The sequence below is a fragment of the Silene latifolia genome, chromosome Y, assembly GCF_048544455.1.
Source record: "Silene latifolia isolate original U9 population chromosome Y, ASM4854445v1, whole genome shotgun sequence".
In the NCBI taxonomy this organism is placed as follows: Eukaryota; Viridiplantae; Streptophyta; class Magnoliopsida; order Caryophyllales; family Caryophyllaceae; genus Silene; species Silene latifolia.
The window spans coordinates 163,710,944-163,783,032 of record NC_133538.1 but is presented as its reverse complement, the minus strand read 5'-3'; the positions used below and the strand labels follow the sequence as shown (position 1 = coordinate 163,783,032).

At 40.4% G+C, this 72,089-nt stretch overlaps 4 protein-coding genes and 1 long non-coding RNA gene across 7 annotated transcripts; all 5 read left to right on the top strand.

The window, feature by feature from the left end:
• The first annotated feature begins 19,391 nt into the window (after positions 1 to 19,391).
• On the top strand, positions 19,392 to 22,996 carry LOC141626395 (uncharacterized). Of its 3 annotated transcripts, XR_012535978.1 has the most exons (6): positions 19,392 to 19,922; positions 20,284 to 20,465; positions 20,572 to 20,656; positions 20,757 to 20,863; positions 21,487 to 21,649; positions 22,522 to 22,996. It is a non-coding gene; the product is annotated as an uncharacterized LOC141626395 (long non-coding RNA). The 3 variants fall into 3 exon arrangements; XR_012535979.1 differs by lacking the exon at positions 21,487 to 21,649; XR_012535977.1 differs by lacking the exon at positions 22,522 to 22,996 and having other exon boundaries at positions 21,487 to 21,834.
• Positions 22,997 to 42,921: 19,925 nt separating this feature from the next.
• Positions 42,922 to 43,518, top strand: LOC141629321 (uncharacterized). The gene has a single exon (XM_074442341.1). The coding sequence runs from the start codon at positions 42,922 to 42,924 to the stop codon at positions 43,516 to 43,518; it is 597 nt and encodes a 198-aa protein (XP_074298442.1).
• An 18-nt stretch (positions 43,519 to 43,536) lies between these two features.
• LOC141629320 (uncharacterized) lies at positions 43,537 to 45,291 on the top strand. The gene has a single exon (XM_074442340.1). It carries the CDS (start codon positions 43,537 to 43,539, stop codon positions 45,289 to 45,291), a length of 1,755 nt encoding a protein of 584 aa, XP_074298441.1.
• Positions 45,292 to 45,339: 48 nt separating this feature from the next.
• Positions 45,340 to 46,172, top strand: LOC141629319 (uncharacterized). The gene is made up of 2 exons (XM_074442339.1): positions 45,340 to 45,446; positions 45,530 to 46,172. Exons 1-2 carry the CDS (start codon positions 45,340 to 45,342, stop codon positions 46,170 to 46,172), a joined length of 750 nt encoding a protein of 249 aa, XP_074298440.1.
• A 6,865-nt stretch (positions 46,173 to 53,037) lies between these two features.
• Positions 53,038 to 53,613, top strand: LOC141629317 (uncharacterized). The gene has a single exon (XM_074442338.1). It carries the CDS (start codon positions 53,038 to 53,040, stop codon positions 53,611 to 53,613), a length of 576 nt encoding a protein of 191 aa, XP_074298439.1.
• Positions 53,614 to 72,089: the final 18,476 nt, after the last annotated feature.

Below are 72,089 nucleotides of genomic sequence, written 5' to 3'. Positions count from 1 at the left end.
TACCGTCCATTTCACCTTAGCACGTTGCTTCCAAAAAACCGCTACCGCACTAGCAAATTCCTTTACTTCGACCTGAGTTTTTATGAGCTCTTCATCTCCTCCTCCGGATGTCGTAGTAGCCATCCCTTTTTCCAGCTTCGAATCAAACTCATCCCATTTAATCCTCCATTCCCCCTTTTTATCAAGCGCCCACTTCTTCACAGAAGTCCTTACACGGGCCAGCTTTCGAGCAACCTTGTAAGCCGGTGACCCCAACACACTAGGCGACCAAACATTTTGAATGCCTTGCAAACACTCCTCGTAATCAAGTGCCCAAGCATCTAACTTATATGGTTTTTTTCCTTCGTTCCTGGTCAGCTGTAAATCCACCTCAATTGGTGCATGATCAGACAATTGAATGGGATAATGTTTAGTACCCGTATTTGGAAAGAATAGAAGCCAATCCTTCGATGCCATTGCTTTATCAATTCGTTCATAGACCCTCTTATTCCCCTTCCGGTTATTGCACCATGTGAATCTGGGTTCCTTGAACGGTATATCAATCAACTCATTACGTAGCTTCCAGCTAATGAAGGCATTTGCTCCTTCTATGGGTCTCTGACTATTACTTAATTTATCATATATACAATCCACTTGGTTGAAATCTCACACAATAAGGAAGGGGTATGTACAAGAATCCATCCACTTTTCTAGCTCCATAAGAACATGTGTGCGATTTGCCACTTCCGGTTCACCATAGTAGAGCACGAGGTACCAAAAGAGACCATTAAATTTCTTAACCAACAGGATGATATAATTTTTACATGCCATTACAAGGCTCATTTTTGCCTCCTTTCTCCATCCTACCCATAGACCCGAAGAAGCCCCCTATGGCATCGACTCCAAAATGTTTCACAAAACCTAAGGATCTAAACATTGGGAACACACTACTAACATTACATTTGGTCTCAATTAAAAACATAAAATCATAAAACTTACTACCTAATAACGCTCTTATCTTCGGAATTGTAGGAGAGAGCGTGTTATTAAGGCCCCTACAATTCCATATCAGGCCAATCATGGTGAGTGAGGAGGTTGTGATGGGCCAACCTCCGCAAACCCCTTAAGAACAGAATCAGCATCAGCATCAGTAGCCTTTCCATTAACAGAACACGATGAAGAATCAGAGGAATCAATCATCACCACATCTTGCACACTCACCCTGAAACCATAGCTCCTCTTCTGCCCAACATTTTCTTGAATGCCCAGGCCAATACAGCTCCTCTTTGCCAATTGTCTCAAGTATTCCTTTGCATTCTCCAAAGATTCTTTAGCAGTTTCAGGGATAATATAATCCCCCACATCAGTGCAACACTTTCTTTTCCTAGCATTAGCAATTTCCTCCTTGCAACCAAGCTGTAAATCAGACACGTGATATGCATCCGCCAGCCCCATAAAGCCATCTGATATGTTCCCAGAAGATACCTCACCAATGAGTTTGGACATTGAACCAACTTGTGGAATATCGAACATTTTCCCTTTTCCCTTATGAACTCTTTCCCCTTTGCTAACCTGGGCTCTCTCCTTCTCTTCATTTTCCCTAAACAGAATTTCAAGTGGTTTCAAGGTGGATGAAACAGCCTGCAACTCCTTATCCTTCTCCATAACTCCCACTGACTTCAAAGAAACGAGTAACTGGTCTTCAGGTATGCATTCATTCATAATTTCTTCCCCATGTTCAGCAGCAACAGTCTCAGCAGCACGTTCAACAACCAGGTGTGACCTATCTTGGCCTTCCTCAGAATCCTCAGATGAGATTAGGATCACAGCATCCATAAATCTACCCTCAGAAGAATCACCAGACTCTTCAGCAGAAGCAGACCCTTCCCTCAAATATCCAGACATCTCAGAATGAGAGGAATCAGAATCAGAGTCACTGATGATGATGACCTCATTAAGCCTGTCATCTCCTTGCACATCCATCTCTCTATTCCCATTTCCTCTATCAGGCACCACATCAGCAAAATTGACTCTTTCAAATACCTGCTGCACGTATCCATCAGGGTAATGATACATGATAGGCATCCCCCTGGGAGGAGGATCAAAAGTCTGATTGAAACCTCTATGATCATCATCAATGCGAGCCCAGTTCTCATCCCCTTCAACTCTGTCCCTAATAATCTCCTGAATTCTTTGATCCCTATCTAGCACTCCACTCAGACTCCCTTGACCCGCATAGGTTACATAAGGATCATTCACTTGCAACTGCACGAGCACCTCATTCTGATTGACATTTGGGTTGTCAAACTCTTCTTCAGCACTGTGATACATCTCATTTTGACCCTGATCTTCATTTAGCCACCCCCCTGCCCCTGGCCTCACCCCACCCAGACCCCTATTAGGAACATGTAGCATTTCAACATCCTGATCAGCACCCACACCAGAGCTAACTCCTTGCATCCCAACAACCCCATTCATATCTCCCTCAGCCTCCTCCATCATTACATCCACTGGAGATGGTGCCCCTTCCCTAGTACCCCTCTCCACATTTGCCCCCGTCCCCACTTGGAACACCACTGGTCCTGCAAAGGGTTGGGACGTGACTACAAACCTCATACCAGGTACCACACGCCCCCCTGGTGTAAGCCCTAAATCAAAGTCTACAGCTCTTTCAGGTGACTCACTCCTATACCTCTGTCTAGGCCTCCTCATATTTTGTCCCAACCTAACTCTTGAAGAAGTGAATCTAGTGGTGGACGGTGTGGCCCTTAAATCAAGATTGAACATTGTATGAGTACTGTGCGCCTGAAACACAGCAAACCCCTTTTCTACAAACTTGTCTAACATGCCCTCAATACTTGAGACAACAGAAGCTAGGCTCTCCCTACACTGACTCCCCCTATGACCTATCTTTCCACATCTAATACAGTATTTAAAGACATCCTCATATTTGAACTGGACCCAAAGTAAGTGCCCCATATCCATTGCTAAAAAGAAACCCGGCACCAGTGGTTCATTTAGTTTAATGCAGACCTTTATTCTGAGATAATCATTGTCAGGGACGAACTCAAAAGGTTCAACATAATACTAATGGCTAAGAAGCTTACCCGCCACATGAGCCACATACATGTTAAGGTACTCAAACGGCAGGCCACACACACGCACCCAAACTTCTGCGTATGGAAATCTCACAGTACGTGGTATAGTATCAGGGTACCACTTAGCCAAGACCATAACCGCCCCATCAATAGTCACCGTTGTTCTAGCAAGAAGACCTTCCTGGTCAGCAGTATCTTCACAATGGAAGACATAGATTTCCCCCATTCGAAAAGCAGTAATCCTCCCATTTGAGGTCCATTTACTTTCAATAACATCATTCACCTTTTCTGCCTCAAAGAGACGATAGTCAACCAAGAAACCCACAACGCATTTTCCCCAAAACTCCCGTGATTGACCAAGTTCAGTTGGGTCCACATTAATCACTCCTCCCGACCTTGGGTACCTCCTGATATTAACATGAAGTGGGTTCATGGGGTTGAAATCAGCATTCTGGAAGGGTTGGTGGAAATTCTGGTTCAAGTGAGCATTTTGCAGTTCCTCATAACGACCAAATTGGTTCTCAAACTCCATTTTTTATACTTGAGACAGTTTTTGTGAAGGACAATAAGGTTTATTTATTTTATTTTTCAAAGATTTGAGGTTAAGAAAGTGGGAAGACTGTGAGTGTTTGCCCACAGCCATTGTTCGTGTTAAATAGTGAAGCTGGGAAGCAGAAGGGATTTGGGGGGAAATGATAAGTCGCAGCAATCAAATCAATGCAGAAAAAAGGATTGGGAGAAGTATTATTGAGCCCCTAACAACGGCCGACCACCAATTAAATGCATTGGTTAGTAATGATTAAAAGGAATATGGATGGATTTATACGGAAGAAATCCCCAATTCTGCAGAAGAAAGAAATTAGGGTTTATATGACCCAATTAAAACGATAATAGGTGAATGATTAAGAGTAGCTAGGGGGAAATTAATACGGAAAGTATCTAGATTAGCATAGCTAGGAAAGATTAATCCCAAACTCTCCAATGAGAAAAGAGTAATTAATCTCACAAAAATTGGGAGAATAAAAAGGAAGATTAAAGGGTTGGATAGAGAAGAAGAACAGATTGAAGCAGGAAAAACAAAGACACGTGCTCTCAAGAAGAGAGAAAAGCTCTCTCTAAGAAGTTAGAGAGAGAAAGTGTAGTGTACTTCTATATAATCATTTATATTGGTTTTATAAAAATTGATAAAAAAAATTTTAAAAATAACAAACAGAACATGCATTACTATTGATTATATACTACAAGAATTTGTTTTTTCTTTTTTCCTTTTTTTTCACAGTTGTAAAGGTAAAAAGTCCTAACTATCGAGGCATAGCCTTATAAGCAAGGCTATGCGCAACATTATTAGCCGACCTTGAAACATAACTAAAAGAAATACAATGGAAAGAACTGCTAATAGCTAGGATGTCATCAAGGATCTCTCTAGTCAGATGATGGGCTTTCTCAATTCCTGCAAAAAAAAAAAAGCAACAAGAGGTAGACTGTCAGATGAGATTTCCATATGCCACCGTCTCGCCTCCTTAGCCCATAGGACTGATGTACGTAGTTCTAAAGCTTCCGCTTGATGGGCTGACATCGCCTTAATTGCCATACACTTCTCAATAATTTTTTGACCCGTTTCCGTGTATGCTACCCATCCTATGATTGCCTTCTCCCGCGTCTTCCATCCTGCATCAACCATTACTCTAATACACTCACAGTTGTAGTTTGAACCAACTGCATAAAAATGTTTACTCTCCCTTAGCCACCTCCCCCTTTCATCCTCCATTTCAGACATATTCCTACTTCTTTTCTCTCTTTCCTTATTAAATTCAACCAATGCTTCATCCGCCTTACCAACCTCTAGGACTCATGTGCTTAAGAGTGTAGATGGGCGGAATTTTTCCTTTTTGAAGAGAATTTTATTCCTTACACACCATAAGCACCATAATGTAGCCATAAATTTTAAGAACAGAACATTTGCCTCCTCAAGTTTACTCATGTAATTAACCCAATGAATTATCCATTTCCTAATATCTATAAGTCGATCATGTGTAACTCGAATACCTAGATCATTACAGGCCCAAAATCACTTTGAAATCTCACAGTCCCTAAAGAGGTGTTCCATTGTCTCAGTCACCATCCCTTCATTATCACATAATTTACAACCTGTCTCAACCGGGATATTTCTCTTTTCAAAATTAATTCCCACCGGAAGCGTATTTGTAATGATCCTCCAAATCAATAATTTCCACGTCGCCGGTCCCCGTAACTTCCATAATTTACTTCTGCAAAAATTCTTTTCCTCGCACCCTACTATTGATCTATCCTTTTCCGAACCACGAAACTCCATAAAATTTGTGAAAACAATTCCATATCCACTTTTCACATTATACTCTCCCGTGCTACTGTGCGGCCAAAAGATAGAATCCTCCCGTCGTGACAAATTAACTGGCATTGCCAGGATTTTACTTGCAGTCTCCTCCGAGAATAATCCTCGTACCATGTCCTCATTCCAGCCTCCCCTATCTTCCACCTCCCCTTCAATAAAAAGATCCCTCACAGTAAGGTTTCTAATGTTAACCATGTCAATTGATAGATTATCATTACCAGCCTCCGCGTACTCCCCTTCTACCCATTTACTAGTCCACACATTTAACTTTGACGAACATCCAGGTTTCCATCCCATATGTTTTTTGAATTAGATTTAGACCATGTAATATACTTCTTGATCCCCAAGAAAAGCCCAAATTTTCCTAATAGATCCTTCATCACCCAGCGTGGCTTTTCCCATTAACAGTTTCCTGAAGACACGGCTAAAATAATAGTCATGCCCTGAGGTAATCCTCCATCCATGTTTAGCTAGCATGGCGTGATTCAAGCATTCAATGTTCCTTATACCCAGACCACCTTAGCATTTCGGGAGACTAAGGAATTTTTTACTACACCAGTGGATTGTTTTTCCAGATTTACATCCTGCCCACCAAAAATGTGACAAAAGAGAGTTGAGTCTGTGAGTCACACTTACCGGTACTTTGAACACCGATAGAAAGTAGTTGGAGAGATTTGATAGGACAGAAGAAATAAGGGTAAGCCGTCCCGCTGGAGATAGAAAAATTCCGTTCCACGACGTAATGCGCTTCATCACATGATCAATTAGGCCCTTGAAAAAAGCCTTCTTAGAACCTTGCACCTAAGTGGGTAGACCCAGATATTTACCCATTCCTTTATTTCCTTTTATCTTGAGAATCTTCATGCAGGTTCTTGCATTCCTAATCTTCGTACTAGGACTAAAAATAATCCCATATTTTTCCTCATTTATAATTTGTCCTGAAGCATCACAATAATCAACTAACAATTTGTGGAATTCCTTCACAGACTCATCCTTATCCTGTAGGAAGAAGACCGCATCATCCGCGAAGAAAAGATGAGTCAATTGCCTTTCCCCTTGCGCTAATGTGATACCTCTTAGAGTACCATTGTTTTGTAACCGTAAAACATTTTTTGACAATACCTCCATACACAGCACAAACAAATACGGCGAAAGAGGATCTCCCTGTCTCAGGCCACATTTTGGTTGAAACAATGGAAGGGGAGCACCATTGAAGATTACCTGATATGACACCGTCGTTACACAGTTTATAATAATTGCTACCAGCCTAGGTGGCAACCCCACCTTTAGCAATACTGCCTTTAGGAAGTCCCAGTTAACCCGATCATACGCCTTACTCATATCAGCTTTAAAAGCAAAGCGACCACTTTTTCCTTTTTTGTGTGAGTTGACTTTGTGCATGGCTTCATGAGCAAGTAAAATATTATCTGAGATTTGTCTGCCTGGGAGGAAAGCATTCTGAAAATCTCCTATAAGATAGCCCATCACCTTTGCCAGCCTATTTGTGATACATTTTGATACGATTTGCATAAGAACATTACAAAAACTAATCGGTCTGTAGTCATTAACCCCTTCTGGATTATCACATTTAGGAATAAGGGTGATGAAGGTTTTGTTCAATTATTTGAGAATTGAACCAGAGTTAAGAATTGATAGGAACGCCTTCGTGACATCCTTCATGACAAAGGACCAGCATTTCTGATAGAAAATAGCCGGTATTCCATCAGGACCCGGTGATTTCATGGGACCCATCTGAAAGACCGCACTCCTAACCTCCTTGACCGTGAAAGGTCGTTGCAGCCAGTCAGCATCATCACTTTTGATGCTAGAGTTCCAACCCCTCAAAAGTTCCTCCATTAATAGCGCGTGGTTAGCATCTTGATTCTTACAAACTGGGTTGAAAAGGTTCACAAAGTTTGCTTGGAAAATTTGCTTTAACCGGTTTGAGTCAAAGACCCAATTACCGTCCTCTTCCTTAATGCCCAAGATAATATTCCTTCCCGCCCTCCCCTTAACCCAGTTAAAGAAAAATTTAGTACATGTACCACCTTCTGCCATCCATCTCAACTTAGCTCGTTGTCTCCAAAATATAGCAGCAGCTTTTGTGAATTCCTTAACTTCCTCATTACATCTTGTATACTCCTCATCCTCTCCATTTAAAATGGCCATATCCATGCCTCTCTCTAAATCCTTATCAAAATCATCCCATTTTTTGTTCCACATTTGGCGCTTATCCAGAGCCCATTTCTTCACTTTATGACGCACCAAAGCCGATTTTCTTGCGACTCTATAAGCTGGAGTTCCTACAAAGGCAGTCATCCATGAAGCCCTTATAATACCCATATACTCCTCATCCGCTAAAACCCAAGCATCAATCTTATACGGTTTCTTACTTGTATTTTGCGTAAGATGAAGATCAAGTTCAATCAGGGCATGGTCCGAAATTTGGATCGGATAATGTTTAATTCCATTATTCGGAAAAATGCTCAACCAATTCTTGGACCCCATTGCACGATCAATTCTTTCATAGACGCGTTTATCCCATTTCCTATTATTATTACACCACGTGAATCTTGGTCCTTTGAATGGGATGTCGACCAACTCATTATTAATCCGCCATAGATTAAATTCATATGCCCCTTGTATAGCTCTTGTACCCTTACTTTGTAGTAGGTTTTGGAGGAGCTGGAAACTTGCATTGCAACATTACAACACCCGTATATAATAGTGGGAGACTTCAATCAAGTAGAATATGTGGCATGAAAACTCCACAAGAAGATGGGTAGGAGACAGTGTTTATCCGTATCCTAATGTTACACGAAGTCAACAACTCATCCAAACACTATAACCTTTTGTATATCATTGAGTTAATAATCAACTATTTGAGTTATATGAGTATTTCTACTTTAGAAAAAAAAATATGAGAATTTCGTCATTGGATTGGTCATAATTTTTTTTTTTTTTGACAACAGAAGGAGAATAACTTACAATATTCTACCAATTACATTGTAAGCTACTCAACTAAGTAGCACCGGAAAACCGACAGCTAACTCTATCACTACAAAGCCATACCTAAGAAAAACATATAAATAATATAAAGCTAAAGTTACAACATTAAGATAAACCATATTAACGGAGCAATGATGGTAGCTGACAGAAGATTGGCCAGGGGCGAGAGTACCAGCTTCATAAGCACAAGTGACCTCCAAAAACCGTCGATACATACGAGCCGCAGAGAGACGATAACAAAGTGTACTTACGCTCTTGCGAAAAGAACGTAGAAAGACAAATTGACAAGCAAGACAATGAAGTCTGTTGTCGACGGAGTTAAAACTCCTACACCTAAGAGATCGACTTCTTTGATCATAAGACCAACTGAGCCATAGATACGAAATGCAGTGAAGAAGGTCCAAAAAGAGGCCCGCAATCAAATTCCGAGCCAAAGCAACCACCTTCAAACTAGAGAAAACCTCAGACGAACTAAAGGACAGGACACCCAAGTTCGAATAGGCCATTATTAGTATATGCAATGAAATTATTTGGAGGGAAAGAAAATAAAAGCTATTTTGATAAGCTGACATTTAATCTGAAAAACCTCCGCAACCGACACACCCAAAACCATGGACCACCCCATATCGACACAACCTAGACACACCATTTTCGTATTGATTAACCAGAATACCAATTATAACCAAGACAAAACAGAGGCCATCCAACCAACAAAAACAAGGGAAATCAAGAGCTGCAAAAGACGCAACCAAACGAACAGAAAAAAGGACAAAAAATCAAAGCCTCGGCCGATCCCAAAGAAAACCAACAACCCAAAGAGGGAAGAGGACAACAGACAAAACGGAACAGACCCGTCACTTAAGGGGACATGCATGTGGGAAAAAAAGTTGTATACTTACCTTAAACTAGAAGGATTATAACGATTTAATAAAGATGATAAATGGTCATAAAATAAAATACATAAACAAGAGTAAAGGATTCAGAAATAACCTTTGGTCCTAGCAAATATGGCCTAAGAACAATATCAAAATTGATATTCGCCTATTAGTTGCACCCAAGACGATCTGAGATATGCCCTTTGATTATGCTAGAAATCAATCTAAAATTTTCTGTAAAATTTAATTGTCTTTGTGTTCTTGTGATGAGAAAGAGGAAGCAAGGTCATGAAAAAGAATTAGGGTAGAAATAATTCTCTACCTTTCTTTTTATACAGACCGAAACTTGGAGTCACTTAGGAAAAGAAAAGCTTTCCCTAATTTCGGCCAAGTGAACGGAAATAAGGAGTATTTTTCTCCTTATTTTGGTCGTTCCAAAAATATATAAAGTGTGTTAAATTGTCATCTAGTGAGGATCGAACCCATGACCTCTTGGCTTGTGTACCCTCACTATTACCACTATGACACATTCAACTTGTTGATATTAAATACAACTGATTATATTTAACTACGAATTAACAGATTAATTCGTCCAAACTAACCTTATATATATTTAATTTAAATATAACTTATTATATTTAATTTACGAATTGACAGTTAATTCGTCTCAACTTAATATTATTTAATTTTCATTAAATAATTATCTCATCAACACATTGACTAACTTTTTAGTCATTTTGGGCATCAATGTAATTATATTTCTATAACCACATTTCTCAAACACGTCCTATAGGTGTGACCTTTAGGGACCAGTTGATCACCGCCATCTGTATGATAATAACGTCAAACTTTCTAGCAAGCCAACCGTTATTAGGTAAACGTTAATCAACTGATTAAATATACGAAGTATACCCTTGTGAACCTGTAAGAGATTTACAAATGTTATCACACTAATTTGTGGAGGACACAAGCTCCAACAAACTCCCACTTGTCCTCACAAGTGTATGTGCGATAACCGATTCTCATATCCTATAAAATTTCTCCCACTCAATGTAAAACAATTTGCAAATCCGAATTCACAAAGGTCGTATTTTACAAGCGATCAATATCAAGAGTGGTTTCCCCGACTAGAGAGTAACTTAAGTGATAAACGAATCAACATTCGAGCATGGCCATGCATTTCGATTATAACTCCTCGAGTGGCCCCGATAAATAACTATACCGATAAGGGTTGGATATTTTCTCAACTCGAATCCTGAGATGTAAGCGCGAGATGAAATGACACAGAAAAAATCTACTTAGCCTCCGATTCGTGAGGCATCGTGAGAAAGAAACCAAAGTCACCCAAAAACGCTTAATCTCAAGAGACGGTCGATAGTCAAAAGAATCGACTCTAGGAACACAATGGATGTCCTATCCACGACCTGGCACCGAATGTTATTAAACATTTAGGACTCCATTACGTTGTCACAAAAAGTTGTCCTACGAGGTATCGTGATAATCTCGCATCTGTGATCGATCAGTCAACCGTTTGACTTATGGCTCGTTGAACCCACCATCAATCGACTGCACAATATAATAGCCGGAGTTATCAGCTCACATTGGCGATTACGGACCAAAAAGAAATATAATGTAATTCAGTTCACTTTGTGGCGTTCAATGTTGTCAGTACAATCCACATGAAAAACAAAATATTATAATAAAAACCGATGAAGTTATAAATAGTATATGAAAATGATAATATATCAAATTCATAATCAACTACTACAACTCAGGAACACGCTTAATTCTCATGGAAATAACGTGTCCTACATGCTTATCATAATTTAACGATTCAGTAGTAGAATCTGCTACAATACTTTAAGAGTGAAGACGAACCCGGACTGAGATCCGTTTGGAAGCTAGCATCTGCGTAACTGGTTGCGCATAGCTTGGTATCTCCTCCATAAGTCAATACCCAATCCTTAGTCCTCCGTAGGTACCTCGATTCTTTTGGTACTGACTCGTCATACTCAATGCATATACCACGTCTGGACATGTGCATATCATGGCATACATGATCGATCCTATTGCAGATGCATAAGGAATACGACTAATGCATTCAACCCCTTCAGGTGTCGTGGGTGACTGAGACTTGTTCACCTGCATCCAGACGTCATTGGAAGGTTCCCCTTTTTGGAGTTGGTCATGCTGAACTTCTCAAGAATCTTATCCAAATAAGACTCCTGACTAAGTGATAACGTCCATCGTGATCTATCTCGGTAGATACGAAGTCCCAAAATGCGTTGTGCCTCACCCAGATCTTTCATCTGGAAATGGTTCTTCAACCATTCTTTAACCGAAGATAGGAGAGGAATGTCATTCCCAATCAAGAGTATGTCATCGACATACAATATCAAGAATACAATCTTGCTCCCACTCGACTTGATATATAAGCATGGTTCCCCGACCGATCGAATGAAGCCATACTCTTTTATCACTTGGTCGAAACGATGATTCCAACTCCGAGAAGCTTGCTTAAGTCCATAAATGGAACGCTTAAGCTTGCATACTTTCTTAGGATGCTCAGAATCTATGAAACCTTCGGGTTGCACCATGTACAGCTCTTCCTCCAAATAACCGTTTAAGAAGGCGGTTTTCACATCCATTTGCCAAATCTCATAATCATGAAATGCGGCAATCACTAAGATTATCGGAATGGAACGTAGCATGACTACAGGTGCAAAAATCTCATCATAATGCAATCCATGCACTTGAGTGAAACCTTTTGCCACAAGTCGTGCCTTATAGATATCTGGTTGCGCGTCTACAGAACGCTTTATTTTGTAAAGCCATTTGCACTGTAGAGGTTTTACCTTAGTAGGTAAATCAACTAGATCCCATACGTTATTCTCATACATGGAGTCCATCTCGGATTGCATGGCTTCAAGCCATAACTTTGAGTCGGAACAGGCCATAGCACCTTTATAGGTAGCGGGTTCATTACTTTCTTGAAGTAAACCGTCATTCTCCTCGACCATATCAATGTATCTGTCCGGAGGATGAAAGACTATACCCGACCTCCTAGGTTCCTCAGGAATATTAACCGTATCATCAGTTGGAGGTACAGCTTCCTCCATCTGTTCCTCGGTTGTTGGTTCTGGAATCTCCGACAGCTCGAAGGTTCTATTACGCGACTTGTTCTCGAGAAATTCTTTCTCTAAGAACGTCGCACTAGCCGCAACAAAAAACTCGATGTTCAGTAGGCGAGTAGAAGTAATGACCAAATGTTCCTTTTGGATAACCTATAAAGTAAGTCTTGAACGATCGCGGGCTGAGCTTATCCTCGTGTCTCCACTTGATATAAGCCTCGCAGCCCCAAACCCGAATAAAGGACAAGTTAGGTACCGTTCCCTTCCACATTTCATATGGAGTATTGTCGACAGCTTTAGACGGACTTGTTAAGTATAAGAGCGGTACGACAAAAGAGCATAACCCCATAATGATTCGGGCACTACTTTGTGGACTCATCATGGATCGAACCATATCAAGTAAGGTTCGATTCTCCGTTCGGACACACCATTTAATTGAGGTGTTCCAGGTGGAGTTAATCAGAGCGATTCCACGATCTTTCGAGATGTTGATCAAACTCATTTGAAAGATATTCGCCACCCGATCTGAACGGAGTGCTTTAACCTTTCTACCCAGTTGGTTCTCAACCCTATTCTGGTATTCCTTGAATTTCTCAAAGGACTTACTTTTATGCTTCATTAAGTAGACATATCCGTATCTACTCAAATCGTCCGTGAAAGTGATAAAATATCTATAGCCATCTCTAGCGGTAATTGACATAGGTCCACATACGTCTGTATGTATGAGTCCTAATAGGTCACTAGCGCGCATTCCAACACCTTTGAAGGAAATTCGAGTCATCTTGCCAATGAGACATGATTCACACGTGCCATATGTAGACAAACCGAATGTGGGAATAGTCCCATTATCGACGAGTTTCTTCACGCGTTTCTCATTTATGTGTCCCATTCGACAATGCCATAGATAGGTTTGATCTTTGTCACCAACCTTTAATTTCTTATTATTCATGTGTAATACTTCCGTGGTTTGATCTAAGATATAAATTCCATTCATGGAAACTACTTTGCCATAAATCATTTCATTAAAAGAGAAAATACAACTATTATCCTTTATTGAAAATGTAAAGCCGTCTTTAGCAAGTACGGAAACAGAAATAATGTTCTTAGATAAACTGGGTATATAGTAACAGTTATTTAAAAATAACCCAAAACCACTGGGGAGTTGGATGACATATGTTCCCTTCGAGGCAGCAGCAACTCGTGCTCCATTCCCGACTCGCAGGTCCACATCACCTTTTTCGAGAGGTATGATGTTCTTTAGGCCCTGCAAATGATTACACAGATGAGAACCACAACCAGTATCTAGTACCCAAGTTCCGAAACTTGCATGGTTAATCTCAATCATATGAATATAAGATGACATACCAACAGGAACGACGCGGCCTGTCTTAATGTCCTCACAGTAGACGGGACAGTTCCTCCTCCAATGTCCAGTCTTGTGACAATGGTGGCACTGTATGTCACTGCCCTTGCTCTTTGCCTTGCCCTGTGAGCTACTAGTCTCACCAGGCGCACTCTTACCGTTTCCTGGCTACTTAAACTTTGGCTTACCTACAGCTAGGTCGCTATGAGCCTTGCCCTTACCTTTACCTTTGTAAATCGTGAGAATATCCTGCTTCACGCTCCCACTCAATTTCATATCCTTCTCGGTCTGTACGAGAAGGGAGTGTAGCTCATGAGGACTCTTTTTCAAGTCATTCATATAGTAGTTCGCCCTGAAAAGGGCAAAACCATCGTGAAGAGAATGAAGCATTTGGTCAATGACAATGCTCTCACTGATTTTACAATTCAGTGACTCCAGCTTCTCGACATTCTCAATCATGTGAAGAATGTGTGGGCTAACCGGTTGGCCCATCTGGAGTTTCGCATCAAAGAAGCGACAGGTATGCTCATATGTAACGATTCTCGGTGCCTTTGAGAACTCGTTAGTGAGAGTGGTGAAAATCTTGTTTGCACCTTGGGCAATGAAGCGTCTCTGCAAATTGGTTTCCATTGCAAAGATGAGTACGTTCTTTATCGCACCCGCTTCCATACGAAATCACTATAAGCGAGTGACTCGTTGACTCCTCGCATTTGGGCCTGGGTTGGCCGGTATTGGCTCGATTAAATACCCGAGCTTACCGTCAAGCAATGGACATTCATGATCCGCCTCCCGATCCATAAAATTGGACCCATCATTTTTCAGTCGAGTGGACTAATTCATTTGGTCCATAAACATTTTTAGCCTGGACGAACGATCTAGTGTGGCACTAGGCATTGGGATTGCGTTATTTCCAGCCATTTGTTGTAACAGTATTATCGATAATAAACGTGTTCTACACTGCGAAAGAAGAATAAAATAATAAGCATGTGCATCGTTTTGATTTTAAGTCTAATGAACTAATGTCATAACACGAAGACTCAAAACATTTATACAATTGACCTCCCTCAAGAATTATATAAATGACCCCAAGACTCAATTCTCTGCAAATTGATAAGCTAACCTTTTAGCTAATTCTACCGTTAGAATTCTTGGTCGATAAATTTCTGTAAATTCTATCTTTAGTCCATCATAATCACGAGAAACTCTTCGGACTATGATGTTGAGGTAAACTAAGTCAACACAACTACTTACCCAATGTAGAAGGGGTCATATTAGGCCTACCGACGAAGAAGAGACTCATAGATGTTTGCCCTTATAAAGACTAATCTCAATTTCCGTTTTAGAGGAAGATCCCATCAACTTTTTAATTCATTTTAAGTGAACTATAATCTAGCATGCGAGAATGATTTAAACTAAAGTGATGGCTTATAGACTGTGACATCTGCATGTCCATGAAAACTAACATACAACTATATGAGTCAATTTTCATGCATTTTAGTAGTAGGTGGTTTGGTTTTAGGCGGAATATGATGCAATTACTAGCATGTGAATGAAAAGTAATAAAATGAAAAACGTAAAAAAACAGTAAAAGTCCTAGTGTGGCCTATCCTATCAAAATGAACAATAAATACAAGTTTGGAATCCATCCTTGGACCCGAGAAGCTTGTCTTGATGTTCCATCTTGATCCATGTAGCGGGAGTGAGCTTGAATCTTCATCTTTAGTCTTTTTTGAAATTACAATAAATAAAATTAAATAATCGACCTATTAATTACATTCTAATTCCAAAACCCAAAACTAAAAAAAAGGAGATTCGAGATCTCATAATTACATAAAAATCATGTTTCCTTCATTACGAAAACATAATTGACTAAGGCCACACTAAGTATTACAAATTACAACCGATTGCAAAATTAAATACGTAAATAACATTCATTCATTCGATTCATTCAACATAAATAAAAGCATCAACTAAAATAAATTAAACATACATAATACAATACATTAATTATGTTGATTAATTTATCCAAACCACCTATTTAAATTAAATTAAGTGACAATTCCGCAATTTAATCACATTAATTTCATTTCAATCCATATTAAACTTGTAATATGAATTCTATCCGTCAAAATTTTAAACCGCTTTAAAATAACTCAGTATCTTTAAATTGTGAACCGATTCACAATAACTAATTGGCCAAAAATAAAAATAAAAAAACAAAAACCAATTAAAATTGGTTCGGCTGAAAAAAAATAAACAATTTTTTTTTTTTTAACAGCTACTACACGGCTGATCATAAAAAAACAGCCCATTCCCCTTTTTTTATTCGGCAATTAAGAAAAAAAAAACTTCCATAATTTTTTTTCGGAAAAAAAACTTTCCTTCTTTTCTTTTTTTTTCTGATTCGGTAATAGAGAAAAAAAAAATAACCTAAAAACGTTTTTTTTTCACGGCATACCTAAAAAAAATTGAGCCGTCAAAATTATTTTCCTTTTGCGGCAAAAAGCCCTAATACAAAAATTGATGAAGAACAAAGTTTATAGTTGCTAATAGAACATGGTTTAGCAAATGAATTAACAATCATGATTAATCTTATATGCTAAAACTATATAGCAAAAACAAGTTCTTGTATCAATGACATGATGATACTATATTTATTTTAACTTAATCTGCATTAAATCAAAATCTACCAATTCGCATATGATAATTTTAACTAATTAAAACAATGATATGATCTAAAGAAATTGGATATAAATCATCAAACAAAAGGAAAAACGAAAGAAGAAAAAAAAAAAACAGGCCGAAAGATAAAAAACTCGGCCAAAAAAAAAAAACGAAACCCTAATTTTTTCGAGAATAAGGTTATTGTTTACATACAATTTTTATGAAAATCATCAAAATCAAAAACGTGGCCTAGTGCTCTGATACCACTTGTGGGAAAAAAATCTGTATACTTCCCTTAAACTAGAAGGATTATAACGATTTAATAAAGATGATCAATGGTCATAAAATAAAATACATAAACAAGAGTAAAGGATTCAGAAATAACCTTTGGTCCTGGCAAATATGGCCTAAGAACAATATCAAAATTGATATTTGCCTATTAGTTGCATCAAAAACGATCTGAGATATGCTCTTTGATTATGCTAGAAATCAATCTAAAATTTCCTGTAAAATTTAATTGTCTTTGTGTTCTTGTGATGAGAAAGAGGAGGCAAGGTCAAGAAAAAACATTAGGGTAGAAATAATTCTTTACCTTTGTGTTAAATTGTCATCTAGTGAGGATCGAACCCATGACTTCTTGGCTTGTGTACCCTCACTATTACCACTATGACACATTTAACTTGTTGATATTAAATACAACTGATTATATTTAACTACGAATTAACAGATTAATTCGTCCAAACTAACCTTATATATATTTAATTTAAATATAACTTATTATATTTAATTTACGAATTAATGATTAATTAATTGTCTCAACTTAATATTATTTAATTTTCATTAAATAATTATCTCATCAACACATTGACTAACTTTTTAGTCATTTTGGGCATCAATGTAATTATATTTCTATAACCACATTTCTCAAACACGTCCTATAGGTGTGACCTTTAGGGACCAGTTGATCACCTCCATCTGTATGATAATAACGTCAAACTTTCTAGCAAGCCAACCGTTATTAGGTAAACGTTAATCAACTGATTAAATATACGAAGTATACCCTTGTGAACCTGTAAGAGATTTACAAATGTTATCACACTAATTTGTGGAGGACACAAGCTCCAACAATGCAAGACCGAAAAAAGACACCCGATTCACCTAACGACACCTCCCAGGACCACCGTCATACAAGCAACCAAACGAAACCAAAGGAAGCTTCAGACAGACACAACAATACTCAGTAATACAGGTATACATTTAATATTATTTACTCATTCATTTTGAAAGAAATTGAAGAAAATGGTGAGTGTCTCGATAAGTAACAATGAAATATATAAGAGGATATTCATTTTGAGAGAAATTGAAGAAAAAAGTGAATGTCTCGATAAATAACAATAAAATATATAAAAGAATGAATGGAGTATCATATTTTATTGGTAATATATCAAGTGTATTTTTTTAAAAAGTTACAACGAGGATCACGCTATTTAAAAGAATACTGTAATAGATAGATTAAAGACAACGAAGTATGTATCAAAATGGCTACTGTCGTAGTTCCATCTCCAATTTAAGAGTATTTCCTTAATAAACCTCTATTTGTGATTTTTGTAGGAATATTAGCACTCATTCTATCGTGAGCCTTTTATTTCAATTTTATTAAGTTCGCTTCAATCTCAATTAGTTAAGTACAGGTTAATCTCAGTTTAGTTCAGTTCTATTTAGTTATTATAAGTTTAGTTGAGTGTGATTCAAATGTTTTCGGTCAAAACGAACACGGCCTAAATAATACTCCCTCCGTACCAGACCAAAGGTAACACTTACTATAAACGGACGTACCACACCAAAGGTAACATTTCTTATTTGGCCCACAACATTACCAAGTTATCCTTATACCCATTTGATATTTACACAAAATGTCATTACATACCCACCTACCAACCCACAATTAAACCCACAATTATATACCTCATCTATTTTTTCCCTCTTTACCCTTACTTTTTCCACTTTTCTTAAATACTCCAATTTTCCCTACATTACCTTTGATGTGATAAGGAGCGAGTACTCCATAGCAAATGTTCGAAATCCGATTTGCAGATGAGCTGAAGTCAAACTATGAATATTTACTGCACAAAATAACTATAGTTTGTGACGTAGTCTATTTAACTTAGCTTTACCGTGGTTAGTCTCACTAGGTTAGTGCAATAAGTATATATTGTGACTTGTGAGTATTGAAAATAGAGTCAAAGTAAAGTTTTATTTTATTTGGTATTTTGGAACCTTTATCATTTATTTAGTGAAAAACAAACAAACAAATGCTCCAACTTACAAAATATAGAGTTACTTTTTAAATTGATGAAAAGTTATTGTTCACCTGTATTACTGAGTATTATTGTGTATTTTGAACTGAAAATAGTAAAATATTTATAGGAGCATAATACTTAAGGAGCTTAAGATGGGAACCTAACAATGTCACATCCCCTATGGGATAAATTTTAAATTAGTTGAGGATATTATCTATCCCACCACGAGTTTAGCACCATACGAACAAGCTAGGTAGCTCATAGTTTCGATCATACAAACATTTTTCATTTATTATATTATATACAATAGAGCACTACAAATAGGCCCGTGCATCGCACCGGCAATAAATCTAGTATATATTTAAAAGAAGAACTTTTGAAGCGATATGATTGATTGAAGTTTTATGAATTATTTAAGTTATAAAATATTGAAATCAGGTAAATATATTCTCTTTAATTATATTTAGCTTTCTATTAAGATAAACCTGTATACAATTATTAGAATTCTCTCCTTAACTACTAAAATGTGTAAACATCACCTTTTGGGTTCCTTATGAACAGTCCTTACATAGCAACAGCCCACAACAGTAGTTTACAACATCCAGTCCACTCATTCCTCTTTAGATGATCCACGCCACTCATACCTCTTTCCACTTACCTCAAACTTAATCTCAAGCACATGGAATTGGAACAGTAGGCAACAGTTTTATGCGCCATCCTCAATACTCATTCCCAATTGCCTGCCAATACTTTACCCTCTCAATTGTTCACCTAATTCCCAACCGCCCTCTCAATTGTTCACCTAATTCCCAGCCGCGACCCTATCAATCGCTAATTCTCTCTACAAGGATGGTCTTACAACAATTTAAACATGGAATTAAATCGGTTTCTACTGAAGAATAAACTGGCCCTTTAGTCGGTGTACCGGTGTTGTACTCGGTGTAGAAAAAACAGCAGCCTACGATTTTTGCGGGTAAACTGTTTACTGATATGTTCCTAACCTCTCTGATCTGATCTCGCTCTCTAAAACGATGATACCCCAACAATTTCGCGGCCTCAAATTGTGTCAACTTCGCGAATACACTAATGCTTTACTCAATAAAGATGGTTCAATTGTCCCAGAAATTCACGGGTAAGGTTTTCAGTTATTATAAGCCGGATTTGTCGCTTATCTAACTGTTTTTATATTGTTTGGCTGAAAATTAGTCATTGGTTGTGCTTTTGGCGGTTTCGCGGGTATTCGTGAAGTAATTCTCAGTCGGATTAGTAGCTGATCTAACTGTTTTAATATTATTTAGCTGAAAATTGGAGAATTTTTGGAAATTTGGCGGTTTCTGTGTGTCCGTGTCGTTGCCAGCTTGCATTACTACTGATTGTGGCTATGTTTATTTTCTAAAATATAGACTTGTTCTTGTTGAGCAAATAAGATAAATCTGATTAAATCCCATGTTCACTGTTCCGGTGAAAGGATGTGTAATTGTGTGCTTTTTCAGGGGTAGTTCACCTGTTCGTGCTCAATAGACTGTTTCATTGGTAGTTCACCCCTCAAAGCAAGTCAGATACGAAGCAGTGCTTGGTTGTCGAAATGTGTTTCCTAGAATAGATTCACGCGCTGCTTACGCAACTCTCTCCGTTTTAGAGCTACCGCTAGATAAGTGGCTGTGTTAATACTTGGGTAATGACTAATATCTCAAGTAATTTACACGCACCTGTTTGTCTCCTACAACTATAGCCATCTGTCTTCTAAGCTCTGTACTAATGTTGTTGATCTTGCTTTTCAGTCTAGCGATCTCCCATACAATGATTGAAACAACATCACGTCCCTGAACTTCAATATGGAATTTAACAATCATTCCCACACATCAGGTAACTGGTTTACTAATTTTTAAAATGTTGGATGGTACTCCTAGGCTATTCCTTGGTTGCTCACATGGGCCGAAAAGACTCACAATTAGTTGTTTTCCAGTGTCACGGAACAAAGTGAAATGATTGATTATTAAGCATCTTCTGTGAGGAGTCTTCTGTGAGGAGTCTTCCGTGAGGAATCTGTGATACCGTGAACCTAAATATGAGGTTAGCCTTCAAATTGCTCGCACTCTTAAATTATGCCTGGCCATTTCATAAGTTCTATAGTTGGGTCATTGTTGTTATACGTTTATGATGTTTGGCCTTATTGTTACTGATACCATTTTTAAATACAGTAGCGCAGTCTCACCTTGTCTTGCGATTCTATTGCCTGCATAGGGACATGGATCTCCTTAACAAGGGTGTTATTACGTACGCACATTTTGGCAATATCAGATTAGGATATAACTAAACGCTTACTAATGAATTTTACGATACGTGCTCATCAAAACAAATTGTTGGTTGTTACCCAAATTCTGGGTATAATTTGTGCCCAGAAACGAACTTCACTTTATTGTCGTATAATTCCTGTGATATGCTAAAAGATTTCAAATCCGAATGAACTTAGGTCAAATTTGGCTTGTGGGGTTCATTAGAGTTTGCAACGTATACTATATATTGTGGAGTTATAGAATGGGATTTATTTCAAATTATTATGGCGCTCCAGGACCCGGGTCTATTACTTTTGCGTCTTATTTAACAGAAGTACAGCCAAACCAGACTTGGAAACTTGCCATTATTTGAACTTAGATTGGTTCTTACAATCGGAAATACATCAAATTTTGTTTCAGGCCATTCAGCTAAGGCCTTCAGCAATGGATTGGGAATTCCAATTAAATATGGAACTTTGTCGTGAGTGATAGAAACTGGTATAATGAGTCCAGTTGTGCCTGCTCACTATGCCACTGCAATGGCACAACTTGTCCAATCTTACGGTGGGCAGGGAACGCCCAGGTATATTGAAAAGTCTTCCTACAACAATTAGTAAAAAAATGTGGCAACACCTTCTTATATTATTGTTCTACAATTCTTAGGATAACCGTACAAGATTTCTTTTACAAAAGAAATTAAGCATGTTACTTGTTTTGGCGAGGTGCCTTATATCCAAAGCTTAAAGCATAAGAAGGTGAAAATATAAGTTAAAACTTAACAGCACAATTATTATGTATTGAAAGGTATAGGAACTACAGGGGAGTTACCGTGGTCGTGCCACTGGCAAATACAGTTCACTCAATTCCAAAAAAACAAGGGGTACACAGGTTTACGTGGGTCGTTACATGTCGTTTGTTATAAGGATACCTAGAACTGATTTTGTGTTACACACAATTTTGCCCAAATGAAATGAAAACCAATATCAACTGCTTCGGTAATAACAGTAGCCAACCATTTGTAAAAAGGGGGAACAAACTTCGGGCAGCATCGGAGCCGGGTTAATGACTATGTGTTTTAAGTCGCTTTACAAACACGACCACTGGGCAATTAAACGCATTTTAGCAACTACGCAAGATCACCTGGTATTATGCCGTAGTAATTGATAACTTAAATGAATGAAACCACGGTCTGCTATAAAAAGTTAGCTACATCGTTTCCTTGCAAGATAGCGAGCAACCGTCAATAATTAGCGTGATTCATAAGATTTACCACAATGGTTTACAAGTGTGGTCAAAAGCACTACCAAACAAGCGGGCCAGGCCACGCAACCTGATGCGTGTCCTAAATATGATGTTTTACACCCCATTTTACACGCATTTCAAAGCTCATTTGTGTAGTTTATGCTACTATTTGCCCCATTTCGTCTACTTTCGTATTTTTATATAATATTGCAGATTTATGCGGAAATGAGTAGAAATTGAGCTAAATCCGTCCCCGAGTATCTTGCATTGCATTTGACGTGGAGTATTTACTCAAGGAACGAGCTTGGTGCGCATTTCGAGGCGCGAAAGACAAATCCACGAGAAGTTAGAAGTCAAGTATCAGCTACTTCAGTCGATCGACCGTTGCCCTTAGTCGATCGACCAGATCACGAGTTCCAGCAGCTACTGTTTAGTGAAGAGCAGTCGATCGACTGCCTTGTGTGGTCGATTGACCAAGCCGCTAATTCTGACGTGAATAAGAAGATCGAGAATTAAGAAGCCCATGGTACATTAGGTTTTGAAATAAGAACTACGTTGTATTCCTATATAACGTAGCTTTAACATTCAGAATAATTATCGAGTTTTCTATCAAGTTTTATCATTCAGTTCGAAATACAGTTCAACATTCATAGTTTAGTTCGTTCTTTAATAAAGTTTCTGTTTTGCATTCGGTTCGGATCTTCCCTTTACAATTCCTTTACACGGTATTCTTCTGTTTTATTATTCAATCTGTTGCTTTCATTTGTAGTATAGGATTGCTAGGTTAGATCTCCCGAAACCAATTTATCGCTTTATAATAATCGCTTGTTTAGATAATTTAAGCATGATTTCGAATGTTTTAATTGTTAAGTTTATTGTTGTTTTTATCATGAGTATGAGTAGCTAAATCCCCTGTGCTAGGATGTAGGGAATCTGTAGCGTAGGCGACATTAGAACAGGACGACCTAGAGCGCGCCATGGTCGATCGACTGGGCTTCCTGGTCGATCGACCGGCCACGTGAGATGACCTTCGTTTTAATTAATTTAATTTCTATGTTTGACGAATCGAGTGCACGCGACTAGTTGGATATCTAGGATTTGACCGACCCAATAAAGACCGAAAGGTAGGGAAGGGATATAGCCTACCTAATTAAGACGACTAGATTAATGAGATCGAGAGATAAGTTAATTTAGTCTTTTGAGTCACTTTTCAAGACGAAAGTTAGCATTAGTGATATTAGGGACCTGTAGCGAGATCGAAAGATGCTACATGTGAGAGTGGACCGAGAGGACCTCTTATTTTCCCGTCTCACGTGTTTGTTTTAGACCTACCTAATTTATTGCCGCCGAAACTACAAGTGAATCGACCATCTTAGCACCCTTTTAATATATGTTTTCATCAATTAGCTTAGTTTACTGATCTTTTATTGCCATTAGCATAGAACAAATCAAATCAAACCCCCACTTTTGTTACCTTGGACTTAAAATTAGACAACTAATAATTGCATCGCCTCCCTTTGGTTCGACCCTGTTACCACTAGATTCCGTTAGTTTTAATAGGAATTATAAATTTTATCTTTGGTGCACACAGCGACGGGCATCAAATTTTGGCGCCGTTGCCGGGGAGGCAATTGTTTAAAATTTTTAGTTGTTTTATTTTTAGTCTTTTTCTTAGTTTAAGGGACATCTGTTCCTTAAACAATTCTCATATTCTATTTGTAGTTTCTTCTTATACGCAGGTCACAGGGTGGTAAATTACTACCGTTCAATCCCGAGATTGAGAAGACCTTGCGTGAGTTGAGACGATCATCTAGAGTATTGCCGACAGAGGAAGAGCTGAGTACTCTGTCTAGTTAATACGAGAACGAGCTATTTGAGGAGGATCCACATTCATCCCCTTTTTCCACTTCTTCAGCTGAGACCGTCACATCTCCAGATTTTCCAGTCATGGCTGAAGAAGCGAGTATAGGCAGTCACTCTGAGCCGACAGCTGCGAATCTTTACAAAGGATTCGCATTACCAGGGGAAGACAGAAAATTCGAGCCGAAGCCTTCTTATATCAACTTGGTTGAGAGAAACCAATTCGGGGGAGCTGCAAATGAAAATGCAGCCAAGCATATGGAGACATTCATAGATTATTGTTGTTCCATACCCCCACCAACCGGCGTGACCCAGGACCATGTGAAGGAAACTATGTTTATATTCTCTCTTCGTGATGCTGCAAGAGAGTGGTACAGAGACCTAGATCGAGCTGCTAATGGGATCACTGACTGGAATTCTTTGGCCCTAGCATTCTACAAGAAGTATTTCTCTGCCTCGAAGACGAATGCCATTAGAGCTCAGATCACGAGCTTTAAACAGGGTCCGGATGAGAATTTTCATGAGGCGTGGGTCCGTTTTAAGAAACTGGTGCGAACCATTCCGCACCATGGGTTTGAGAAGTGGAGCCTATGCAATCAGTTTTATAATGGGCTCTATGACGATCAGAGAGCTATCCTGGATGCTGCAGCTAGTGGAAGGTTCCATGAGAATGTTAGAGAGACTAAGGGGTGGAAGATTATTGATGATTTGGCCACCCATAAAGCTGAGTATGGGAATTTAAGGGGAAATCAAAGGAGGAATGTTGAATCCCCTTCTGTAGCTGCACTAGAGGCTCTCACGGCGAGGTTTGATAAGTACGAGTTAGGAGGAGCTTCAAAAGGAGGGATCTATCATGTGAATGCTGTTTCAGACGGTCCTTTCGTCTGCAAGAGATGTGGAGCTGAGGGGCATGTTTCAGACAATTGTCCTAATCCATTTGAGTCTTGTGCTGCCTTTCAACATTATAGGCAGACAAATACTTATTTTGAGCCGAATACCCATCCGAACTTGAGGTGGAGTAGCCAAAATGTCTTGAATCCAACTCAACCTCCAAAGCAGCAGCAGCAGCAGAACTATGTGCCCCCTCATAAGCAACAACAGTTCCAAAAGCCTCTATATGTTCCTCAGCAGCAGCAGTCCCAAGGTTCCGAATTTGCCGAATTGAAAAATTTGTTGCTGAAGGAATCTCAAGCTAGAGAGGCCGGGATGACGATGTTGGAGAGCCAAATTGCTCAATTAGCAAGCAAGAATACAACTCGAGCTCCGGGACATTTACCGACTCAGACGGATCAAAAGGAGACTCTTAATGCCATTACTTTGAGGAGTGGGTCTACCCTTGATGGGCCTGCTATGGTTAAGGATGTCACTGAAAAAGATGAGGCGGAACCAAGCAAGAAGAAGGCAGTGACGAACAATGGCAAGAAAAAGACGATCATTACGGGTATGTCGATCGATCGACCGACATACCGATCGATCGACGATCAAAAAAAGTTACTGACATCGTTTCTGAGAAGTCGATCGATCGACTGACATGCATGGTCGATCGACTGACAACGCTGCTGATAGTGATCCTTTTCGTCCTCCAATGCCAAATAACTTGAGGGACCACTTGTTTCGGGGTACGACAACTCCGAAAATATTGGGGCAAGACCCAAATGCTGATGGGTTAGTTCAGGGGACGAAGTATGACCCGATGACGATTAATGGCTCATTTTTTAGATGGTCTGAAGAGGGTTCAAGCTTCAACAAAGAGAAGGTGGTGGATTTTTAGCCTAAATCCACTGACGCCGGCATGAGAGATTTAGAGGAGAGGGCTAAGTTGCTTCTTTCAGCCTCCTATCCAGAGAGATGGGTGCCGACAAAGGAATAGGTATCGTTTAATAAATTTGAAAATGTTGTTCGTAGCTTAAACGTACAAGTTCCGTTCCTTGAATTGGTTAATCAAGTGCCTGCTTACATGAAATTTATGAAGCAACTTTTATCTAAGAAGAAGTCACTTGAAACTATGCATACTGTCGCACTCACCGAGGAGTCATGTTCTTATTTGACCCATACTGCACCTCATAAGCTAGAAGACCCAGGTAGTTTTTCAGTCCCATGTAATATTGGCACCTTTCTTATTGAGAAGGCTTTGTGTGACCTAGGAGCCAGTATTAGTGTAATGCCTTTGAGTCTTGCTAGGAAGTTAAAGTTGAATAGCTTTGCAGTCACCAACATGACCGTACAGATGGCTGATCGTTCTGCGGTCCAGCCTATAGGAGTCTTAGAGGACATTCCTGTGCAAATAGGGAAGTTTTTCTTCCCTGTTGACTTCGTTGTGCTAGATATGGCCGAAGATGCCCACATACCTATCATACTAGGTAGACCATTTCTGCACACTGCTGGTGCAGTTATTGATGTTGACTCTGGGACTTTGACCTTTAAGGTAGGGAAACACTCCATTGTCTTTGCCCAGACGGCTAAGAAGAAAGACCCCATGCGGCCAATAACTTGCAATACAATTTCTGAAAAGAAATCTTATTTTGTACTTCCTGATATGCCTGTCTCTATGCCTGTTTCTGCTGTAACACCTCTGCCCCAGATTGGGAGCAAATTGGAGGAAGATTCTTCTGTTTTGGATGTTGTAGGAGCTTGTTTGGGGAAGGAAGAGCCGCATTTTGCTCCAGCTGTGAAGGAGCAAATAGTTCAAAGACGCGGTCTAGTATGCCTTAGCTATGGCACGGATGAGGAGCCCAATGAGGAGCCTGTCAAAGTGACGGAGTCCGATTTGGATTCTGACGGGTCCGACAAGGTCATTGAGTGGGAAGATGTCCGACATGTTGATCCGTTGAGTTCTGCGGATGTTGGAGCTAAGAAGAATGCAGCTGAGAAGATGAGCACTATTGAGGCTACCTCTAGTAGCCAGAAGCCGAGTAAGTGGGCCATTCCGTGGCCATTCTTGATCAACTATTAGTTGATTAAGGCTTTTTCAAAAACTATACATTTTATTGCTTTCGTTGAACTTCTTATTTATTGTTCTGTGTGCGCGAGACTTCGCATTTTATAAGTTTGCTTAGGATTTTATATACTTTTTACTGTTACTTTGGGTTTTGCGCAATTTTGGGCGCGTTATTATGTGTATTTGCAGGTTTATAGACCTTGTTAGCTCAAGTTATCGAGCTAATTCGAAGAAATCAGAAAGTTACAGCAGTTTTTCCAGTCGATCAACTGCCTCCTATGGTCGATCGACTGGGTTGCGACTTCCAGGAGCTTCTGTTCCTGTTCATTCCGGTCGATCGACTGCCTGCAATGGTCGATCGACCATTGTCGCTGCTGTACCTGTTCACGACATTTCCCCTGATGTGTTTGGTCATTTTGCGGAATTGAGGGAGTCTTCCCCCCTCTTAATTTTCCGCCATATTTCCGTTTTCTTCCGTTTTTAATTTTTGCACATAATTACTGCTTCCACATTGCTTTCTCGGATCCATGCGTGGTATTGTTTGTCTTTTCAGGTACCTATGGTAGCACTGCTGCCTACTGAAACCTCCTAGCTCACGCTGGTTTGGGGAGGTTTCCTTTTTGCTGCGCTTAAAGTCTTGTGAGTTTCCAAGCTTCACTTCATGTCCTTATTTACTTAATTTTCTCGCAAATTCCCGTTTTCCTTTTTCTTCATTATATGATTTTGCACAATGGGGACATTGTGAGATTTGGTTTGGGGAAGGGTTTTGCGTTGCATTTCATTTGCTTGCATTCACGTTTACATTTTTGTCTTGCATTTGTTATTTATTTTCCATTATATATACCAAAATAATCTCAAAAAAATTGAAAAATTGAAAAAATTCAAAACTTTTGCACGTTTATTTTAGCATATAGGTCGAGTCGGAACGGTAGTATTTCAATGATGACATTGCATTTGCATCTGTTTTATGCCTAAGTCGTGCTTAATTGACATGTTATTAGTAGAATCATATATGCATAGTCTACGAGTTTTTCGTTAAATTATTTGCTGAACTTGAAACTTGACTTAAAATTTTGGCAAACTACATCATTTTCTGAGATTTAGAGCTTATAACTGGTGACATTTATGACCAGTTTATCTCGGATTGTGAGTAGTTACTCCTTATGAGACATGTTACATAAATTTACATAAATATGAACTTAATCTGCTTAATACCTGTGTGCATTCGGTCTGTGGTTAGTTGACACATGTGGAATAGGTCCCCTTTTCTCATTTTACCCATAAGCTCCACACTGCCAAAAATAGCCTTTTTGTCCCGTTAACTACATCCTACATTTAGCCTGCATTTGTCAAGCTAGTAGTTTACATTCTTGGGTTTGTTATTTCATTTTTGGTAGCTAATGCTCATTTTGAGATGATGTTGGTAAGAGATGAAAAAGGGAAGAAAGGAAGAAGAAAAGAAAAATGATTCGAAAAAGAAAGAAAAAAAAGAGTGATGTACTGTAGAGGACGGTCGATCGACTGCCCATTCCGGTCGATCGACTGAAACCCGAGAAAGAGAAAAAATCAAAAATCACATGGTTTGAATCTTTATGAGTTGGTGATTTATACTCCCATATTTCATTTGTATCTTATGGGGAGTTGTTTAATTATGGAGATTGTGGGATTTGTGCTTGCTATCAGCACCGTTTCGATTGAATTTTGAGCAAGGATTTGGGATGATTTATTAATTTGGTTCCCTTAGTTACTAGCTTGGCTTTTAACTCTGTTTTTATCCAAATTCGTCTTAGCCCTTCTTGCCCATAGCCTCACATATCCATATTTACCTCGGCATGTGTCATGGTCATCTGTTTGGTTGGAATGCATATGTACGGTTGTAGAGATTACTTTCATATTATATTGCAGGCATGTTCATATAGGTCGTAGTTAGGTGAGTGTCACTAACAAGATGAATTCTTTCTATCTTTTACATATTTTCACCTATGCTTATTTGAGTGATTTGAGCGACCCGTGAGAGTCCATAATGATAAGTCTCTAGAGTTGACGGTTCAGCAGTTTTTGACGACTTCATAACTCGTTTGCATGATTCATATTGCTAGTTGATTGTTGGTTATTGCATTAAATTGGTTTAGGCTATTCGGTTTGCATTTCGCTCTGAGATTAAACTCGTTCCGTTAGGTTTTAGGATCGAGTCTAGTTCTTGCTTGGGGACAAGCAAGGGTTTGGTTTGGGAAAGTTTGATGCGTGTCCTAAATATGATGTTTTACAGCCCATTTTACACGCATTTCAGAGCTCATTTGTGTAGTTTATGCTACTATTTGCCCCATTTCGTCTACTTTCGTATTTTTATGTAATATTGCAGATTTATGCGGAAATGAGTAGAAATTGAGCTAAATCCGTCCCCGAGTATCTTGCATTGCATTTGGCGTGAAGTATTTACTCAAGGAATGATACCGTCGTTAGGTACCAAAAATAAATACCTAAGTTACAACTAACAGAAGTCAGCGGCAAGTAGGGTCGATCTCCACATGGAGGCAAAAATGAGATTTATCTGTCTAATTTTAGTCTATGAGTAACGGGTCACAATGTGGGGGTTTGAATATGATTTCTGACTAAACTAAGAGATTAAGGCAAGAGAGAAAGAATTAAGGGAAATTAACAGAAGGAGAAGGGAACTAGGATTTCGGGTCATCAATAAACGTCAATCAATTGCAGCTAAGGTCACAGATCAGTCGATGTGTCGGTCTAAGGGGCAACGAATATCTCCTTTCAGTCTCAATTCGCCCTAAAATGCTATTAGCTTAACTTTGGCCCTCACTAAAGCATCCTATTGTTCACTGCAGGTCTCACCTATTCCAACCTTTCGGTCTAGGTCAAGGTTTACCAATATTATAAGGCTAATTGTGTCGACTCAACTAGCAGGATACAGTTAAAGCAGCGATTATCAACATAGACTAAAACAACAACGACCAATCTATAAACTAATTAGCAATTAACATTAGTCTAATGAATCACCTAATCCTAGCAGAGTAATTAGCTAAACATGAATAAAAGAGGAAGAAGGAATAAGGGAAGAATAATAAATATTAAATAATTAAGGAGAAAAAAGGAGAGAAAGAGTTACAGTAGAAATATCCGGAAAGGAGAAAGTAATATTCAACAATGGAAAAGGGAAAAAGTAATGTATGTGGTAAAATTCCAGAGGAGAAGCCCCCTAAAACTGACGTCCTAACTTCCTATTTATAAGAAAATAGGAATTATTTAACCTAATGACGGAAATAAACTAAAAAGACCAAGCCCATAAGAGAATCCACTCGATCGAGTGATTTAAAACCACTCGATCGAGTAAACTAAAGCTTAAACCACTCGATCGAGTAGAAACTCTACTTGATCGAGTAAATCAATAAATGCAACTACTCGATTGGGTAGAAAAAGGACTCGATCGAACAAAATTCTACTCGATCGAGTACTTTCCAGCAACAGTTTCCTGCTTTGCGCACTCAACTTCAAACGGCTGCCATTTTTTCGTTACTTGGGCAAACAGGGTGATTCCGGTGGCGTTGGAAATTTAAGAGGACAATATTTCATCTCCAATTAGAATCACCTGAATATCTGTTGTAGAACTCTAGATATGGCTCTCCAAATTAGGCACTAGCAATTTGAAGTTCTTCCTTTGCTCGCCTAGCTATCTTTCTTCTTTGCGCATCTCAAAATAGCTACATTCCCGCTCCAAATTCACTCTTCCTCCAAATGCATGCTAAACGGACGGTAAAAGGCTCGATTTCACTACTTTCTGGTTCATTCCTGCAAATAAGACAAAACAAACAAAAGTATCATATTCGGGGCATTTCGTAGCATAAACTACGATAAAAGCATGGAAATACGTCCATAAAAAGGCCTAAAAAGACTATATAAAATGCATGTATCAAATCTCCCCAAACCAAACCTTTACTCGTCCTCGAGTAAACTAAAATGCAACTAATGGAACGGAAATGATAACTCAGAGCTAGCTTAACTTGTCTACTTGAACCAGTTTAATGCAACAAAAACTAACAGTTATAGCTAAGCAGTGAATACGCAAACGAGTTATAAGCTGTTCAGAAATATAGCCAACCTATCTTCCTTGCAAGACCAACAAAATCGGACTCTCTCGTGGTCACTATTCTCTCATGAAGTAAAGGGTGAATGTTATATGTAAAAGAGAGAAGGAAAGACAGTCAATCACCTAACTGCGACCTACATAGCATGCATGCAACAAAAATGAAAGACAATTCAAGTACTAAAGCACACACTCCAACCAATAATGTCCGTCACAGCCGAGGGCTTACAAATAATATGGGAATAGTGAGGTTCAGGTGAGAAAAGGCAAAACAAGTTATGGTAATGTGGAGGTAAAAGCGTCAAGCTAGTTCCTAACAGGACCATATAAGACCGTCCGAATCTCAACTGACTGAAAAACTAAGTACAAGTGCCCTTCATTTGGCACAAAGCTTACTAAACTCAAACACAATCTCCTCAAAAATATAGAATAAGAGTGGAGGAGTCAGACGGTCACAAACTTCCCTTTTTTAATACCGTCTGAATGAACTAACTGAAACAAATCAACTCTTTTTTTTTACAAACTTCTTTTTTTTCTCTTCTGTTTCACGTACCAGCTTTCTTTTTTTCATTTTTCATTTTTTTTTCTCTTCTTTCACGTTTTCTCTTCTTTTTTCCTTTTTCAATTCTTTTTTTTCTTTTCCTCCTTCCTCTATTTACACCAACTCCATACAATGAGATATGAGCCAAACTGCAGACGGAAAATCATACCACAAAAGAACATACTAAACTAGCTTGACTAGGCAGGCTTAATTTGGAATGTAGCTAATGGGTCAAAAAGGCAAGTTTTGGCTAATGTGGAGCTAAATGGGTGGAAAATATAAGGAAAGGGAAATTTGCAAACACCGACCTCCCTGCATGTGACACCAACCACAAACCCGAATATGTGCATTTGACAAGAAATTGAATGTCATAAAAGTGCAAAAAAAGATGAACATGCTATGCAAGGAGTACTACTCTCAATTTCTAATGAACTGGTCATGAATGTCACCAGTTATGGGCTCTAAAACTCAGAATTTATCAAGTAGTTTGCCAATTTATCAGGTCAAGTCTAAACAGACAGCTATATTTGAACAGAAACTCGTAGACTATGCGTATGACAAAGCTAATAACTATCAATAAAAGTGCAAGGCTCAAGTAAAATGACAAGTTATAGTGCAATTTCATCACGGAAATCTACCGTTCCGACTCAACCTATATGCAAAAATAAACGTGAATATTTTTTTGAATTTTTCGAATTTTTTAATTTTTAGGGAATTTTTGAATTTTTATGGAAATAAACAACAATGCAGACATAAATTAAATGTGATAACATAAATGCAATAAAAACAAGATGCGACACGAGATATGGATGCATAACCTCCCAAACCAAACCGTACAATGCCCTCATTGTACCAAAACATGGAAAGGAAATGCAAACTAAAAGAGAAAGAGAGTAAATACGGAAAGCTCACAAGATTGCGCGAATAAGGGACCTCCCAAACCAGCCCAAAGAACATGGGAGGTCACTAATAGCTCGAAACATCGTCACAAGAAGCTAATCCAAGCAATGGGTCGTCCAAAATGGCTCGATCGAGAGGAATAGTGGTCGATCGAGTAACTTTTTTTTTTTTTTTTTTTTTTTTTGCAGGTACTCGATCGAGTAGAAATTTCACTCGATCGAGTAAAATCAGCAGAAAAAGCTCTCGATCGAGTACAAAAAGTACTCGATCGAGTAATCTCCAGTGTATTCCGCAAAACGGTAGAAAATTGACCGCAAACTAACGAGAACAAGCTTAATTTGAAATAGTCTATGGTATGAAAACCATTTATTACAACTAAAATGAAATAAAATGTAAAATAAAGTCTCCGGGTTGCCTCCCGGGTAGCGCTAGCTTCACCAGTCCCGGCTCGACCTTCTTTTTCACCAACTACTCTAATTGAACCCAATCAAAGCGGCTCAAGGCTCGCAAAGAATTGTCAAATAGTGCAAGCATCGCGCATGTGCTACACAAAACAGTAAGTAGCACCATAAAACAGTGATAGCATAGGAAATTAAAATGTAATAACATTTAAGTCTAACAAATTTCCTATGAGAGCTCCTAAAAATATCCACAAAATTATTCCTCCCTCCAGCTAAGGGCGGAATATAAAAGTTCAAATTAATCGCTGGTGGAAAAAGCTCAGGAGCATTGGACTCGAAAATAACGCGAATAGAATTTGGATGCTCAGACGGGTGAAAACTGTGAGGTGGAGGAATCTGGTCTGCTAAAGGGGAAGGTGGGTATTCATCCCAGATGCAAGGGACGGTAAAGGCAATTGGGTCAATTGGGTCCTCTATAATAGGTTCATCTACTATATCATCGTAACTATCCCATTTAACCTCAAGACAGTCAAAAATTGTCTCCTCACTCCCCCTAGCGCTAGACTCGTCAGTAGGGAAGTTCTCAAAGAGACCCTCCCAGTCGTCCTCACTGTCTGTGAAAGAATCATAAAGGGGTTCTAGATTTTCCATATAGAAAGGATTGTCAACCATGCTAGAAGTCTCCTTTATGTCCTCGTAAAAAATTATGGCATCCTCTAGATTGGTCTCTAAAGTCTCACCCATCCCCACGTCTGAGTCAACATGAAGAGAGAAATTGGGTTTAATAGTTTCAGCAGCAAACCAATCAAAAAATTCTAATACCTCTTTTACGGGGATTCCTTCGAAATCCCACTTACCATTAGCCTCGAGGTATGCTCGCGTAGGGGCATTAATTCCTTGGATGATAGACTGGCATATTTGGAGTCCCGAAAACCTTCCTCGTCTTGGTTCGAGAAACTCCTCCAACCTGTCTATATAAGCACCAAAGCTTTCGTTCTCATCCTGCGGAAATCTGAGAACGGAAGACATAAGAACGGTCTCAAGGAACTGAAGTTCCCTGAGACAAGATATAAACTAAAAAAAAAACAGATAAAACTGCGCTGCCTCCCCGGCAACGGCATCAAAATTTGATACCGTTGTCAGGTACCAAAAATAAATACCTAAGTTACAACTAACAGAAGTCAGCGGCAAGTAGGGTCGATCTCCACATGGAGGCAAAAATGAGATTTATCTGTCTAATTTTAGTCTATGAGTAACGGGTCACAATGTGGGGGTTTGAATATGATTTCTGACTAAACTAAGAGATTAAGGCAAGAGAGAAAGAATTAAGGGAAATTAACAGAAGGAGAAGGGAACTAGGATTTCGGGTCATCAATAAACGTCAATCAATTGCAGCTAAGGTCACAGATCAGTCGATGTGTCGGTCTAAGGGGCAACGAATATCTCCTTTCGGTCTCAATTCGCCTTAAAATGCTATTAGCTTAACTTTCGCCCTCACTAAAGCATCCTATTGTTCACCGCAGGTCTCACCTATTCCAACCTTTCGGTCTAGGTCAAGGTTTACCAATATTAAAAGGCTAATTGTGTCGACTCAACTAGCAGGATACAGTTAAAGCAGCGATTATCAACATAGACTAAAACAACAACGACCAATCTATAAACTAATTAGCAATTAACATTAGTCTAATGAATCACCTAATCCTAGCAGAGTAATTAGCTAAACATGAATAAAAGAGGAAGAAGGAATAAGGGAAGAATAATAAATATTAAATAATTAGGAGAAAAAGGGAGAGAAAGAGTTACAGTAGAAATATCCGGAAATGAGAAAGTAATATTCAACAGTGGAAAAGGGAAAAAGTAACGTATGTGGTAAAATTCCAGAGGAGAAGCCCCCTAAAACTGACGTCCTAACTTCCTATTTATAAGAAAATAGGAATTATTTAACCTAATGACGGAAATAAACTAAAAAGACCAAGCCCATAAGAGAATCCACTCGATCGAGTGATTTAAAACCACTCGATCGAGTAAACTAAAGCTTAAACCACTCGATCGAGTAGAAAATCTACTCGATCGAGTAAATCAATAAATGCAACTACTCGATTGAGTAGAAAAAGGACTCGATCGAACAAAATTCTACTCGATCGAGTACTTTCTAGCAACAGTTTCCTGCTTTGCGCACTGAACTTCAAACGGCTGTTATTTCTTCGTTACTTGGGCAAACAGGGTGATTCTGGTGGCATTGGAAAGCTAAGAGGACAATATTTCATCTCCAATTAGAATAACCTGAATATCTGTTGTAGAATTCGAGATATGGCTCTCCAAAGTAGGCACTAGCAATTTGAAGTTCTTCCTTTGCTCGCCTAGCTATCTTTCTTCTTTGCGCATCTCAAAATAGCTACATTCCCGCTCCAAATTCACTCTTCCTCCAAATGCATGCTAAACGAACGGTAAAAGGCTCGATTTCACTACTTTCTGGTTCATTCCTGCAAATAAGACAAAACAAACAAAAGTAGCATATTCGGGGCATTTCGTAGCATAAACTACGATAAAAGCATGGAAATACGTGCATAAAAAGGCCTAAAAAGACTATATAAAATGCATGTATCAAGGAACGAGCTTGGTGCGCATTTCGAGGCCCGAAAGACAAATCCACGAGAAGTTAGAAGTCAAGTATCAGCTACTTCAGTCGATCGACCGTTGCCCTTAGTCGATCGACCAGATCACGAGTTCCAGCAGCTACTGTTTAGTGAAGAGCAGACGATCGACTACCTTGTGTGGTCGATTGACCAAGCCGTTAATTCTGACGTGAATAAGAACATCGAGAATTAAGAAGCCCATGGTACATTAGGTTTTGGAATAAGAACTATGTTGTATTCCTATATAACGTAGCTTTAGCATTCAGAATAATTATCGAGTTTTCTATCAAGTTTCATCATTCAGTTCGAAATACAATTCAACATTCATAGTTTAGTTCGTCCTTTAATAAAGTTTCTGTTTTGCATTCGGTTCGGATCTTCCCTTTACAATTCCTTTACACGGTATTCTTCTGTGTTATTATTCATTCTGTTGCTTTCATTCGTAGTATAGGATTGCTAGGTTAGATCTCCCGAAACCAATTTATCGCTTTATGTTAATCGCTTGTTTAGATAATTTAAGCATGATTTCGAATGTTTTAATTGTTAAGTTTATTGCTGTTTTTATCATGAGTATGAGTAGCTAAATCCCTTGTGCTAGGATGTAGGGAATCTGTAGCGTAGGCGGCATTAGAATAGGACGACCTAGAGTGCGCCATGGTCGATCGACTGGGCTTCCTGGTCGATCGACCGGCCTCGTGAGATGACCTTCGTTTTAATTAATTTAATTTCTATGTTTGACGAATCGAGTGCACGCGACTAGTTGAATGTCTAGGATTTGACCGACCCAATAAAGACCGAAAGGTAGGGAAGGGAGATAGCCTACCTAATTAAGACGACTAGATTAATGAGATCGAGAGATAAGTTAATTTAGTCTTTTGAGTCACTTTTCAGGACGAAAGTTAGCATTAGTGATATTAGGGACCTGTAGCGAGATCGAAAAATGCTACTTGTGAGAGTGGACCGAGAGGACCTCTTATTTTCCCATCTCACGTATTTGTTTTAGACCTACCTAATTTATTGCCGCCGAAACTACAAGTGAACCGACCATCTTAGCACCCTTTTAATATCTGTTTTCATCAATTAGCTCAGTTTACTGATCTTTTATTGCCATTAGTATAGAACAAATCAAATCAAACCCCCACTTTTGTTACCTTAGACTTAAAATTAGACAACTAATAATTGCATCGCCTCCCTGTGGTTCGACCCTGTTACCACTAGCTTCCGTTAGTTTTAATAGGAATTATAAATTTTATCTTTGGTGCACACAACGACGGGCATCACAACCCGCTAAAACTTCTACGAACAAACACTCGCAAGCACAATCGTACAAATCGTTAATTGAAGATAGTGTACAATATGCACACATTTGCAACATGCACTTAATCTATCAGTCAATAGACAGAATAGTCTTATGGTAGTACTACTAGCTACTAGCCATAACTGTTCAGCCATACTTTCAAAGGAAAAAAAGTTGGACTTCTGAAATTATGGGAAGATTATTTGGTGTAGTACTTGGACTTATTTTAGGGGATTGTGTTTGCAACCTCCCTATTTAGTTTTATAAATAGGGATTGTTCGGCAATTACATTCTATTTCCTGTCTAACTATCCACAACACAGCATACACTGAACAGAACAACCACCAGCACTACAACACCGGTGCATGTTCATTTTACTTCAGTTTATGGCCTGCAAATAAAATAGTCTAGCCTAAAACACCAACATTCCTTCTGTCTTGTAAAACTTAACTGAAAAAGTTAGACTACAATTTTAACAAATGCAGTAGTTTACCTTGTTTTCCTTTAAAATATGATTTATAAGTGAACATGCTTGGCTGTTTAGATTGTCTTGTTCAGAATTTGAATTCTTGAGAGATTAAATGTTAGATTGCAACCTAGCCATTATAGGTATGTTTATCTGTCTGTTGTTTTGTATAAATTGTGTAAAGTAAGTCTAGATCAAATGAAAATGGATAACATCCTTGCCTGTCATATGCTTGTTGACACTGGTGAAACTATAGTCTTGTAATAAACACTGTATCTTGTGCCTTGATATTTGTAGATTGCATTTTGTGTGTTCTAAACATTACTTGAAACTTGAGCCGTTGCAGGCCATGTGGTAATAGTACTAGAGGACAATCCAAAGGCTATTCAGGTTTACCTAGGTACTAATCTTAGAGCTGAATTTAAACTGGATTTAAATCAGTACATTACCTTCTAGCCAACTGCGCATCTGCAAACCTAAATAACTAAAGAACATAATACTACAATACTTCACTAATGATCCAGCTCTTTCCCGGTTCAGATGCAGATGGCAGGTTCCCCCACCCAAGTTGTAATACCATTCGGCCCACTGTTATTGCAGATTACTTGCTGCCTTAACTTCCACCCTCCAAAATACACCGTTGATGGTGAGGGTAGAAACAATGTGGTTGTTTCAGTAGAAGAACACTTAGATTCAGCAACTCACTGCTATGTGGGTGGTCAATCACCAACAGTAGCTAAATCATGTGAAAGCGCCGCTCAACAGGCTGTTATTGGCCTTATGAAAATGTTTAACGTTAAGGTTAGAGATGTGTCATACTCTAGACAGGAAGTATTCGAAAGATGCACTGCCTTGTACAAACTTAAGTACACAGGCTTGGACCATCTAGAAAAGGGCAGGGGTAAGGGCCCTTTGTATGAGGAGCACAAACAAACTGATTCTTCTAGCTCTAAAGTTGTCACCCTTGATTACATGACTGTCTTACGGGCTATAATCCAAAAACTCAATCTCAAAGGAGCTCATGTAGAAACGGTTGACCATGACACTTCTCACTTTACATCCTTTTTCCTGCTCGACACGCCCAACACCAACAAACCTGGGAAGTGCATTGTCGGTGACTGTTGCACTGACTTGGTTAAGGCGAAAAACAATATGGCTGAGAAGGTGGTAGAGTATATGATAGCTGCGTTTAACCTGGAAATTATTGACGCCAATCATAGGTCACGAGCGGCTAGATTAGCTCCCGTTTCCTGTGCCCTGCAAAGAGAAAGCTTTGTAACAATCCAGGAAAGAGTTTTAGGGATCAAAGAACATGTAGAGCCTTCCTATTTTCTGGCAGAGGGAGATTGTGCCACTCCTCGTGCCAAAGCTTTCCAAATTCCTACTCTAAATGGCCCACCACTGGCACCTAGGAAGCGTCGGAACCGCTTTACTGGCGGATCTGCTTCTGTGGTGCCAGAAAGCAGAAACCATGTTCCTGTTTTCTTCAAGATACCAAGCCCCCTTGAAAAGGTGTTTCGGCTCCCAAAACAAGGCCATTAAGGTTGACTAGCAAACAAGCGTAGCTGGAATGTACACCTAGGTTTAAATAAAAAGTTTGTAATGTACTATCGCTGTGCCGTGCTTTGCAAACGCTTTTCTATGTATTAAGGTTATGTAGCTATGTTTTGGTATTGTTAGGAATATCCATGGAATTGGGGAACCATGTTGTCATGGCCTGTTGCTCTGTACCCCTTTTAGAAATAATGGAATGCTATTGGAATGTCCATTACTAATTGTTGCTACACTAGAATAAACGCAAAACTGACCTCACACACACCTAACACATAAGCCACAACTTAGTACCTACTAATAAACAACCACTATGGTTTGAACTATGAAGCTACATTGAGCATTTTCAGACTGATCACTTATTTGGCAGAGTATTTTGTAAAAAAATTGTTGTACACTAACTCTCTGAAACACGATTAAGTTGTTTTAAAAAAATTGAAGATGCCTTTGTTAACTTAAGATTGGGCACATCGGCCTGTAACTGTTATGACATTATTCAAATCGTAGAAATCGACAACGCCTTCAAAACTAAAATTCAATGAACTATGTATCTGCAGGACAAATTCGACTGTTACTTTCCGCTCAAATCATTGTTTGTCCTGCACTTACTTCTATGCCACACAGTCTCGCCAATACTGGGGAAATGCAATGGGTATGTCTTAAATTTTGGCCTTGCAAGCTTTGTACACACGAATGTATTGTTTTAAACGAAAAGGTCTTTAATATTCCGAAACTTGTCTGTTGTAATCAGATGACTTTCCTTATTACCCATTACGGAATTTAAAATCTTTCAGAGGTTCGGCTTGCTTCTCCCCCTTGGAAACTGGCTAATCAAAAGACGCGAACAAAGTTCAGAATCAACAAGAGTTCGTAGAACGAAGAGAGTGTACAACTGGGGTTCGTGAAGAACTCTACTTTTTTGTTCGTAACGAGGAAGAGATAGAACAGAACCTAAGCCTGTGTGCTTCGTCACTTAACTACATCCGCACGCAAAAGGATAAAATGTGGTTCTGGTTGAGGCTTTCTTTCTCCTGCCTTACAAAAAAGGGGGCGCGCAGGACGCTCGCGGGCTTGCTCTTCACTCGCTCCGTGTTTTTTCGGCATGACCTGAATGCGGCGTTTTTCGTTACTCGACTGATTTCACTAATAGAATCAAAAAAAGAAAAAGATTTTTTAAACAAACCCGTGTTTTTTCGGCATGACGAGATTTCACGTGAAAAAGTTGCTCCAAACCCGTAAATTTTTGTGTCTTTCACTTTGAGGTTATCCTTTGAATTTTTCATTATTTTAACCGAAAAAACACGGAGCGAGTGAAGAGCGAGCCAGTTGTTTAAGAAAAAGTCACATTTAAAAAGTTTCAAATTAAAGTTCATTTCAAAAGTAAAAAGTCATTATGTCGAAAAAAGGCGGGGTCGTTGTAGCGGGACTTCTTTGGGAAAAAAAACTTGAATGGTGGAAAATAGCAACGGTTCTAAATGAAAGCGTGTGCCCAAAAGGCAGCTTCAAATAGCTGTGGACAGCCTGCCCACTATAACTGAAGCAGGCCATGAAGTTGCGGCTAGGTGCTCAAAATTACAGCGCAAAAGAGGTGTTACATCCCTCTCCATATAACAAATATACGGTGCATCCTTTCAGTAAAGCACTGACAGTAATACCTGTTCAGCGGTACCAAAAAACTATAAATAAATTGTTTATTTCAGGACCGCCGTGTGCGGCAGCAACCAAAGCAGTTCAAACAGAACAGGGAAGTCTCCAAGCTCCAGGAAATGTAAATGTGTTGCGAAGCTGTATACAAAGGCCTGAGGAAAACTCGGATAAGCGTAGGCGTTTTACCCATAAAAATACACCCCAGGGGAAAACAAGTAAGTACTCAAATTGAAGGTGATGTTTGTGGAAATGTTTTTAAGCCACCTAAACAAGCTCTGCTGAAATTGCAGTGTTGTACGCATGGCCAGTGCACCACCCATCCAAGGCAGCCAAGAGAACTCAAATTTACACAAACAAACAAGTACTGTGTTTCTAACTACACCGAGTATAACCCGTAATAACAGGCTAATGGATCTTGCTATTTCTTAAATTTGTAGGTTTATGTGCTACTAGCACAGCTGAAGAAGCAAAAATAATACAGGTAGGCCAGCTGGCCGTTGTACCTGTAGAACATGCCGTTGCACCTGCAGAACATGTCGACCAGGTATCGGCTGATAAACTTGGGCCAAGTTATGTTAAGCGTAAACGTGTATCCAAAAGACAGGCAGATCTGTCAATTAACAGGTTCGTATTAACATGAGATGTTTTCTGAAGAAATGTTCTGAACAATCAACAGAAAAAATAATGTCCCTTATAATGTAGGGACAATCCCGGGTCCGGTGAGCCTGCCAAGAAAAAGAAACGCAGCAAGCCTAAATCACGCCGCAAGAAAAGTAATTTATACTTATTCATAATACTACCTTAAGTCCTTAATACATAGTGCAAAATACAAAACGTGTTCTACTAACCGAAAGTAATCAAGTTCCTCACTTCCTATTTAAGGGATCCCAGCAGCGTCCAACAGCGCAGTACTACCAGCAGGCCCGTTGCTGTTACCGCCTACAGATAGCTGTCAGAAATGTGGCGCCAAAAAAATGAAATACGAGTCCCGGACATTTTGCTGTGGCGATGGCTCAGTGGTTCTGCCAGCTAACACTTTCCCACCACAACTAACATACTTGTACACTTCCAAAGACGAGATTGGTATTCATTTCCAAAAGTATTCGAGGGCGTACAACAGCGTCTTTGCATATAGCTATATAGGAGGAACTGTTGACGCTCAAACCCTTAAAGGAATTTACGTCTTCAAACTCCATGGGCAAATCTACCACCATGTACCCGACTTACTCCCAACCAGCCAAGGGCCAAGGTACTTACAACTGTATTTCTATGTTGGCCAGTATGAAGCGGACCGCAGAGCGGGATGTTTCCCAGAACTGAGGCGGGATGTAGTTGACATCCTTATGCAAATAACAGATTCTAATCCTTACGCCAGATTCTTCCGGACCCTACGAGAATCAGAAATCCAAGAAGACACACGAATTGTAATAAACAAAAACTCTCGGAACGATCAACGGGTGTTCAATGCACCTACGTCGGATGAGGTGGCAATAATTTGGTCTAAGAGCACAGCTGTTGGTGATACAAGCGGGCCACATATCACGGTTACTGGCAGGTCCGACAAATATCACCGCATCATGCATTACTATGGTTGCTATGACCCACTGTAGTACCCACTGTTGTTCCTCTATGGTGAAAGCGGCTGGCATCAAGGAATTAGGAAAGTCGAAGCAGGTGTCACTATGTCGATTGCTGCAACAACACGGCTAACCTCTGAATTCATTGATGCAGAAAGCCTCTTAGACGAAGAGTCAAACCGTAAGTACTTTAACCTGGAGCTCTTATCTTACCTGCACATTTCAACACTGTTTAGTACTCGCACATTCAGAGCGCCTAAATCAATTTAAAAGTAACCTAACAACCAAGGTAGGTACGTAGACAAATTGAGATAGGAAACAAGTTTGGAGGCCAACAAAGTCATGTTGAAACACGTTGGTCAGGGCCGTAGTGTTAGAACAAACTTCCTCATGCAACTAACGCCTAAATTACAAACTCTTTAAACCTATTGTATTACCTGTCATGTCCTTTGAAACTATGGTGTTTGTATGAATCTGTAAACTGACAGAGATTTGCATAATGAAAACAGATTCAGCACCCAAGTACTGTCCCATATTTTGTATTACTGGTTGTATCTGACTGTCAAATTAGTGTCCCACATGTGTTTGACATGGGAAACCCAACATAACTACAGGCAATATTCAGCACCGAGCATCAGGCGAAAGGAACATTTCTTTCCGGGAATACTAGTGCTACAGATTTCAAATCCGCCCTGGAAATATGGTATTGCGAGGTGGCCGATGTCTTCAACAATATGTGGTGGACATGTACGTAAACCTTGAAAACACCCGCCTAGATTTTTACAGGAACAATCAGGATACCATTAGGGCAGAATTATATCAAGGACTGTTGGACACCGTTGAATCTGGAGAAAGTTCAGCAGCTAATGTTGGTCGGAGAATAGTGCTCCCAGAAAATTATATTGGGGGCCCTAGAGACATGAGGAAACGGTACCTAAACTCAATGACTCTGGTGCAACGATTTGGGAAGCCGGACTTGTTTGTTACCATGACTTGTAATGCTAATTGGCCTGAAATTAAGAGAGAGCTAGCTGCTGGTGAGGAGGCTCAAAATAGGCCAGACGTTGTTGCCAGGGTCTTCAGGGCCAAATTGGTGGCTCTTAAAAAAAAGGTCATGGAGGAAAAGATTTTTGGAGAAGTTGCGGCTCTGATCTATGTTGTAGAGTTCCAGAAAAGGGGGTTACCACATGCACATTTCTTAATAATACTCAAAACGACGTACAAGATTAATTGTCCAGCTGACTTCGACAAGTTTGTGTTTGCTGAGATACCTCCAACCCAGAATGCAGCACTCTGAGCATCGGTCCTAAAGCACATGATGCATGGACCGTGTGGGAAGCTAAACCCGGACTGTTCATGTATGCATCACAAGAAAACTAAAGGACATTGCAAATATGGATATCCTAAACAGTTTACACCAGAGACTACAAACAATTCAGATGGGTACCCAGAATATAGACGCCGCAACACAGGCGACATTGTCACAATTCGCAACCACGAGCAAGATAACCGTTGGGTTATACCGTACAATCCATACTTAATGACTTTATTTGACTGCCACCTAAACGTTGAAGTTTGCTCAACCATTCAAGCAGTCAAGTATTTGTACAAGTACGTGTACAAAGGTCATGACAAGGTCTCCTTTAATGTCACACCAACAGATGGTCCGCAAGTAATTGACGAGATTGAACGATTTCAATCAGGAAGATGGGTCTCTCCATGTGAAGCAATGTGGCGTATATATGGTTTTGATCTCTATGAAATGCACCCACCAGTTATGGCACTTCAAATTCACCTGGCAAACATGCAGAGTATACAGATGCGTCTACATGAACATTTGGAATCTGTACTTGCAAATGAGAAAAGAGCCAGGACACCTTTGACAGCATATTTTGAAATATATAACAATGATACCAAACACAAAATACCAAAGTATTTATATGGTGAATTCCCAGAATATTACAGGTGGGATGCTAAAGAAAGAGTTTGGTTCAAGCGAAAGACAAAGTTAGTGGTGATAGGAAGACTTGTGTTTGTAGCACCTTCCGAAGGTGAACGTTATTTCTTGAGGATGCTATTGTTAAATGTCCGTGGCCCCAAATCTTTTGAAGACTTGTGCACAGTCGATGGTATAAAATGTGCCACATTCCAAGAGGCTGCATTGAAGCCACGATTATTAGAGGCAGACAACACAGTTGAAATGTGTTTGGATGAGGTAGTGGCTATTCAGATGCCATTTTCCTTGAGACAGCTGTTTGCAACTTGCCTTATTTTTTGCCAACCTAAGGACCCAAGTAGTCTGTGGGCAAAATTCTACCCTGCCCTATCCGACGATTTCAAGCACAAGCACCCCACTGATGTTTCCAAGGTTCAACAACTTACATATCGGTTAGTTGAACGGGTCATTGAGGCAATGGGTAGAACTATGAAGGCTTTTGGCCTAGATCATTTATCAGTGCCCTTAGAAAGCGAGTTGCAACGTACAAGGGATATAGCAGATGCCCTGGATGCTCCAATCCCACCTGAATGCATTGCCTGCATTAGTTCTCTTAACGCAGGCCAGCAACATGCCTTTGACACAATTATGAGCCACGTCACAAGTGGTAAGCCAGGAGCTTTTTTTGTTGACGGGCCCGGTGGAAGTGGGAAAACATACTTATACAATGCACTATATGCCGAAGTTAGATTAATGGGTAAAATCGTGTTGCCCACGGCTACTTCTGGAATTGCAGCGGCTAATATACCTTCCGGCCGAACAACCCATTCACGGTTCAAGTTACCGCTTGACTTGGATGTCTCACTATTCTGTGATGTCCCAAAACAAGGTAGCCTAGCTTCCCTTATACAGGAGGCTGCCTTGTTAATTTGGGATGAGGCGTCTATGACTAGAAATGAAAATGTCGAAGCCTTGGATATTCTGCTCCGTGATTTATGTGACCCTAGCCTTATATTTGGGGGCAAGCTTATAGTGTTCGGCGGTGATTTCCGCCAGATCCTCCCGGTTGTCCCTCAAAAAACCAACAGGGAAGTTGTTGATTACAGTTTGGTGTCTTCAAAGCTATGGCCATAGCTTACCAGATTTAGGCTATCTGAGAACATTCGAGCCAGGCAAGACCCAATGTTCGCAGCATTCTTACTAGCTCTAGGGAATGGTGAGCTTCAAACTGAGGAAAACGAATATGTGCAGTTACCTCCAGGAATAGTCCAGGTTCAAGATGATGAAACGTCAGTCCGATTACCACAATTACAGATCTTACTTTTCCAAAAAATGATCTAGAGAGCTTCAATCTAGATGTCTTTACAACTAGAGCTATATTCACTCCCATGAATGAAGATGTGGACGAAATAAACAAAGCCTTAATAGACCGGTTCCCAGGTTCGGCTACAACATACAAAAGCTATGACACTGTGCTGGTTGACAAGTGCAATATCTATCCAACTGAATTTATAAACAAACTCTGTCCAGGTGGGATGAGCCCACATGAACTTGTCTTGAAGGTTAATAGTCCAGTGATCTTACTGAGAAATCTGATGCCTGCCTCTGGGTTGTGTAATGGCACTCAACTGATTTGCAAAACCTTTAGCCCTAACTTAATAGGCTGTGTTATAATAAATGGTCACCATGCCGGCGAACACGTTTTTATACCCCGTATTAATTTACGACCACCTTCTTCTGCAAACTACCCATTTCAATTTCAGAGGAAACAATTCCCTATCAAGCTGAGTTTTGCTATGACTATCAACAAATCTCAAGGGCAAACGCTAGACCAGGTCGCTATTTACTTGCCTAGGCCTTGCTTCTCCCCAGGACAGCTCTACGTTGCACTATCACGTGCAAGGAAGGCCGAAAAAGTGATCGTGGTTACAGCCCCACCACCTGAAGATGCGCCACAACACTCAGCCAAAAATATTATTTCATACGAGGTGCTGAGGCTTGCAGGCATCATTTAACAAGCACAGGTTAGCTTACTTGCCATTTGAACTTAGCAGTTTGTCCAAACAAATAAGCATTGTAACTCCATTCAGGATTAGCTCAGCCAACAAAATGAATCCTAATAATGTGTAAATGCGTGCTTCGCAGGGCATCCCAGATAAGTGATAGGCACTTTCGCAGGTATGGCCAGGCTGACTATTTTGAACTACACAAACGCTACTGGCCCGAACTTGTTTTAGCCAGAGTTTCGGTGCAGCTATGAAGGTATAGGTAGTATATCCATTTTGACTGCAGTTTCAATTAGTATTGTAATCAAACAGAACCGGTTGAGCTAATATTTTGAATTATCCAATGAACATAACCGTAGTACCGGTTATTGCCAAGTGAACCAGCACCATGATACCATGATAGTGTTTGTGTCATTCCACATATCAGATCGGGCTGCTTGAGGTCGGGATTTGGGCTGTTCGGTGTAGTTAATGAACCAGCTGATTTTTAAAAGTGTGCAAAAATATAAACAGACCCAACCAACTTGCTTAGAAATTGTTTGCAGCACAAGCAAAAGGCACAGCAATGATAGAGCCTAGGCAACTGATCCATCTTATCAGGTTGGCAGAAAGAATATTACACACCTGATAAATAATTAACGCTCTCTTTAGAAATTGTTTGCAGCAACTTAGTCACAAAACCCAGGAATGAACAGCTAATTGACTGCCCAATTCAGGGAGGGGGCTAAATTTAGTTCAAGTTTCCTACATAGAGACGGTTTAGTTTTTTTGGGATTAAATGATAATTTTGGGCATAAGAAAATATGCGCCTTGTGCGACTACTCAACACCAATTAAATCAGGTACACTTAAGTCATCTTAGGATGGTGGCGCGTGTACGCATTGCGCAATTTTTATGAAGTCCCTTATTTTGAATGCATAACAAATACGCCAAAACAATAGACTAATTTCCACAAGATTTAGATGAACAAAGGAAGTAACGATTCCGAACCGATCGAACAACAAACAAACCATGGCAATACCCAGTTTATACTACACAAGTAATATCAAACAGGATCCCCTGAAACCTTAACTAGAAACAGTAGCTTGCATAGTGGCCCAACAAACACGTTTCCCACAAAAAAAGCAAAGCCACACAAACTAAATCATAACCTATGACCACATTTCTATTGGGGTAAATCAGTTTTCTCCAATTTTACCGTCTTGTGCGATTATTTTCAACTATCTTTCAGTCTTTTGGTTTGATCTATCCCTTTCTTTCTTAATGGACACTTGGTTGCTTTCCTATTTAGCCAGGGAAACCTCTCCAAGCAATCAGTCCTCCAGCTTTTCTTAAGAGTAATTATGTTAAATACCTGTCCAGACTATTTTTAGAACTATTTTGGCATACCGTTTTGTTTGTGGTATGCAATAAATTTGTATCAGGGCTAGTTTTGATGGTTTTTATGATTTCTTTGGTTAGCTTCTCCGACTGTTACCTTTGGAATCTTACCAGTAACGTTTCTGTGTACCCAATCCATCTCAGTTTTGCTAAGCTATGTTTAGCCTGGTGTTGTACTCTACTTGTAGCTTGTTTTTGTTCTCTCCTAACTTTCATTAGCTCCGAGGTTTCTCCTGAGATTTTGATCAGTGCTCAAACACTTTTCCGTTTTGACGATTTCACAGCGACTTGTATTGTTGTACCGATTTGGAGTTCTGTTACTAAGCTTTTGGATCGTTTCATGGCCTTTGGAGTAACTTTTATTCGGAACATCCTTTGGAGTAACATTTATTTGGAACATCTTTTGATGTTTGCTAATAGAGCTTTGTCTCAATGTGACATTTATCTTTTTGATAAACATCTGTATTTTTGTTGGCCATCTTTAGCAATTCATGACAATCAAATTTTTTTTGCTTGTTGGTTTAGCTTCGTTGATCCTAAGCTTTACTGGGGCCTTGTCGTCTCTTTTAGAAACGTTTATACTTTCAGATCTTGTTTTACTATTCTTACAATCCATCGCACATGTAGCTGCGTATGGTTGCGTTTAGCTTTCTGCAATGTTATTAAGCCACCTATGCGTCATTTCACCTCAAAGTTTTTTCCATGAATATTGCCTTTTGGAATGTTAGGGGTACCAAAAGAAAGAATTTTGCCGAAGAACTTAATTTCTTTTGCTCGTCAAATGGAATTAAAATCCTAGCAATATGTGACACTAAATCAAGTTCTAAGCCCGAGCCTTTTCTTATAGCTAACTATGGGTTTAATAATTCCGATTTTATTCCTAGCGCTGGATTATCCGGTGGTATTTGGTTATTTTGGAAAGAGTCTTTTTCCATGACTTTTTCTTTAAATGTCACTTTTAAGTCGAAAAGATTCATTACTTCTGAAGTGTGCGACTTAACGAAGAATTTTGTTTTTTTGCCTTATTTTTGTTTATGCTCCGGCTCAACCGTCTGAAAAGTCGGAATTTTGGAATGAATTGCAGAATTTTGTCCTTAATCTTGATTTACCTTTTTTATTACTAGGAGATCTTAACGAGATTAAGAGTCCTAGTGAAAAAGAAGGGGGTGCAACGGTAACGAATGCGCGTTGTATGAGATTAACTAAATTTTTAAGTAATACAAATTGTATAGATCTCCCTTTTTCCGGTAATTTTTTTACTTGGAGAAAAAAGAAAAGTGGTTCTGATAATATTTTTGAAATACTTGATAGAGCCTTAGCGTCCCCTAATTGGATTAGTAGATATCCGAACTTGCAGTTTGTGCATCATGCTTTCACTAGTTCCGACCATTGTCCTATCTCAGTGAAGTTCCATGACCAAGTTCATAAGAAAGCCCCTCCTTTTCGATTCGAACTCATGTGGACCCTCCGGAATGATTTCGGTAAACTTGTCAAAAGTTGTTGGCAATATCAGTTTCAAGGATCTTATATGTTCTGTCTCTCCCAAAAATGCAAATTGCTAAAACAAAAGGCTAAGAAATGGAAGCAGTCTACTTTTGGAAATATTTTTAGACAACTTTCAATTGCTGAAAAAAAATTAGAAAATATTCAAAATCAACTAGGCACTTCTCATATTACCAATTTAGAAGTCGCACAAGTGAGATGGTTGAAAAAGCGTGATGCACTCCTTGACTATAAACGTGTTTACTGGCAACAAAAAGCTCGTATAAACAAAGCTAATTTTGGAGATAATAATACCAAGTTTTTTCAAACTCATGCCACGATTAGACGTAGTAGAAATGGTATTAAACAGTTTATAAATAAGAATGGTGCTTGTATTATTGATCAAAACCTTATTAAGCAAGAAATATCCGAGGAGTTTAAACTTAGGTTTGCGAAAAATCAACTTTGTAATTTTGACAAGAATGAGGATTTTAAGTCTATTTGTGGTTTAATTACGGCATTTAAGATAACAGATTTCTTACAGGTAATATTAGTAGGGAAGAGGTTAAACAAACCGTGTTTAGTTTAGTGGCGATAAATGTCCAGGTCCCGATGGATTTCTGCAGAGTTTTTTCAAAAATAGTTGGGATATTGTAGGAAATTCTGTCACTAATGCAGTTTTAGCATTTTTCCATTCTGAGAAATTACTAAAAGAAATAAATCATACTTTCATAGCATTGATTCCTAAAATTGAAAATCCTCAAACAGCAAACCATTTTCACCCGATTAGTCTTTGTTCAACAATTTATAAAATTATTGCAAAAATCTTGGCTAATCGTCTTCGAAATGTCTTGCATAAGATTATACACCCGTTTCAAGGTGCTTTTACATCTAATTGATTCATTCAAGATAATATTCTTTTAGCACACGAGATTTTCAACTCGTTTAAACGTAAAAAGGGAAAAGGAGGTTGGATTGCAATCAAACTTGATATGTCGAAAGTGAAATTTTATCGAGGAAACTTTTAAACAAATGGGTTTTAATGCTAAGTGGATTTCATGGATTATGGCATGTATAAACACTGTTTCTTACTCAGTGTTAGTAAATGGAACACCGGGAGACGTTTTTAGACCCACTCGAGGTATTCGACAAGGAGACCCACTTTCACCATACATATTTATTATGTGCGCCGAGATTTTAGCAAGATCTCTACAAAATAATAGTGATGTTAGCTCTAGTGATATTGGTGTTAGAATTGGATCCAGGATGGAGAAAATTCCGTTTCTCACTTTTGCGGATGACACTATCATTTTCGCTAAAGCCTCTAACCAGAGTTGTAGAACTATTAAGTCTATTTTAGATAAATTTTGCACAATTTCCGGACAATTTGTTAATTTTGACAAATCCACTTTTCAATGCACTAGAAATATTGAGCGTTCTCTTCGTGAATCATTTAGAGGCATTGTCCATATGAACGAGGAAGCTCATTTGGGTAAGTATTTAGGATGTCCTATAATTGATAGCAAAGTGATTAAAAATACTTTCGAGAACATTATTCAATCTTCTTGCACTCAATTATCGAAATGGAAAGCGAATTCTCTATCTCAAGCAGGTAGACTAGTTCTTGTCAATGTTAATTTAGCCGCGAAAGGAACTTTTCAGATGCAAAGCTTTCTCCTCCCTTCATCGATCCATAATAGATTAGATAAAATTAATAGAGACTTTCTTTGGAATAAGAATCCTTCCCAACGTTCTCCTAATTTGGTTGGTTGGCATAAAGTTTGTTTACCAAAGTCGGTTGGTGGTTTAGGAATTAAATTTTCTGAAGCAGCTAATAAAGCTCTTCAAATGAAACTTTTATGGAAAATTCTTATGGATAAGGAAAGTATTTGGGTCAAAGTGGTATCTAAAAAATACTTGAGAAATTGTTCACTCTTTGATCATAAGCCTAATTTGGCCTCTTCTTGGTAATGGCGTAAACTAATGAGTCTTCCGACTCTATTTAGAAAAGGACTGAGATGGCAGGTAGGTAATGGTAGCAACATTAAGTTTTGGTCTGATAATTGGGTTTTCTCACACCCACTTACAAGCAGTATGGTTGATGATGATAGTAACCGCGATCTTAATCTTTTGGTTAAAGATTTCATAACCTCAGACAAGCAATGGCATGTTTGTAAATTATCCAGTTTAGTGAATAACGATATTGTTAATCAGATTACTAACATTCCAGTGCCACATAATGATATTCCAGATACCCTTATTTGGGGATTGTCCGTAGATGGAAATTTCTCTACCAAAACAGCAACTTGGTTAGCGCAAGGTTTGTTCGATCAAGCTCTTGTCAAATGTGAATTTCAGTGGATTTGGAAATTGAATATTCCTCCTAAATTGAAATTTTTTCTTTGGAAAGCCTGTGTTGACGGCCTTCCATCGAAAAGTAGACTTCTCAAGAGTCATATTGATGTCCCACCTCATTGTGTTCTGTGCAACAATCCTATTGAAAACAAAGATCATTTCTTTTACGAATGTCCCTTGATTGGGTCTGTCATCCAAGACCTGAACATTATTAGTTTCAACGAGTTTTTGTCAAATTATGATACTATTACAAGTCAAAGTTTTCTAACGAAACTTAATTATCTCAAGGATTTAATTCCAAAAGATGACTTTATAAAGATTATTTTTATTTGGTGGAATGCATGGTTCCATAGAAATGATATTATCTTTAATAATGTTAATTTAAGTATCAGCAAACTTATTACTTTATGTAATAATAGCACTAAGACATGGAATGTGACTAGATTTAAGGATCTCAACAATCCCGAGGTAGAACAGTCAGCTAGAAACAATTCTAGTAAGGAAGGGATTTGGTGGGAAAAACCTACAAACGGTTTTCTAAAGCTAAATTTTGACGGATCGAGAATAGAAGGTAATAAAGCTGCTTTAGGATATTCTATAAGAGATCACAATGGTAAAGTCATTTTGTTGGGAGCAAAAAAGTACGGATCCAATAGTATCCTTGTTGCGGAAGCACTTGCTTTAAAAGAAGGTATTTTAGGAGCTAAATACTTAAGAATCTCAAAGTTAATTGTGGAGGGCGATAACTTATGTGTTATTAACTCGATTCGAGGTACTTGGCAAATTCCGTGGGAAATTTCTAGTATTATCAAGGATGTGAAATTAGACCTTCATTTTTTCGATGAAGTGATAATTAAACATTGCTTTCGTTAAGCCAACAAGGTTGCTGACTTCATGGCTTCTGTTGGACATTTATGTCCAACTCTTTCGAGCTGGTTTGATAGCTGGTGACTTCAACTTACCTCCCTCATTCGAAAGGATGAAATAGGTTGGTCCTACCCTAGAGGATCAACCTAGTTTTCTTACCTAATCAAAAAAAAAAAAAAAAAAAAAAAAAAAATAGCCTAACCATCCAAATGTGCTTATATCACACCATGCCTGACACAATTATTTCTACCAAAAACTTCTAGAAAAAAATCCAAGTTATATCTTATATAAAATTTACCTGGTCAATAAGATTTATAACCACTCTTTGCTCTTTCAGGAAAAAAAGGAAAGCAACCTACTATTTGGAGAAACAGAGAAAAGGTTTGATATACTTACTTTTACCTTTCACATTTCATGAATTATTGTCCTTATTTAAGTGTTTCTGTTTATGAAATAATGTGTATAGTAAATAATAGTAAATATTATGAGCATAGTCAGTTAGTTAGAATTAACTAACAATCAACTAACTTTCCATGTATTAAGGGAATTAGTTAGAATTAGTTAGAGGAAGTTATACAAACCGACCTCAACTACTATATAAGCAAATCAGAATCATTGTAATGACACAACTTAATGAAATATAATTTTTCACTCATATTCTCTTTATTACTTCATTTCTGAGAGTAGTTTCATATGGTATCATCCGCCATTGTTACGATCTTACGCTTCCGCCATTAACAAACATACACATCTTTAATCTTTTTCTTACATTTCTTAAACATTTACAACAATGTCAGATTCATCAGACACTTCATCTCTTTATTCTCCTTTCGATGATCCCTTGTTTCTTTCTCCTACTGATCAGCCAAGTCTGGTTTTGTCCTCTTTCTTGTTCGATGGCACCAGCTTCTTGCAATGGCAACGTGAAGTTGTTGCTGCTCTGCTATCCAAGAACAAAAGCGGGTTTCTTTCTGGAGAATGTTCTCTTCCTGCTACTACTGACAGAAAGTATAACCAATGGATCAGACGTGATCTTTTGGTTAAACGATGGATTCTTAATTCCATTATTCCTAGTCTTCGTGAGAATCTACAGTTTGTTGTTTCTTCAAAATCTCTGTGGACTGATATTGTTGAGAGGTTTGGACAGCCAAATATCCTTGAAGTTTATGAGCTTAAGAAGGATCTTGGTCGAATTACTCAAGATAATTCTCCTCTTGTTGAATATTATGGCAAGTTAAAGAATATCTGGGAGAATTTGGATCACCTTGATCCCATATCGTCTTGTACTTGTGGTGCCATGAATCAGTGCTCTTGTCAAATGTTAAAACGTCTGGTTGATAGAGAGACTCAATCCAAGATGCTGTAGTTATTGATGGGACTGACTTCTGGTTATGAGCATGCTCAGACTAATCTTCTGACCATGGAACCATTACCACCCATCAATAAAGCTTTGGGGTTGTTACAGAAGGTTGAGAGGCAGAAGCATATCAATGATCAAGCTGCTGAAGTTTCTGTTGAGCAAGCTGCTTTTGCTTCCAAGAAGAGATTCAACTCCAAGGCCCATGAAGCTGGTACTGCAAATAAGCGTCCCAAGGAAGATTTTGATGTTGAGTATAAGTTCTGTACTCACTGTGAGAAAGCTGGGCATACAATTGAAGAATGTCACAGATTAAAGACTTGTACTTTCTGTAATTGTTCCGGGTGTAATTCCAGAGCAAGTATAGTTACCACCCGTGGCTTGTTGAATGATGTCTTGAGCGGGATTCTCCTTTGGTCTTAATCGTTCCTCTCGGCCTCTCCTGCAACAATGAACGAACTGAGGGCTTGGCTTTGTGCCAAGCGTACTCACTCCGACGCTCAAGTCAGTAAACTTAAAGGATAAGTTGTTACTTGGCTGAATGTATATTGTAGAGAGATAAGGAAGATATTACCAGATGAATAGTGTATTTAGGTTTAGTTGTGTATTTGTTGGATCCTTTCCTCAATGAAGGTTGAGGAGTATTTATAGGCTTTCACCTTTTGTCACGTAGTGGCCAAGTGGCCAAGTGGCTAGCAGGTGGAAAGACTGATCTACCCCTCGGCCGAGGTTTCTATGGCAGGCCGGCGGGCCCTGTTGACTCGTGGCCGAGGGGTCTTGGATATGAGTACGCGGTATGTGTCCCTACTGGCGGTTGTCATGCCGAGACCCAGCCGACCGGCCGATGGGTCGCATCGGCTGGGCTATCTAAGTCGTTGACTTGCTGTGGATATCTTTGACCTTGCTCAATATGTTGACTTGGTCAGCGGTGCAGAATATGCCCCATCAATTTGCCCCAGCGTAGTCTATGCCGTGGTATGGGCTCCGATGTATGCTTGAGCGTATATTCTGCGCAAGTATTTTGCAGAAAACTTCTGCATCGGCTTCTTCTGCGGCGGCCTCTTTTACGTCGGCCTGGTCTTTCTTAGGCCGTACCATATCCCCCCTCCACATGGATGTGTAAAGGGCATCCGATGTGGAAAAGAAAGTGACGCTGGCCGAGACCAGGATTGAGTGTGCCAGTTGTTTTTGATTGCCCCCGGCCGGCGCTACCTAACTTGGTTGACCATGTGGCCGGCGGAGAACAGATGCTTGGGAATTTGTTTGAGGAAGGTGAATAGGCGAGGAGATATGAATAGGCGTGTTGAAGACGCTTGGTTACTGTTGCATTGATTGACGTCTAACTGTTGCAACGATTGACATTCCGTAATTGCATGCCCGACACGTGTCCGCATGCTGATTGGTTGACGCCTCATGGGCTGTTCGCTGATTGGTCCTTCTTTATGGGCTTTTCCCTATAAATAGGACAGTTATCCTGTGAAATTGGCCACCAATTTCATTCTCCAAAATTTTCCTCTAAACTTTCAAGGGTTTTCTTTGTCTTCTAATTCTCAGAGTTGTTACTCCGGCGAGTGTTTTCTTTAAGGTAAACAAACAAACTTTCCCATTTCTTAATTTTGTAAGTCTTTATGGTAAACATGTCTTCTGCTGATGCCGGTCCTAGTAAGCCGGCGCCGGGGGGTTCCCCGTCGCGTCTTGATGAGGAGGGGAAGTTGGACGCCCTCCTGATAAGGCACGGGGGCCCTGTGTCTCCTTCTCCTGAAGTCGATCCTCGAATTTTGGAGGAATGGGAGGATGACTCTGATGTTGATGATGACGCAGACGATTTTGGTGATGATGCTGAAGAGGCTCGTCCCAAAGAGGTGAGGCAGTACGTTATGGATCATGGTGACGTCTGCAAGGTACGCGTTGACCGAACTTAGACCCATAAGTCGGCGCGATTGTTACGGTGAGAAATTTTTCGAGGGCCATTTCTTTTTCGGCAGGGGGTACAAGATTGTTATCCCTGAGGAGGGTCAGGCCGTCTGTTGCCCTCCGCCGGGCCATACCGGCGTATACATGCGACACTTGGAGTTCGGGCTCCGGTTTCCGCTGAATGAGTACGTCATGGCCATCATTAAAGCTATGAACGTCGCTGTGGCCCAACTGCATCCGTTGGCCATGAGGACGATAGTCGGCTTTGTGTGGCTTTGTCTCTTCAAGGGGGAGGCCCCGACGGTGAATTTATTCCGCCGGCTTCATTATCTCCAGCCGTCAATCGCTGGCCGCGTCGGTTGGTATAGTTTGCACACGGAGAAAGGTTATGTTTCTGTTGACAAACTTACTTCTTGCAAAGACTGGAGAGATCGGTGGGTGTATGTTAAGGTGCCGGATGACTATCCGCTGCCCCTCTCCTTTCAGCACCAAGTGAATTTGCGGTGTGAGACTAGGGCGGAGCATGACAGATGGGTCAGCCGGAAGAAGCTCAAGATGGATGCCAACAAGGTCCTTCTTAAAGAGGATGAGAAGCTGGCGATGAGGCTTTTTGAGGCGGACAAGGGTGGGGTGTCGAAAAAGTGGATTCCCCCAACGCAGATCATTCTTCAGGATGAGCCGCTCTGTCATGTCGGCCTCATACCGGCCCTAGCACAGGGTGAGTGGGGTCGGTGTGAGGCCCATCACCGCTCTTAATGTTCCTGTTTTTCGAACTTCGATTTATTTCTTCTACTTAATTCTTGCTTTTATTTTTTTCGCAGACCACTTTGGACGAGACTTGTCTGAGGATATCCTCCGGAGAATGGGGCTGCACAAAGACAAAATCGTTGCTAACTTGCATCCCAAGGCTCTGACCCATGACCGTAGGACGTCGCCGAATGATCTTATGGACCAGCGGCTGAAAAGTTTGAATGCGGTGGAGGCCCAGGCGAAGGTTGTTAGTAACATGCCGCGCCATACGCGAAAAACAAAACCTTCGGCGGTGATGGCGTCGACATCGGCTCCGCCTTCCATCCCCCCTGTTCAGAAGGAGACGGTGGAGATCGTTTACATCTCTAATGGGGATGACTCTGACGAGGAGGAGGGGTCTCCCCTTGTCCGTAAGAGAAAGCAGACAGCTTTTACCGCTGCCGTTGCTTCTGCTGCTGACGAGGAGATGCGCCCTTCGGCCAAGAAGGCCAAGCACGGTACTGGTCTATCCGGTGGCTCTGATTTAGCTGGTTCATCAGCCGCTGCCGATGACTGGCTCTTCGGCATGTCGATGTATGTTGATACTGATGCTTTCTTTAAATTTTGTAGATCAGCCACTGTCAGTCGCCGCTCTTATTGAGCAGCAAGTGGAAGAGAAACCCGCGCAGGCTGGTGATCATAACGTCGCCATTGGCTTTTCATCCCAGAAAGTTTCCCTTTCCCGACCGCAGACTAGTGATCGAAACGTCACTGCTGACTCTTCATCCCAGAAGGTTTCCCCCTCCCGGCTCGTGGCGGGAGGTGCGAGGTTGGTCGAGGAGCTGGCGAGGTGGAACGAGCTGGCCGGTGCTCGCATTATAGAGCAAGAGAAAGCCGTGGCTCAGTCCGCTCTTGAGCTTGATGCCACTAAGAAGGTGGCCGCGAAGGCGAGGCTGGATCTCCTCAATGAGCAAAGGCTTAGGGGAGATGTTGAGAAAGCGCTCTTGGCTGAGAGAAAGCTTAGGGAGGACGCTGAAAAGGAGGTTCTTGCTGAGAGAGCCAAGGCCGAGGCTGCTGCGGCCGAAGTTGCAAAGTTGCTGGAGAAGTGTGACCTTGTTCAGAGGCATGCCGACCTTTATCTCCAGCAGAGGAATGAATTTAGGGGCAAATTTCAGATCCAGGGGAAGGTGATTCGGAGCAAGGAGGCCATCATCAGGCAAAAGGAGGATGACATTGAGATGCTCCAAACCAAAATGCTCCCCGACATGTGTTCCGATTCCGGATCCGCCGAACGGCATTTGCCAGGGAAGTAATTGAGGAGCTTTTTCCTCTTGAAGGTTCCTTTCCGTGGGACAAATATGACGAGCTGTTTGACGATAAGCTCGAAGCTAAGGAGAAAGCCGTGGCGGAGAAGGCCAAGGAGGCGGTGAGGGCGAAGATAGAGAAGGAGGCGGCCGCGGAGAAGGCAGCTCTTGCTGAGAAGGCTAAAGCGGCCAGGGAGGAAGCCGATCGGGCAAGGGCCGAGGCCGCCGAGGCTAAGGCCGAGGGCCGTGGCCGAGGCCGTTAAGGGAACTACCGGGTTGCCCATCGAAGAAGCTGCGCCGCCGCCGCTGCGATGGCGAGCAACAACGAACATAGGGAGATGGTATCCGTAGCCTTTTGTCTTTTGGCTTATCCTTGTAATTTCTTGTAATTCGTTGAACATTTTTAATAAGAGTTTGTTTCTTCTGCCTCCGGCCTGGCCGAGGTTTTTACCTCACTTCTTTTCCTTGCGCTAGTATTTGAGCGTCTCAATTGTACTTTAGCGTCTATGTCTTCGTCTGGGTTGTCTCCTTACGTTATTAATTGAGTGTCTCTTTTGTTTCCGCCTCGGCTTGGCCGAGGCGGTCTAGAGTGCGTATCTCAATCGCGTTAACGCTTCTGAGGCATTTCGAACGCTTTGCGAGTATCACCTGCGCTGGTCGTTACCATCGAGGTGTCTGCTTCCTGGTGGTGATTGCCGCTCTTGTCGGTGCGTGACAGTGTGAGCCAAAGATCATTCTTGTTATTGATCGCCGTGGCGTCTACCACTTGGAGGATGCGACGGCGTCAAACCTCTTGGGGTGATCGCCGTGGCGTCTACTACTTGGGGTGACTGCGACGGCGCCTATTTCTTCATGGAGACTGCCGTGGCGTCTACCACTTGGAGTGACTGCGACGGCGTCAAACCTCTTGGGGTGACTGCCGTGGCGTCTACTACTTGGGGTGACTGCGACAGCGCCTATTTCTTCGTGGAGACTGCCGTGGCGTCTACCACTTGGAGTGACTGCGACGGCGTCAAACCTCTTGGGGTGACTGCCGTGGCGTCTACTACTTGGGGTGACTGCGACGGCGCCTATTTCTTCGTGGAGACTGCCGCTCTTGTCGGTATGACAGTGTGAGCTGGCGTCTGCTGCTTCCTAGTGACTAGGGGGAAAATGAACATTTTGATGGAAGACTTGGACGATTTTTCATTAGGTAAAAACATGCGTCGGGGTGCCCACAGCTGTTTTGGACACCTCCGCCGCTACATAGAGTATTCCCGAGATTACCAGCGTCCTAATGGTCTATCAAAGGCACCCCGTCCTAGTCAGCCGCTAGTTACATCCATGAGGTCGTCCTCCTGTTGTAAGGATAGACTTTTCCCTTTTTCTGATTTCTTTGCCACTTTGAGGGATTGCATGTTGCATCCTCTGGCGGCTATCTGGACGTTGACCACCTCTTCATTCTCGTCTTTAGAGACGAGCTTATGCGCTTCCCCCCGGTCCGAGACATACATCAGTGTTAGGGCCCGGATGGACATCACTGCGTCAGCCTCACTCAGGGTGACTCGGCCTATGAGAACGTTGTAGGCGGACGAGCCGTCAATGACCACGAACTCAGCTAGGACATTTTTAGCCGCATTCTTTTCGCCGAATGTCACCGGGAGTCTGATTGATCCTAGTGGTACCAGGCCGGCCCCGCAGAAGTCTGTATAGTGGGTTGGTGCGGGGGCTCAAGTCCTTGACTTTCGGCCGAGGCCGAGGAAGCACTCCCGAACATGATGTTCGTGTATGCGCCTGTGTCAATCAGGCACCTCTTGACTAGGTGGTTGGATATGTCCAAATTGACTACAAGTGGGTCGCTGTGAGGAGCGATGACTCCTTCGTAGTCCTTCCTTCCAATGGTTATATCGGGGATGTTGGAAGCAGGGATCGCTGTGTTGGGCACAAAGTTGATGGCCTGATATAGCTCGTTCAGGTGCCGTTTGTGCCCATGAGCGGACCCTCCGTTCTCGTTGCCCCCGATGACAACATGGATCACTCCTATCCGTTCGAAGACGGATTTCTTACCCGAACTGTCGGCGTCAGTCTTTTGGCCTTTGGCAACGTACTTGCCGAGGCTCCCCTTCCGGATCAGCTCTTCAATGGCATTCTTCGGATGCCGTAGATCGTTGGTTAGATGGCCGGTGTGGCCGTGGTACTCACAAGAGATCTTGGCTCGTGTCACCGTCACTTTTTGGCCCGGGGGTCTCTCCCACCTCGGCCCTCGTTTTTGCTCGGGCGAAGACCTCGGCGGGCCGATACGACGAGAGGGGTTTTATCACTATACCGCCTCTGGTGGTACGTGCCCGAACTCCACCCGGCGCCTGTCGAGTCTTGTTTCCTGGCAGACTTGTCCGACCGTGACCTATTATTCTCACGGCGTCTTTCATCGGACCGTGACCCGTTGTTGTCACGGCGTCTTTCATCCGGTTGTCCTCCGGTGGCTCTTCTTTCGGAGGGCTCGGCCTCGGCCGGGGCCGACCCATGTCTTGTGATAGTCTTCTACCTTGATGGCCTGGTCGGCCATCCTCCTGGCGGCATCCAAGCTCGAGCCTCCGCACTTGATGAGCTCATTTTTTAAGTCTCCCCTTGGGAGGCCCTTCATCGCCAAGGCCGCCGGTTCGGGATTAATTTCTCGAATCTGCTGGACCTTTCCATCGAACCTCTTCACATAGCTTCGTAGAGACTCGCCCCCTCCTGTTTGATAGTTAGGAGGTCCGATGTCTCCACGGCCCTTCTCTTGTTGCAAGAGTCTTTGGGCTACAAAGGCGTCTCTTAGGTCGGCGTAGTAGTATACCGAGCCGTCGGGAAGCCCTTTGTACCAACTTTGAGCCATCCCATGCAAAGTTGTTGGGAAGACTCGGCACTGACCTCATCGGGCTGCTCCCATACCGACATGTAAGACTCGAAAGCCTCAGCGTGGTCGGCTGGATCACTATCTCCTTTGTATGATAGGGGTGGCAACTTGAGCTTAGTTGGCACCAGGACTTCTAGGACGTAGGCGTTGAGGGGGTGTCGACCACGTGTCGAACGACACGCAGCCGATCGGCTCCTCGCATTCCTAATCCGGCTCCTCTCCTCGTAGCGGGAAGGACTTCTTCTTCGACTCGGACTTCTTCTCCAACTCGCCGAGTCGGACTCCTCGGTTCCTTTGGGGTAAGCCTCGTTCGTGTTGGGGGACGCTGTCCTCCCATGAGTGCGGGAAGGACTTAGGTCTACCACGCCCACTTTGGGCTCCCCGCGACTTGGCGGGTCGGCTTCTCCCGGTGCTCGTTCAAATTTCTCGGAGTCACGTTTTGGGCCCCGGGTCTCTGGGCGGTTTCCGCCGCTCTTGTCGGCGTGACGGTGTGAGCGGGCGTATTACTAATTAGGTCCAGGACCATTTTCGTTTGCTACGTCAACCACATGTCCCATGATGGTGACTGGTTGGTCGGGCGGCGGCGTGTCCGGCATTATTGGCATCCCGAACTCCGGTTGGATTACTCCGCCGGTGGAGGGCTGCACGACTCCAGAATTGTTGAAAGTGTCATCGTGGTAGAATGCGGTTTCGTCGGTCACGACTGCGTCTTGTTGTTTTGACATCTTAGCTTTTTGGGTGGGTTTTTGTTGTTTTTTTTTTTTTTTTGTTTGGGAATGAATGTGACTAGCTTCTAGTGTCTATCCCCACAGACGGCGCCAATTGTTCCGGGTGTAATTCCAGAGCAAGTATAGTTACCACCCGTGGCTTGTTGAATGATGTCTTGAGCGGGATTCTCCTTTGGTCTTAATCGTTCCTCTCGGCCTCTCCTGCAACAATGAACGAACTGAGGGCTTGGCTTTGTGCCAAGCGTACTCACTCCGACGCTCAAGTCAGTAAACTTAATGGATAAGTTGTTACTTGGCTGAATGTATATTGTAGAGAGATAAGGAAGATATTACCAGATGAATAGTGTATTTAGGTTTAGTTGTGTATTTGTTGGATCCTTTCCTCAATGAAGGTTGAGGAGTATTTATAGGCTTTCACCTTTTCTCACGTAGTGGCCAAGTGGCCAAGTGGCTAGCAGGTGGAAAGACTGATCTACCCCTCGGCCGAGGTTTCTATGGCAGGCCGGCGGGCCCTGTTGACTCACCGCCGAGGGGTCTTGGATATGAGTACGCGGGTATGTGTCCCGGCTGGCAGGTTGTCATGCCGAGACCCAGGCTGACCGGCCGATGGGCTGCATCGGCTGGGCTATCTAAGTCGTTGACTTGCTGTGGATATCTTTGACCTTGCTCAATATGTTGACTTGGTCAGCGGTGCAGAATATGCCCCATCAGTAATATTAAGGGACACATTCAAGAAAGGTGCTACAAATACAAAGCATTCTTGAAGGGCAAAGGCAAAGCTGGTGCTAATTCATCTTTTCAAGCTAATAATGTTGATATGCTGCTTGAAGATCAGGATTCTGAGTACCAGACGATTTCTCCTCTTGAATATCCTCCTGTTTCTCAGGTAGCTCAGTTGTCTCAGTTTCAGGCTGCTGTTTCACCTCATGTCAATCCAGACTTTGTTCAGGGTATTATTCAGTCTATCACCAAGTCAGTCTTGCAGCAAGTGTTTCAGGCTATTTCTGATGTTCCTTCATCTAGTACTTCTGATCTGAAGTCATCAATTAATTTTGCTGGTATGACTCCTTCCTCTTATGTGTTTGCTACTAGTCTTACTGGTTTTAATGACCATGATTGGATAGTAGATACAGGAGCTTCTGATCACATTACGTCTAACATTAAATTGATGCATAATGTGAAGATTCTTGGTAAACGTGTCTATGTGGGGTTACCTGATGGAACTGTCAAAGTTATGCATAGAATTGGTGATGTTTTTTTGACTGATCATATCACCTTGCATAGTGTTCTACTAATTCCTGATTTTCAGCAAAATCTCCTATTTGTGGCTAAGTTGATCACTGCTGCTAATCTGTCTGTTTGTTTCTTGAAATCTAAATGTGTCTTTCAGGACCATACAAGTAAGGCAGTTGCAGAGGCAAAGAGAATTGGCAATCTCTATAGATTTAGAACATGTTTAACTCCACTTGTTCAGAGACATGTTTCATTTTGTCCAAATAAGAATAGTTATTCATACTGTCAAATAAATGCTACTAGTGTACCAAATTTAGCACTTGTACATTCTCGTTTTGGTCATAGTTCTTTAGAGAAGGTTCAACATGTAATTGGAATAAATTTGAAAGGAATAAAACAATTTCATTGTGAAACTTGTGTTTTAGCTAAACATCATATGTTGCCTTTTCCAAGGAGTTTGTCATATGCTAAAAAGTTTTTTGATTTAGTTCATGTTGATGTTTGGGGGTCATATAAGGCCCCATCTTTATCTGGTGCCAGATCTTTTCTTACTGTGTTAGATGATCATTCACGAAGTACATGGACTTTTTTGATTCAAAACAAAGCACAAGTACCTAGTTTTATTAAGGGCTTTGTTGCTTATGTTGAAAACCAGTTTTCTACTTCCATTAAAACCATTAGATCAGATAATGGTTCAGAGTTTTTTCAAGTTCAATGTAAGGACTTTTTTAGAGACAAAGGTATTGTCCATCAAAGAAGTATTGTAGGCAGGCCTCAGCAAAATGGCCGTGTGGAGAGAAAGCATAGGCATTTGCTAGAGGTTGCTAGGGCACTCAAGCTTCAGTCTAAGGTTCCTATAAAGTTTTGGGGTGAGTGTATCCTCACTGCCACATATTTGATCAATAAGCTGCCTGTGAAGTTATTGGGATGGAAGACTCCATATGAGTTGCTTTATAATGAATTACCATCCTATGATGAGCTCAGGATTTTTGGTACTCTTTGTTATGCAACCCAACCACCTACATCAACTGATAAGTTCTCAAGCAGGGCCAGGAGATGTCTTTTTCTGGGGTATCCTTGTAATCAGAAGGGGTATAAGTTGTATGACATGGATAGGCATGTCATTTTCACTAGTAGAGATGTTCTTTTTCAAGAGAATATCTATCCATATCATTCTGTCACAACACAAACTGTACAGTCTGAAGTTTTTAGTCCTAATGAGACTGATTTTTTGGTCTTATAAGATGAGCATCTTGTTTCTAAAGTACCAGAACCTGTAAATAGTCCTACAGTAGCTGATATAGCTGTCACTGGCACTCAGACATCTGATATCCTTGAGGGTGCTGGGTCTGGTGTTGATAATGCAACCATTGCTAATCAGTCTTTAGTGGAAAATAATCCAACTGACCAGCAGGTTAGGAAGTCAGATAGGCCAAGGAGACCTTCTGTTCTTCTTTCAGATTATATTTTGCCAAAGAGCAAGAGAGGACATAGTGCTCTACATGTCAAGACTCTTAATGATCTGACTACTTATGATAAGGATTTTGTCATATCCTTATGTAATATGATAGAGGAGCATGAACCTAGCACATATGCCCAAGCTAGTACAGATGCCAGATGGGTTACTGCAATGAATCAGGAGCTCAAAGCTCTTGAAGATAACAATACTTGGGAACTTACTAACCTGCCAGCAAACAAGAAGGCTATTGGCAGCAAGTGGGTGTTCAAAATAAAGCACAAAGCTGATGGTACAGTTGAAAGATTCAAGGCCAGATTAGTTGCTAAGGGGTATAACCAGGTGAAAGATAAAGACTACAAGTTTACATTCTCTCCTGTTGCAAAATTTGCAACTGTTAGGGCTCTAATTACTGTTGCAGCTGTCAGGCATTGGAATTTATATCAATTAGATATAAACAATGCTTTCCTACATGGGTTTCTAGATGAGGAAGTTTTTATGAAGCCTCCACTGGGATATTCTGCTGCAAAGAAGGGGCAAGTGTGCAGGTTAAAGAGGTCATTATATGGTTTAAAATAGGCCTCAAGGCAATGGAACTTGGAGTTAACTAAACACTTGCTCAGTCTGGGATTCATTCAATCAAGACATGATTACTCGTTGTTTACTAAGGTTAATCAAGACACCAAGAAAGTCTTGGTTGCTCTAGTCTATGTGGATGATATGATCCTAAGTGGTAATGATGAGATTGGCATTCAGAGTCTGAAGGATTCATTACACAAAAAGTTTACTATCAAAGATTTAGGTCTTATGAGATATTTTCTGGGCTTAGAAGTGGCACGAAATGCTAATGGTATAGTTGTCAACCAGAGAAAGTATACTTTAGACATTATTAAGGATGCAGGGTTTGAGGACTGCAAACCTGCTAATTTTCCAATGCAGAAAGGTTTAAAGCTTACTACTGATGCTGGTGAAGTTATGCAGGAACCTGAAAAGTTCAGGAGGTTGATAGGAAGGCTCTTGTATCTAAATATGACTAGGCCTGATATCTCTTATAGTGTACAGCATCTCAGTCAATTTCTCAGTCAACCAAGAGAGACACATTATCAAGCAGCACAGCATGTAATAAGATATCTCAAGGGTACAACCAATACTGGTTTATTCTATTCTGCAAAGTCAGAGTTGGTCCTGCAGTCTTATTCTGATGCAGACTGGGCCACTTGCAATTTCAGTAGCAGATCTCTAGGTGGATTTTGTGTCTTCTTAGGGAGATCCTTGATAAGTTGGAAGACGAAGAAGCAAAAAACAATCAGCAAGAGCTCTGCTGAGGCTGAGTATAGGAGTATGTCCTATACTGCTTCTGAACTTGTCTGGTTAGTGAACTTATTAGCAGATCTGCAGGTTCACATACCACTGCCAGTAATGCTGCATTGTGATAACACAGCGGCTGAACATATAGCTCAGAACCCTGTGTTTCACGAGAGAACTAAGCAGTTAAATGTGGATTGCCATTATATACGTGATAAGCAACAAGAAGGGTTTCTGCAGACAAAGCATGTCAAGAGTGCCCTGCAACTAGCTGACATAATGACCAAGGCTCTAGGTGCAAATGAGCATAGATTTCTTTTGTCCAAGCTAGGACTACAACTTCCTCCTATGGCAGATTCAGTTGGTCCAGCTTGAGGGGGGGATATGAGCATAGTCAGTTAGTTAGAATTAACTAACAATCAACTAACTTTCCATGTATTAAGGGAATTAGTTAGAATTAGTTAGAGGAAGTTATACAAACCGACCTCAACTACTATATAAGCAAATCAGAATCATTGTAATGACACAACTTAATGAAATATAATTTTTCACTCAAATTCTCTTTATTACTTCATTTCTGAGAGTAGTTTCATAAATATGCTAATTAAGGAGTGTTAATGTTGAATGAATAAAACGGATAGAATAGGAAGTGATTAGGGAATAGGAAGTGATAGCTTTTCTAGGCGATGGATCAGTCCATCATGTATATAAGCAGCAGTTGTAGGGAAACAATACATATATATACAAAAACACTTTACTTCTTTCTTCTTCTGTTTCTCACTTCTTTAAGGTATCGTGAGCCAGAATTTTTTTTTTTTTTTACCATCATAATTAAGATCATCAAACATGAGAGAGCTATGACAGGAGACGATGTCAGTGGCTCGAAACCCAAAATCATTCCTCCCAGTTCTCCTCTTTACCTTCATCCGTCTGACACTCCAAACCTTACCTTAAAGTAAACCGTCTTTGATGGAGATAATTACGATTTGTGGGCACCAGCCGTAAAGAATGGTTTGGATGCCAAGAATAAATTAAGTATTGTTGAAGGAAAGTTCAAAAGGCCAATCGTCGAGAATGAAAAAGACGATGTTGAGTCCGTAGCCTGGAGGCAGTGCAATGCCATGTTGAAAGCATGGTTGCGGAATGTAATTAATCCAAAATTCCATCCCAGTATTGCTTTTGAACAGACAGTTTCAGAAGTTTGGGAAGAGTTGAAGAATCGATATGCTGCTGGAAACGCACCACGGGTGCATCAATCAAAGGGAGATCTTGCCGAGTGTAAGCAAGGGAGATTGTCTGTAGTCGAGTACTATACACAATTAAAGACAATCTGGGACGAACTAGCAAACTACAGCAAAGTACCAGATTGCACTTGCGGAGCGGCAGTGGCGATAGCCAAGGAACGGGAAGACGAGAAGGTCCATCAATTTCTGATGGGTCTCAACAGTAATTTGTATGGTCATGTTCGTACAAACTTGTTAATTGAGGACCCCATTAAAAATCTTTCAAGGGCTTACGCACTGACTCTCCGAGAAGAAAGACATTCCAGTGTCACAAAGGGTAAAGAGGAAAGCAATGAGGCGCCATGGCAGCTAGGTTTGTTGGTGGAGGCAGAGAAAAAGGAGGTTCTTCAGGGGCAGATCAGGAAGAAGAGGAGAGACCACCACCACCCAAGTGTGGATATTGCAAGAAGCCTTATCACACAGAAGAAAATTGCTACGACAAACACGGGTATGAGAATGTGAAAGCCAGAGGAAGAGGGCGACGTGGAGGTAATGGTCGTGGATGCGACAGAGGACGCTCACAGGGACGCGGACGACAAGGAGACTATCAGGTGAATGCTATGGGCAGTACAGTGGGAGCAAAGGAAGGTGAAAGTTCAAATAAAAACGTGCCTTTCACTAATGAAGAAATTGACAAAATTCGATATTTGCTCAATGCTAGCCCCGAAGGTAGTGACAAATTAGCAGGTAAAAACATTAATCCCAATAAAACCTGGTTAATTGATAGCGGAGCGTCACACCATATGACGGGAAGAAGGAATTGTCTCACAAAGAATTGGATTGAAAAAGAATCGTTTATTAGTCTCCCTGATGAACGCCGTGTAAGAGCCAATGAGCATGGTGAAGTGGTTTTGAGAAAGAATTTTATTCTAAAGGACGTATTATACGTTCCTACACTTACCTGCGATTTAATCTCCGTAAAACAATTAATTACTGAAAATCATTCAATAGTAACATTCTTTTCTGATCATTGTGTAATACAGGATCAGGTTACGAAGACGGAGATTGGTAGAGGTGAGCATTGTGATGGAGTTTATTTTTTCCGCGGAAATAAAACGGAGCAAGTTGGAAGGATGTCGATGACTAAAGAAGGGTAATTATGGCATCGACGACTTGGGCATCCGTCAAGTAGTAAATCGTCTTTATTTTCTGCATTAACTGGTTGCAATTTAAATTGGAATATTGGTCAAGTTTGTGATCCTTGTTGTAGGGCTAAACAAACACGTTCGGTTTTTCGTCTCAATCATAAGCGTTGTGATACCTTATTTGGTTTGATTCATTGCGATATTTGGGGAAAATATCATGTTTGCTAGTTTGTCTCGTGCTCATTATTTTTTTACCATAGTTGATGACCACAGTAGGGGAGTGTGGATATACCTTATGAAAGAAAAAAGTGAGGCCGGAAATTTACTGAAAGTGTTTTGTCATATGGTTAAAACACAATTCGGAAAATGCGTCAAAATAATACAAAGTGACAACATAACCGAACTTTTATCTGGGGCTATGAAATGCTATTACGAGGACAATGGCATTTTATTTCAAACTAGCAATGTTGATACACCTCAACAGAATGGGAGGGTTGAGAGAAAACACCGTCACATTCTCGAAAAGGCTAGAGCATTACGATTTAGCGGACACTTACCTTTGAAGTTTTGGGGAGAATGTGCTTTGACAGCCACGTACCTTATTAATAGGACACCGACACCTTTACTTGGAAATAAAACTCCATATGAAATATTATATCACAAGAAACCCGATTTGACCAACTTACGAGTATTAGGGTGTTTGTGTTATGCTCATAATAAAGATAAACCTCAAGATAAATTTGCAGAACGGGGAAAGCGGTGTTTATTTTTAGGGTACCCTCACAACAAAAAAGGATGGAAAGTATATGATTTAGCTGAAAATCGTTTGTTTGTTTCAAGAGATGTGAATTTTTTCGATCATGTTTTCCCATTTTACACCCCTGTTGGCTCGCACATTTCCACTGCTAAAAGTAACCATCCCCATGAGGAATTATTTGTTGAAAACGAAATGGAGAACACAACACAGCAGGACCTTGAAAACTTGGAGGTTGAAGAGCACATAAATATTGGTATCAACCAAGAAATAGGGAGAACAGGGGAGCCTGTTGCGAAAACAGGGGAACCTGATGCGAGAACAGGGGAACCTGCTGCAGAGACGAACCATGAGCTTGTTGAGACAGAAAGTGAACAGAATTTACCCGAGAATGTAGGAACATAAACTGTAGGACGGGGAGCAAGAGAGAAACGGAAGCCCTACTGGAAAAAGGATTATTATTGCAAGTCCACACGGATAAAAAAACCCATCACAAGTGTTCATCTAGACCATTCGAAATCTCCGCAATCAGGTACGCATTATCCTATGGATAATTATGTTACTATGAATTGTTTTTCTAACCATCAGAGGGCATACCTGGGAAGACTCGATACCATTCGCGAACCCACTAGTTACCATGAGGCAGCATGCGCTGCTGAGTGGCGAGAAGCAATGCATAAAGAAGTTGCTGCTCTCGAAGCTAATGGAACATGGAAGGTAGTGACTTTACCCAAAGGAAAAAAGCCGATTGGGTGTAAGTTGGTGTATAAGGTGAAATATAAGGCGGATGGGACACTTGAACGCTACAAAGCAAGGTTGGTAGCTCAAGGTTTTTCGCAGGTAGAAGGGGTTGATTACCATGAAACGTATGCACCAGTTGCGAAGATGACAAGCGTGCGTTGTTTATTGGCAGTGACAGTTGCTAAGAAATGGGTTATTGATCAATTGGACGTGAACAATGCTTTTTTGCACGGTGATTTAGACGAAGAGGTGTATATGCGCATTCCACAAGGCTTTGAACGAAAGGAGGAGAATAAGGTTTGTCGATTGTTGAAGTCCATTTATGGGTTAAAATAAGCCTCACGAAACTGGTTTGCTAAACTCACGGAGTCGTTAAAAAAATATGGATTCGTTCAATCTCTTGCTGACTATTCGTTATTCACCTAGAATAAGGAAGAGGCTTTCATCGGAGTTCTTGTATATGTTGACGATATGATCATTGTCAGTAATGACAAAATTGCAAGCACGAAGTTTAAGAAATTTCTCGACGCACATTTTGGCATCAAAGATTTGGGAAGATTGAAGTACTTTCTAGGAATTGAAGTGGCACATGGGAAAGCGGGACTATTTCTCAACCAACGGAAATATGCGTTAGGAATAGTCGAAGAAGCTGGCATGGGCGGAGCGAAACCTGCATACACGCCCATGGAAATGAACCATCAGCTAGAACTTGCAAATGGGTACTTGCTCAAAGATGCTTTTAAATATAGACGATTGGTTGGACGATTAGTTTATTTGACAATAACTCGGCCAGACTTAGTATATTCCGTCCACATATTATCACGATTTGTGAGCAACCCCAGAAAAGAGCATTGGGATGCTGCGTTGAGAGTTGTCAGGTACATCAAATCCGAGCCAAGCAAAGGAATATTTTTAAATAAAGATTCAGACTTGCAATTAGAAGGGTATTGCGATTCGGATTATGGAAAATGTTCGTTAACAAGAAGGTCCTTGACCGGATATTATGTTGCACTTGGGTCATCGCCTATTTCTTGGAGGGCAAAAAGACAAGCAACGGTTTCAAAGTCGACGGCAGAGGCGGAATATCGTGCAATGGCAAGTGCAACAAGTGAGCTAATTTGGCTAAAATCGTTCTTAGCCTCATTGGGTATTTTTCATGTGAAGCTGATGAAATTACACTGCGACAATCAAGCGGCAATTCACATTGCGAAGAATCCCGTGTTTCATGACAGAACAAAGCACATAGAGATCGATTGTCATTTCATTAGACAACACGTTATCAACAACACAATAAAAATGAAGCATGTTCGTAGTAAGGAGCAAGTAGCAGATTTATTTACTAAGGCACTCGGGAGCAAGGCATACAATCATCTACAGCGCAAGTTAGGACTCAGTTTTCCCAGCAGTCCAACTTGAGGGGGAGTATGAAATAATGTGTATAGTAAATAATAGTAAATATGCTAATTAAGGAGTGTTAATGTTGAATGAATAAAACGGATAGAATAGGAAGTGATTAGGGAATAGGAAGTGATAGCTTTTCTAGGCGATGGATCAGTCCATCATGTATATAAGCAGCAGTTGTAGGGAAACAATACATATATATACAAAAACACTTTACTTCTTTCTTCTTCTGTTTCTCACTTCTTTAGTGTTAAATTAAATTATCAGTTGGGATTAACTGACTATCCTTTTCACGTTGCTTTCTTGCGCAATCTTGCTGTTATTGTTGTTGTTGCATGGTATAACTGTATAAATAATAGTTAAAAAATCACTACTCTTTTAAGTGGTTTTACTTTCATAAGTATGCTGGTTAGTTTCTTTGTTTGTTAGTACAAGTATATTATCAATAATGATGAATTAGTTATTAGTTTAATACTCGATAGTTTCACAAATCTCGAGTTGTTGCTCGTATTTTGTGGTATAATTATATTGGCACTCGTGATGAATCAATGATTTTGGCCATGATATCCAATACCCATAGAACTCAACTAAACTACCTGCTCATCTGAGCATGTCAGCTAAAATATCGTTCTTAAAATCTGGAATTGCTGTTCACTGACCATTTATTCACTACTGCAATTACAAACAGCTGTTGTATTTTGTTTGCTTTCTTTTAAAGTGCATACAAAATTAATTGATTATGGATATTTTGTTCACCCTGAAATAGGCTAACACGGCTAATACTCTTGCCAGTAAGTTCTCTGACAAAATGCACTACCTTGTATTGCGTTGTATGAGTAGTACACGAAACCAGGAGCTTTTAGCTCTTAAATTGCGAATGTTGGTTAAACTACTGTACCTAAACAAATATTCACAAAACTAAGTAGCGGGGGAACTTATGTAGGCACGGTTCAGCATGTCCCTGCATCATACTAAAGTTAACCTGCAGATTATCTGCAGGGTTAATAAATCTAGATAATTACTCATATACTTCCTTTGAGAGTGGTAAAAAAAAATGGCTGCACATGAACAAACACTTAGTCGAATATAAACTTTCAATAGACAATTCATTTTTTTAATTTTCCATTTGTTTGTGGAAGCTTTCAAAATTAAAGCCAGGGAAATGTTTACAGGTGCTTCTTAATTGTTGCTTCAGCTGTTTTTTTAATGTATAGACTGAAATTAACTGTTATAAGGTGCTGTTAAAATGATTGCTGAAATCTTAGCAATATATACGTGCTCATGAATATGATAGCATCAATAACTCCACGGTTTTGCAGGGCAATGAAAGCTGAGAAAGTATTTCTTAATGAACTCACTACTACAAGCAAGAACTATAAAGTGAAGGTGAAAGTAATTGAAAAAGATAGGCCACAGGTAGGCCAGGTCAGAAAGGTCCCCTATCAAGGTCTCCTGCTCGTGGACGAAAAGGCATGTTAGTTTCTCAAATATTTACGTTAGTTAACTATCACTACATAAGGCACGCAAATACACTTAGGTAGCGACAAAACATGTTAACGAGGAAATATGCCACCCCATATGCACTTGTAACCTCAGTTACAAATAAACCGTATTTTGTTAAGGTATCAGTGGTGTAGAGCAAAAAACAAACAATAAAGAAACAACATTAGCTGAAAG

What these genes read in the sequence shown, in the direction of transcription:
- LOC141629321 (XM_074442341.1), top strand. Translation starts at nt 42,922, where the DNA reads ATGGTATTGCGAGGTGGCCGATGTCTTCAACAATATGTGGTGGACATG.
- LOC141629320 (XM_074442340.1), top strand. Translation starts at nt 43,537, where the DNA reads ATGATGCATGGACCGTGTGGGAAGCTAAACCCGGACTGTTCATGTATG.
- LOC141629319 (XM_074442339.1), top strand. Translation starts at nt 45,340, where the DNA reads ATGTTCGCAGCATTCTTACTAGCTCTAGGGAATGGTGAGCTTCAAACT. An exon ending in CAGGTTCAAGATGATGAAAC is followed by an intron (nt 45,447 to 45,529) that starts GTCAGTCCGATT and finishes CTTTACAACTAG; the next exon opens with AGCTATATTCACTCCCATGA.
- LOC141629317 (XM_074442338.1), top strand. Translation starts at nt 53,038, where the DNA reads ATGTCAGATTCATCAGACACTTCATCTCTTTATTCTCCTTTCGATGAT.